The following is a 72,089-nucleotide window of genomic DNA, read 5'->3' on the forward strand; positions in this document are numbered from 1 at the left end:
GGGCCAAGAAGGAGGGCAGGGCCTCACTGTTCCCTTTACTGGAGCTAGGAATGCTAGGAATGCACTCTGGTATCTGCTACCTCATTAATTTCTTTGTCACCTGCCCAAATGAGTCGTGGCTGAAAGAGAGGAATAACCCAGGACAGAGCAGTGCTGAGGAGGGACAGATGTTCAAGCAGGTGGGCAGAGATCAAGTGCCAGACTCAGCTCTTGCCTCTCTGGCCAGAAACACTCATGTGTTCTGGGTGCCTGGGATGTGTCTCCCAGATGAGGACCAGGGACCACTCTCACATACCCTACCCATGGCTTTGCCCATGGTAGAGCCCCAGCACCCCCTCTGGTGCAGTAGATAACCCCACCCTGGTCTACTGAACAAGTGATTGAGAGCTACCAATTCCCAGCTCTCCAGCCTTATGTCTATTCGTGATACTGACATATGGTACCTCCACATGGATCCACTGGTCCAAGGATGCTGCTAATTGAGAGAGTGAAGCATGTCCTCATTAGATTCCTGCTGAAGCAGAACAAATTTAAGATGCTAGGGAGCAGAGGGCAGCCTAAGGGTACTGTGTGTGTCTGCATGCAGCATTGCAGGGGTAAGGGAGGAAGGAAGGGGGAACATGGGCAGGCTGCAGGCTTGGCAGTGGGTTCTGGGTCTCAGAAGACTCCTGGGCCTCAGTTGATGAAGTCCTAAGTAACTGGGTTGGCCATCCTGGCCCAGGCAGGCTGGTTGTAGCAAGAGCTCAGCTGACAGCAGGCCCCATCATCTCCCTTCATTTCACACCAAAGAAATGTTGAGCCAGTGACCATAGATGCACCAGAGGCTCAGCAGCCCAGCAAATAAGGCCCTAAAATGTTCTAGTTCTTTCTCCAACAAAGACGTTCTATCTCATATTGAACCAAAGTCCTGAGAGCTCTAGACCAGAGTCTTCTGTATTTATTGGGGGTGGCCTGGACCCGTATCAGTGATTATGGTATTGCTACTCACCAGTGCTTTCCCTACCAGGCCCCCACTCCATTCTGTGGTCCCTCCCCAGTGCCCAGCTGAGGATTAACCACCAAAAAGCCCTACTCCTGGGACTGGAGAGGGCAGAGCTGGGACAAATTTAGGGTCTCAGGGTCCTAAGCAGCCTTTCCTCCCCACACAGGTCTGGAGCTTGCTGCCTGGAAAGAGGCTTCTTCACCAACTGGCCACATGCATCCTAGATGAACAGTGGGTTTGAGATTCATGGCCACCTCCTCCCAGGAGGTGTAGGATCATGGTCCCCTGACCTAGTATGACCATCTGCCCCTGCATTGATAGGAAGTTAGAGGAGATGGAGATGGGATCCAGGACATGAAAGGCTAGGATGCTCAGGCTGTCTAGGGGAAGCACTGGGGGTGGGGCTTTCCCTTGTCTCCAACTGAGCTTCTGAACCTCTGGGACACTAGAAAGCTCAGGATGCCCTTCCATTGGCCTGTGCTTGCTCTCTGTGAAGTGGCAGTCTCATGGGGTATGACTGAGGGTTTCACCTACTCCTTCTTGGCAGGGGTAGATCTGGGGCCTGGAACTAGCACCCCAACACTGTGGGCTTTTCCCAGGGAGTCAAGCAGGGGCAGAGTCTTATCCCTCAAGGGTGCAGCCTGCTAGAGAGGTGCCCTCATCAACTCCCTCCAGGCAGCTGGAGTGAAGGGCTACTGCCAAGACAGCTCTGACTCCAGGTCCACCAGCACCATTATTCTAGCCCTGTTGGGCCATCTGGGTGTTCTGACTTTTCCAGCCTCACCCTGGACAAGGTGCTTCTGTCCCAACAGAATGTTTGTGGGGTCTCTGCCCCTGGCCCTGGCCCTGGCTGACAGTGTTCACATCTGTTGCAGGTGCTGGGCCAACCACATGTCAGGCACTGCTGTGCAATGAGGCATCTGCTGCTACCATCTTGGGGCAGATGACTGCCAGTGAGCTAAGTGTGTAAAAGGGAAGGGATGCCATAGGAACCATTTCTTGCAGGGAGAATGGGGTGGAAGAGGCAGACACCTGTTATCTGGGGAAGCAGGGACCACATCTAAGGGAGAGTTCTGGGATCACATGGGCTCCAAGGTTGGGGTGGCCCAGAAGCCAGATCCTAGACACAGGTAGCTTGGGCCCAGCCTCAGAGAGGGTGCAGGACCCTGCAGGAAAGGATTGGCATGCCCTTGTCATGCCTGGTCTGGTGGTCTTAGGCATGTCCCTTCCCTCTCAGTTCTTCAGGGCCTGAAAGAAAGTGTTGGTGTCTTCAGGTGCTTTCATTTCCTGATCCCTGAGCTTGGAAAGATAGGGGCTTCATCAGCACACACATGCTTGCCGTCTGCAGGGTCCTCTGGCCAGGAAGTGACAGGACCCCAGCAACCCTACTAGACTCCCCTCAGGGTGTGCAGGAAGGGCCTCCACCCTGCATCCAGAGGCTGAGGCTCCTACAGAGCTTTAAGTGGTGGTCATTGAGGTCCCCATGCAGAGCAAGACCCTTTGTCAGCTTTCCTCAGCCTCCTAGGTTGCATCAAGAACCACATGGTAAAGGGTATGGCCAGGATGCTGGGCAGGAAGCTGACTGAAATATGAGATCCTGCCTGCTTTGTTTGCCTGCAAAGCCAGTCCACTGGACCCAGAAACCCTCAGTGATATTGGGCCCCAAGGAAAGAGAGGTGTGAAATTTCATCAAGGAAACAGCCCAGTCACCAAAGCCTTGTTTTGGTTGGGAGGGTCTGAGGCTGGAAAGAAGGCCCCATTGGCACCCCCAGAGTCCCTGCTGTAGAGTAATGTCCACTCAGGCCATGAGGGCTTCTCCTTGGTGACAGAGAACATGGCAGGATAGCCTGTACTCAGTCCTAATGTGCTGGACTTGGAGTCCTGGGCTCTCAGCCTTCTGTAAACAGCACACCACAGTAAGACCAGCCCCTGATGCCTTAAACAGACAGGAAACTGGGGCTAAGAAAGCCTGAGTCACTTGCCCAGGTCACTCAGGGCTACTTATTCCCAAGCTGCACTATGAATCTAGGTTCTGATCAGCTTCCATGCAGCCTAAGGTATGTAGACCTGTAACACCAGACCAGAAGAGCCTACATTCTCTGGATGGTCTGCCAGCTGCATCCAGAAGTCCAAGGGAGCATGGCAGGTAGACCCATTTCCCCTCTTCCCACCTTTCAGTAACCTACACCCAGCCACTGACCATGTGCCAGAGGTCTCTGCCTGCCGTGACTCAGCCCAGCTGTTACTCAGCCTCCTGTTTGCTGGTTCCTGCCTTTTTTTAACTTTTCAAAGTATGACTTCACCACTGAGTCCTGGCAGGGTGACTTCTGCAGCACTGGCAGGTCCTCCTCTCAAGCCTCAGTCCATGCATGCCCAGGAGTGTCCTTGGCTTCCTCTCACCAAGTGGCTGAGAATTAGATGCTGGGATGAGGCATCCTTGGACTCTGGTCCTGGACAGACTGTCACCCCCAGGGCCAGCAGTCTGTTCATAGTCACCCTCCCTAGGTGCCTCCAAATCCAAGGACCCAATCAATGTCTGTGACATTGTAGATTGGAGACCAAAGGCCAGAAACCCTCCAAGGGAGGAGCACCCCAGAGTTCCCTTCCAAAGAAAGAGGCAAGAAATGGGGTTTGTCCTGGGAAGTTTCAAGAGGTGGGTCAGTGCCATGAGAGGATGGGGCGTCATGTGGATAAGGGCTGTCTCTGGGGGAAGGCAGCTTCCCTGAAACTCAGCATGGGCATTAAAGGCTGCTGTTTTGTTAGGCACTGAGCCTCCTGTCCTTAGGAACAAAGCATGGAAGGACAGCCCTGATGCAGATGGGATCCTTCTCAGGACTGAGCCCAGCATGGTACAATTGGTGGAGTGTTAAAAGTGGAGGTTTGCCATGTTGAAGTTGAGGCCTGGGTTTAGTCTATGTGGACTAATTTAGGATTCGTGTCTCTCCTCATTCCGAAATGGACTTATTGTCCCCCTTGAGGGCAGTGCTCTGGTGCCAATGAGACAATGTGGGAGCCATCAAGTGTAGAACCCAGTTCTGATACCTGTATCTTGAAGGTTCTCCACCTCTGAGAAGATTTGCTGCCCACAGGGGCCTGCTGAAAAGCAGTTGCCCTACACTCCACAGGAGATCTGGGAGGAGAAAAAGAACTGCTTTGGTGACAGGTAGTGAAGGATTCACTATGTTTTAAATGCAAAATCACAATAAAATGCAAGCAATTCATAGGAAATAAAATTTTACATGACCAAAAAATGAGACATTTGTTTTACAAATATCTACTCCCAGTCTGTGGTTTGTTTCTTCATTATCTTTTCTCTTTTTCAGACCATAAGTTATTGATTCATTGATTGATTCATGCATTATTTATGATGAGATCTCATTTTGTTGCCAGGCTTTTCTTAAACTCCTGGACTCATGCATTCCTACTACCTGAGTCTCACGGGTTCTTAAAAGTTTTAAATTTTATCAAAGTCCCAATTTACCAGTATTTTCTTCCATGGATTACATGTTGATATTGAATTAAAAAGCTACTGTAAAATGCAAGGCTACCTAGATATTTTCTCATGTTATTTTATAAATGCCTTGGAGTTTCATTTTTAAATTTAGATTTACAAATTTAACTCATAGAAGTAAAGAGCAAAATGATTGGTATCAGATACTGAGCTCAAAACAGACACATCCACCAGTGGAATATCATAGAAGACACTGAGATAAATCCACACATGTAGAATCATCTAATCCTTGACAAGATGTCAAAAACATACATTGGAGAAAAGACAGCCATTTTTAACAAATGGTGTTGAGAAAATGGATAGCATATGCAGAAGAATAAAATGAGACCCTTGTTATATATTTAAAAATAACTAAAAGTAAGTTTAAAATGTTTCACCACAAAAATATAATAGATGAGCAATGAACTAGATAGATAATATTAATAAGCTTGACTTTTGAATCATTCTATATTTTGTGTGTGTGTATACATTCACTGCCATATTATCTCACACCCATGCATAAAATATGCCTCATGACAGTTGCCATCACTGCCTTGTATGAGCAGCAATCTTTATTTTTAATGATCATCACCATTACACAGAGGACCCAAGGTCAGAGCAGGTTCATGGGTTAATGTGGGTCAGGATTTGGAGTTGGCTGTCTTGCTCCATATGTTGGTTCCTACTCTAGACATTTCATCTTAAAACATGGGTCTGATTGTTCATGGCACAGTGGATAACTGAAGCCCACTACAACCATGGAAGAGGCCGTGTGGAAGAGTTTGGAAGAATGGCAGCACACAAGCAACTTTGATCAGATGATCTTCTACAAGACTGCAGAAGTGGGTCAGGTTTCAGGGCCAAGACCCAAGTGTTGGAGGAGCATGGTTTGCACAGCAGGGTTTGGTACAGTCTATCACACACCTATGTGTTGGCTTCAAGGCATCTAGCTCTCTAAATAGCGGTTCCCTCTAGCTGGTTGACAGGGCATTCTCTTTGCAACAATCCCAGCACTACAGCCTCTATACTCTAGATTCCAACTCTGCCTTGAGGTTCAGGGTCAGGATAGAGAGGAGTAACCGGCCCAGTAACAAGGTCTCCCTCTGCTTTCTTGGCTCTGCAGAAAGGAAAAGTTGCATTATCCTCATTCAGGCCACCTGCCTGGGAACTGGCACCTGTGTACAGAAATGAGTTGGTCATAACTCATGAAAATAGCCACTACTTCAACATGATATTCCAGAAGAGGGTGGCAGTGGGGAGTGCTTGGTCAGGGGAATCTAGCTCCTCAGATGCCCCAAGGACATGTATCTGGTCTTTACTGTATTTACTGTGTTTACTCTATGTAATCTCTGCCATTCTAACGAGAAGAGAAAGAACCGGCCCTCATTGGAAGCAACCCAATGTTCTCAGATTAGCTTATTCTTTCACATGACCCCTCTTGTGCCTTCCTTCCAAAGCTCATGGTCCTAGCCTCAGTATCCTTGAATTGGGTCAGGACCCCTGGTGTTCCCTGATATAAATAACATCTCTAACCAGTTTAACATCTTATTAAGAAATACTAGAGTGTAGAAAAACTTTGCTAATATACAAAAGTTGATTAGATAAAGGTCCCCAACTGAGGTTCGAATCATCATCAGTTGATTTTTTGGCTAAACTAGACATTTGATGTCTAATTTCCTCTTAACTCTAAAATTAAATAACATATCAACATTCTAGGATAACTATAAGAATAAATACACAAACCATCACCAACATCTGCCTGGTACAATGCTCATGAACACATACTGTATTTTATCACAATATAATCATTGCAGATTATATATATATATATATATATATATATATATATATATATATACACACACACACACACACACACACACACACATATATAAATTTTTTGGCAAAAACTGCTATGTTACCTCATGTAAAGCTTTAAAAATATTGTACTGGTATTACCTAAAAATCATTTATTACTGAACTGTATTTGGTGCAAGATTAGGATGTACAGATACTTCTGAATATATGTTAATGTGGTGGTGACACTTATATGGTGAGATATGGTACTTTGGCACTTAATGGTGAACCAGCTACTAATCACTACTTCTCTTTTTATATAAAGTCAGAATAGTGGTAATGCCCACCCTTTCAGATTGATTGTTGTTTAGTAATATTTATAAGTATTATTGTCATCTTTATTGTCATACTTCTCTATAGAATGGCTAAATGAATTGGAACAAGAATCAAATCTGTACTTACCTTATTCTCTTTGTAAAATGATAATGAAGCTTATTAACTCATATAATAATATATTTTAGGAGTTGTGAGCAGAAAAAAACTTTTAATAAAATAGGATGGAAGAATAAATATATCATCAGGGCAAGTACTATGAGAAATTTTAACTTTGTTGACATTTTTGCATTGTCTATATTGGGTATAATAATTTTTCTATTCATATATAACAAGCTGTTTTCCAAAATAACAAGTTAAAACACTAAAAATTATTAACTTACATTGGGTCATTCTGTCAGAAATTTGAGAATGAATAAAGTGGATGCTTTGCCTCAAAGTCTCTCACAAGATTACTGTCAAGATGTTAGCAAGGACTATACTCAACTCATGTTTAATAGGATGGAAGACCTGCTTGAGATGGCTCACTCAAATGGAGGAGGACTTCATTCCTTACCACATGACAACTGGTTTCTTTGACAGTAAATGATACAGAGAGCAAGATGGAACATTCATTATCTTTTATGAGTCAGCTTTGGATGGCACACTCCTATTCATTTCTTTTTTTTTTAAGTCAAAGAGACACAGATTTTATTTTACTGTTATATTCAGCCAGGGCTGGCAACCTTTTTTGTAAAAGGCAAGACAGCAAAGATGTTAGGTTTTGCAGGTCATATTATTTAGTCTCTGTTTTGTTTTGTTTAGCAACCCTTTAAAAAATATAAACCCATTCTTGGCAGGCTTTAAAAGAAGGCAGCTATATGCCAAAATCAGGCACATAATCCACAGACCCTTATACAGAAGAAAGGCAGTTCTCAACTACTAACTCTCCCAAACACAACCACCTCTCTTGCAATTTTAAATAATTTCAGATACAGCAGGAATTAGGGGTTCAAAAGACTGTAAATAGAAGATCTAACTTTTCAAAAAGTGAGTTGATAGCTCAGAGGGCCCAAGTGACTTGCTTATTATACCATAAAAGCCAAATGGACACTTTCTCTCCTTCCCTTTCCATTTCTGGAATGCTTGTTCAAAGCTGAGGACTTCCTTTAAAATAAAGTACATTGGAGCTTTACTGCATTCGCAGCTTAAAATATCTGTATAACCAAATATTTTTTTCACACATTCTTTTTAGCATGTTCAAGAAATTCACACTAAAATAAGAATCATGGAAAATCTGTAATAATTTTTTTAAAAATATTGGGCTAGTAGGAAGCTTAAGGAGGCTCAGAATTCAGTGCAGCCAGGTGGGGCAAGCTGGCTTCTGAGTGGGAGCCTGAGCAGGCTGCTGGCTGGAGGGGCAGTGCAGGATTCTGAACATTCCAGAGGGCAGAGTAGGTGTCAGCCAATGCTCCTCCCCGAGTTCTCCTAGAACACACAGGGCTACCGTGCAAATGCCTTAAAGGAAGAGTCCGATCCTGACCATCCAACATTTACCCTCTTACTGTAACATTGAATTACCAATTACTTTAATGCCACTTCCCAGAGTTGATCATGTGTAAAAACCAGAACATTCTCATTTTTCTTCAAATGGTAAAACTAAAGTTATTCTTTGTATCTGAGTTTCTAGTTGTTACCCGTAAGCATTTCTAATTAAAAGCTACTTTTATTATAAATGAAGAGATTTTTTGAAGCAAAAACAGAAATATTTGAAACAAACTTGACCTAAATTTAGACCATGAACTTTAAAACTACATTAAATAAGTTTACCACTCTGTACCACAAAACCATTTCATGGGTGTCAATTCTGTATATAAGGTTTGAAACCTCTTGGACCTTTTAAAATATATAATATATAAATCTGTAAATTATTATACAGATTTTATCAATATTATTTTGACACATCATGTACCATCCATCTTAAGCAGCAGTATCACCTACCAACCCCTGAAATACCACAATTCCATCAAGTACAGATTCACCCAAAAATTTCATTTTAGATATGAGTGAATATGTTTTCACCATACCCTGTTCTTACATATCAGGTAAGAAGAATTTGATTTCTTTAAGATTCAAAACAAGCATGTTCTCTTCATTAAAAAAGATTAAAGAAAAAAATCATCACTTCTTAATGATTCATAAACCACTCCTAAGTCTCCTTTTTATTCTACTGTATTTAAAAATTGTTCTTCCTGAAGTTTCAATTTAAAGTCCTCTCTGATTCTTTCCAGCAATTCTGGTTTAAAAATAACATCCAATGCAGTCATTGCTAGAGCCTTGGCTATTCGCAAAATGTATAACTGAGCTTCTTGTGATCCTGCAGCTTTAGTGTACTCTTCAGTATGATTCAAGGCGTTGGATCCAATGTAAAAATATGGATGAATTCCAGGGACCACAAAAGAAACATTTCCCAAATCGGTAGATCCTGAAGTTTCATTCAGCATTGTATCTTCTGAAATGAACTCCATTCCCAGCTTTTCTCCATTCTCCATGTAAGCTTTCCATAGGCTCTTGTTGGGTAGAACATTGTAATAATCATGTGCTCCACCTTTAATTTCTACTGTGCACCCTGTAGCCAAAGCTGCAGATCTGAAGCAATCTTCTGCCTTTTTGGTCAAAACTTGAAGTTCTTTCAATGAGGGTGCACGGAAGTAATAAATTAATTCAGAGTAAGAGGGAATGATATTTGGTTTTACACCACCATTTTTTATTATACCATGAACTCTCCAGGTTGGTTTCATTTGCTGTCTTAACACAGACAAATTGTTGTAGGCAAGAACAGCAGCATCTAAGGCATTGACTCCTTCCCAGGGGTAAGCAGCAGCATGAGATGCTTTTCCATAGTATTTCACAGTCACATCATGTTCGGCCACATCGGGTAGATAAGCAGCATTCTCTTGGGATGGATGGGCCATGAAAACAACATCGAGGTTTTTAAAAGCTCCTGCTTCAATTAGATCAATTTTGCCACCACCATCTTCTTCTGCAGGGGTTCCCAGGACACTTATCTTCACCGACGGAGGAGGCCCAGGGAGGCTCTCTAGGGCCCCCCTCAATCCCAGAGCGGCCGCCGCCCCAACCTGGGCTCTGAGGTTGTGAACGCAGGTGTGGCCGATGCCGGGCAGCGCGTCGTACTCGCAGAGGAAGCCCAAGTGCAGCGCGCACCGCGTGGCGCTCCGTGTCTCCCATTCCGCGCGAAAGGCGGTCGGCAGCTGATAGTGCGGCTGCACCACCCAGGAGGCGGCCGGCTGCTCCTGCTCGAAGAAGCCCGTCAGCACACGGTGGGCACGGTGTTCCTCGTAGGCCAGCTCAGGCTCGCTCCAAATGGCTTGGCTCAGGGCCCCCAGCCGCTCAGCCGCCTCGTCCATACGCTCCTCCGCGCACAGTTTCAGCAGCTCCAGCTCTGAGAAGCCCCGACCGTCGGCCGCTCCCCTTCGGGTTTCATCGTGCCCAGGTCCCGAAACACTTCAGGACTCGGCCCGGACGCTCAACTGCACCGAGCGCCCCGCCGCACTTGCTCCTCCTATTCATTTCTTACTGATTACACAAGCCATCACTATTTGTTTTTGAAAAAGACTATGGGAGGGCTGGAATGGGAGATGGTGACCAGGAGTGCCTTCTTGGAGGTTGACAATAAGGTAAGCTTACAAGATAAAATATTTTCCTTGCTATAGTCTTAGTCAAAATCACTTTGAAAAACAAAATGTAGTACTTTTATTCAAATCAGATGACTTAACTTGGATAAGTAAACTTTCCATGTTGAGTAAATAATCTTTAAGTCTAATATGTGAAAAATAGGAATGAAAATACTTGCCTTTTTCTGAGTGGATAATAATACTGTCAACCAAGATTGGGAAGGTCTTGTCATAGAATAAATGTTTGTTCTCTTAAGCCCTATAGAACACTACTAGTGCAGTCAATGCTAAATAAAACTTTAAAGAAAGTTATCCTGGAGGACACGTGTTTGTTTCATAACTGCATTGAGTATTCAATACAAAACAAAATTTTTAATGTTAAGGAACAAAACACATAAAAACATAACCGTTTTTCAATTTACTCCTCATCCTACTTCACTTCTCATATTTTTAGTATATCTCATAATATATTCCCCTCGAAATCTATTTACTGAATTTGCACTTAAGCTTTATATAAAATCTGATTAATATATTAGCATCCATATGTAAAAATGTTACTTACTTTTGCCTAGGCCAGCGGGAAAATTATATAATTATGTAACTTACTAAAACTCATTTATATTGTGACAAGAAAAAATACAGAAGTATAAAACTAGAGACAACAATAAAATATTTTATCGGGTAGATAATTATGCCTATTATTCCCATCAATGACTCTCCACCCAAGTTAGCATCTATTATGTGTAATTTAACTTAAAATATCTCACTGTAAACAGAATTAAAAGTTAACTTTAATTTGTATTCCAGGAAAAGGTATTTAACATTTAATATTCCTGAAGAAATTGGTCCACACTAAAGAAATAACAACAGCAAGCAGGAGCATCAACGGAAATATTATCACCAAATATTTTTTTTTCTTTGTCAAAACTTTGTGGCATTCAAGAAAATGTGATTGGAAAGAATGTATAATAAGGACTATGAACAGATTATTTCCTTTACTTAGAATGATCACTATAACTAACTTACTCATCTCATTCAAATCTTGGTTCAAAACTTATTTTCTCAACATGGAGGCTCTGAGCACGCTATCTCAAGTTCTTCTATTTCTTCCCATCAATCTTAGTCTTCCTAACATAGTTCTAATTTCTCTCTTTTTCATATTATTTGCTGTCTTTTATCACACTTTCAAGCTCAATATACTTATTGTCTGATTTTTTTCCTGCTCCTTTCACAAAGGCATACATTTTTGCCACTCTTTTTAATGCTTGCTTCCACTTCTAGGAGTACCTCTCAAAGAATAGTTAATAAATATTTTCTTGGATAAATAAATAAATACATACTTAAGTGCTGCATTACTCTCTGAACTATTACATATTTTTATACCAAAATCCATGTGTGCTGGGTATCTGTGGTTTGTGGAATTTTTACCTTACACTTTAAAATTGTCTTTTTTTTTTCTTCCTGGTGTTGGGGATAAAACCCAGGGCCTTATGCATGTGAGGCAAGCAGTCTACCAACTGAGCTATATCCCCAGCCCTAAAATTGCCTTTTATTATCACTTTTTGATGAATTTTCCTGGCTTACAAATATGCCAGAGGTAGTAGACAGTAATTAAGCATACAAGTCTTCTATTAAATAAGATATATCAAACTTCAGTGTATTTTTTTAAAGGCAGAGAAGTCTGCTTATATTGCAGAATGTCACATCAGTAAGCCTCAGAAGGAGCCCAGTAGTCAAAATAATAATCAAACATTACAGATCATTTCCATACAAGGGTCATATGTTACAGTTTGAGAAATATTCTGAGCTGATGGAACAGTGGTTACGATGAGCCCTGACTCAGAGATGAACATTTTCACAAATCTTTAACTAGTCAAAGTATAATAAATTTGTTTGTTTTACATGGATAGAGTAAAATAATAAAGACAAGTAATTATTTCTGGTACATTTACTTATCCCTCATACAGATTTGGTGGTAAATAGCTATATAATAACTAACCAAATTATTTGTTAGATAGAAATTTTTCTTGGTTTTGACTGCTTTTTGTCAATAAGTGAACTTCACATTCTACTTCAAGAGTAAACTTTGTAATTACCCATAAATGTGAAATTTAGACATAGTAATTAAAACCTAGTCATTCATTTTCCAGACCTAAACATAATGTAAACATAATTCTATCACACTGCTTCAGCTATATTATCAATTCAGACTTTCATCTCAATATATGTAACTATTTACAAAGTTGTTATGTTCTTTTTTTTTCAGTCTAAATTCCCTTTTATTTGCACCAGTGATTATTGTGACCAAACTCCACTGGAAGTTGTCAATTAATCTTTCTGTTGCAAAAGACAATTTGTAATTTTTGATATACACAAAATCTATATATCTGTCCTAAAGTAATTTACCTACATAGAAAATTTGAACTACCAAGAAAGTTAAAGTAAAATAAAACAAAACATAAAATAAAAATAAAGCCATTGGGTTTGACACAATTCAACTATGGGCCAGATTGTTCTCTGTTATCATATCAAACTACATATTTTTAATCTCTTGACCATTAATACAATCAATCTTCTTAAGACATGAACACGATTGAATTAAAGAAACATAAAAGTAAGAAGTGAAGGAGTTATTCTTGCAAAATATATTAAAAATAAGTATGAATTTACCTTCTTCTGGTTATAAACATGAAGATGTTTTTTGACAAAGAAAAAGGAATAACTGAAGTAATTCTCTCTAAAACTAAAGCCAGGGAAAAAAAATTGGCTTCAACTTAGATGTTACAAATATATTTGAACTTACAAATTTATATCAATCATGTTCCATTTCTAGGAAAGCTTAAGGGGTAAATTTGAAAGCTGAGTGGTGCTTTCTTGGAATTTTGGTTCCTGCATTTCTTATAATACTTTGTAAGTATTTAAATTACTTTTCTTCACATATCCAGGAAGATTTTTGTTTTCCAAATCTTACCATCACACTGGTTCTTATAAACAATGTTTTGTTCCCAGAGTATAGACTTACTTATCCTATATTCAGACTCAGTCATACATACTTTCCACAACATCAGGGTTTTCTCTAACCCTGAGATAATTTAATAAATATATTCTTAAGTTTTGGAAGATTGATAAGAAATAATTAACATGAAGTGGCCATTTTCCACAGACAAAAGGTACCTCAAAAATTACATAAGTTGATATAAAGAATAATATTCAAATTGACATCTTCATATTTAGGCAGCCATATAGACATATTTGCTTTTATTTGAAATTTATTTAAATTTATATAAAATTCTAAGAAATGCTTGTAAGAAAATATTTCACTGATAATAAAAGAATGCTTTGATGATATTAGTTTAATTTATGCCTAAATAAAGATGCTACAAGTTAATCATAGAATGTCACAAAGGCATATATTCATAAACAGAATTTGTTATTTTTCTATAGAGATACAAGTTAAACTTCAATGTACCTACAATGTTCTGTGGATGTTTTTGTTTTTGTTTATTTTAACATAAGTGTATACAACAGGCAATTTCATTTATACCCTTGAGGATCTCAAAGATTATTTTCAAACTCCTCATTTCTCATTCTATGGCACGATTCACCAGCTCAAAAAAGCACATTATAGTACACATTGTAATGCTTGTGATACAAATTATTTGACATCTTGGTCATATCGCTGTAGCAATGTGGATATGCTTTGTTTTAGCACATATCCTGGATGTATGGTTCCATCAAACTAACAAATGGCAGTAATATAAGAACATGTGTTGTAAATGGGGCAGTTGAGCAAATCATTTGACAATAATTTTGCTGGAAATTGCAGTAAACGGAACAAGAAGTTCACACATGCTCTTTCTTGTAAACATTTACAATGAGGTGAATAAGGATCATTTAATTTTTATGTCTGCCATTTCATCATTTGAGGAATTGTACACTAACTTTTAGCAGCAAATGATTATGGTGCAGAAGGTAATTTTTCTAAGTTAAAATGATAGCTTATTTTGGGGGGGTTGAAAATTAGATTACAGCCACTAATCTGAGGTATGTATAACAAATCAAACTTTATGTGATTTTTGTGAAAGAGCTAAATGTGCTAGAAACTGTGTAGCTTTGTTTAATATACTACGAAACAACTTTGATTACTGAGTTAAAATATGGTTCTGATAATTTTTTCCCAAACAGCAAAAACTTTAAATATGAAACACAGAAGTAAATATTAAAAAGTACATTTTTGTAACTAGTAAATTATTCACTATTTATATAAACTGTTGGGATACAAATTACAAAAGGTTGCTAACTATCAGATTTTAAAGCTTAATACGATTTTTATGTGTAGTAAGTTCTTTCCTCTTTTTGGAAACAGCAAAACTCAAAGTTAAATCCCTATGTGTATATGCTCAAAGATTAGAATGTAAGTCCTTACTAAAGTTGAAGACCAAAGTGAGTTCTCTTAAAGATTATGCTCAGTTAGAATCAGAGGTGGAAGAAGAGATCACCCAGAACAGAAGAGATGGTCCAAATCAATCAGATGGGAATTCTCATGGAAAATTTATGATGGGTATATTTGGCAAAAGTCTCAGGTTTAGGCATTAGTAATAATACACACCATTTTTGCAGAGTAAAAATCATAGGTAAATCAGGTTCCAAATCATAGTACTCAACTACAGTCAGTGGGAGTCAGTTTTTAGACATAACCCACGTATTTTTTTTAAGACAGAGAGAGAGAATTTTTTAATATTTCTTTTTTTCAGATTTCAGTGACATAACATCTTTATTTTATTTTTATGTGGTGCTGAGGATCGAACCCAGCACCCCGAGCATGCCAGGTGAGTGGGCTACCGCTTGAGCCACATTCCCAGCCCCAACCCCACTATTTCACTAAGAACAGAGAAAAATTTTGCCAGGGGTAAAGCACATCATTGATGGTGGAAAAATAAGTGAAATGCCTTTACCTTAGAGCTACTTCTCTGACAAGATTTGATAAACACAACCTAGGACTGGCCTATGAAGAAGATCATATCTTTGTTTACTAATATTGGTATATATAATCCAGTTTGGCTGTTGATATCTCTCTTCCAAGAGTTCTCTCTGAAGTTAGCGAACTAATGAAGTAGCCATGGACTATTTTTCCAAATGACAATGGTTGTATGAAGTTTTAATTATTCTTTGAAACCTTTAATCCAGTTCTTGAAATTTGTACTAGCATATTTTAACTTCCACTGATATTTTCTGCTCTTTCTTCAGATTCAATTCTGGAATCTGATTCTCTAGAAGAGCTGTGACCTTCTGCAGGTAGTAGTGGCTTACTACTTGACTTGCATCATTGAATAGGTTACAGACTTGACCTATTCTGTCCTTGGGTTAGCATCAGGTAGGACCATTCTCTGAGTATTTTTGTTTGTTTGTTGTTTGGGGTACTAGGGATTGAAACCAGGGGTACATTACCACTGAGATACAGGCCCCAATTTTTTTTGAGATGAGGTGGTTTCATTAAATTGATTAGGGCCTCAATAAATTGCTGAGGGTGGCCTTCAACTTCTAATCCTCATGTTTTAGTCTCCCTGGACCTGGAGTTACAGGCAGACACCACCATGCCCAACCCTCCAAGTGTTTTAACAGTTTCATCTAGAGAACTTGTAATATTTCCTCTATAGTTTTGCTTTCAATTATTTTCATACTTTGTTCTCAAATTGAATTGAAAGTTTTATATTGTAAATTTTTGTCATGGCTCATTAGTATTTGCTTCTACCACTTCATACCCTCAATTTGAGTATTTTTGATGTGTTTCTCCAAAACCTGTCCTTACTCTTTGATTCCATACATACAGTCAAGAATTATACAACAGAGTCCCTTCTTTTATTTTTTTAATTGTTATGCATGCTTTCAAGAAAAAAAAATAACAAATGTAGGATGGTAGAAAATTGAAGAACATTTAGCCTTTTTGGTGCTAAATGTATTTTTGATAAAAGTAATTTATTTAGATATATTATGAAGATTTGATTTCACATGATCTCAAACAGCATATTTCTACCAATATATTTATTTCCCTTTCAGATATTTTCATTCTAAAACTGTTACTCAATTCACATGAATTTTATAATTCATAAAATTATTACTCAATTCCCTCTACTGAGTACTAGTTTTAGGAATCAATATTAGCAAATAAAGTACTTCCTTCCAAGGAAATTCCACACTGACTTTTGAGACTTTACAGAAGCATGAAAATACTGCATTTTTCCAGTTCCCTGGTGGATTCCAACTCTGTATCCACAGGTGGATTTCTAGTCCTCATAGCCCCATATGAAATTAGATCCCCAGTTGTGAATAAAGTAGAAATATGATCAGGATGAAAATCAGTGTGTGGAGATACTTGACACCCCAGAAATCCCAGAATAGAAGCACAGAAACCAGTATGGCAATAGTCTGGCCTGAAGTCTGAGCCCTAATTTTCTTAAACTCATTGATTAGTGATCAAAGAGGAACAACTAAAGAAATAATAGGTAAATCAATATGGAGTGTTGGTGTTGCAATAATCCAAAAGAAATCTGGAAATGAAAGTAACAGACAAATTTTAAAAATGTAGGGGAACAAGCAGAAAACAAAGAATAATGTGGGGGACCTAAAGTTAGATGCATTAGTAATTACTTTAAGTGAAAATTGTCCAAACACAGTGGCATGATAGCAGACACTGTCAAATTAGATAAAAAGAAAGAACAAACAATAATATGGTATAGAAAAACTCACTTCATATATAATGCAACAAGTAGACTATAAGAAAGGGGGAAATGGGCTATTAATACAATAATCAAAAAGTTGGAGTGTTATTAATAACAGACAAATTAGATTCTAGAACAAAGAAAATGACTAGGAATAAAAATATCTACTACATAATAATGAAAGGATCAGTTTACCAAGAAGACATAGCCATCTGAAGTGAATATATGCATATACATATAGCCACAGAATGCATTAAAACATTGACAGAAATAAATGCAGCAATATTATCATCCATAATTTTAGTTTAATATTTACCCATTCCTGTCTTGGAGATAGAACATTAGCAAGACAAGAAGTACTCAAACTACCATCACCTATTTGGACCTGACATCTATATAAGACTATACATGCTAAGGCAGAAAATTCCCTTCAAGTGTACAGGGAATATTCACCAAAGTAGACAATATCCTATATTGGAAAATAATCTGTGACTAATTTATAATAATTAAAATCATAGAATGTTCTCTAACCTTTATGGAAATAAATAACAAAATATCTATAGTTATTTGACAATTTAACACCACACTTCTATCAATACATGGACAATAAATGAAATCTCAAGAACTGAGAATATAACTCAGTGATAAAGTGCTCTTCAGTACAAAAAAAAGTCTGCAGGTAAACTAAAAATATTTTGAACTGCACAGAAACTGGCAAGGTGGCATTTTTTTTGTCAATTAAAAATTAAATTAAAAAATCCACAGAATAAACATATGCACACCTTTAAAAATATGCAATAATTAAGTACAGTCAATTGCACAAATTCCCAATGTGTCAATTTATACAAAGTATCAAATGAAATATGAAATAAAAAATATTATTGTGAAAAAACATTGTTCAGTGTTAAAAATATACCAAGGGTCCATACTTGTATAACCAGAGATAGAAAAATAAAACAGAGATAGAAGATAAATTGTGCACTAATATGGTGAGTCTCTGGTTTTGATCATATAAAACATTTTTTCATAATTTTTTTTGGTTTGGTGAGGAGTCAAGGTTTCAATATAGAACTAAACATTGTGGACAAGAAGACTCACGGAGTTGTATAACTAAACTGCTACATCTCCTTCTATGCTTTTGCCCCAGGCAGAACTTGTCTTCTCTAAATATGTGCTGAATGTGTTTATTACTAACTGGTTTTACAAATTGCAGAGTTACTAACATACCAATGTTTTTCCTTTTAATAGATTACTAAATCTTTTGTCTTCCTTGACCATTCTGAAGCCTTGATAGATTAACAAAATAAAATGTGAAAGAGATGTGATTGTTTAAGATAAAGTGTGAATATCAAGAGAGATTTCTTCCACAGTCGTTTCAGGCTCTGTTCTTAGGGACCTAAGATACTTCTTCTCCCTTGCCCTTAGAAACAGTCTATAGATGTGTTGTTGAAACTAAATTCCCTTCTATCTGGATAGTTACTAAATCACTTTGTGAGTTTACAGAATCACAACATGCCAAATTTGTAGGATAAAACTTGAATGCTAAGTTTAAGGAAAAATATCACTTTATCATGGCAGTAAACATAGACTTCATTTCCCAAATGTAGGAATAAACATAACATAGACATATATCTCAACAATTTTAGTTTTGAATATCCAAATGAATGATGATTATTAAAAACCTATTAATAATTCATAAATTTGAAGTATTTGTTGTCATTATACTATCACCATGCAACATCATATTTCTCATAGTCAGAAGAAAAATTCTGAGAAACATAAAAGTGTGGTCTTCTAGGGAGTTTAGAAAAAAAACACCTAAATATAGAACAACTTCTCTTGGCAGTGGCTTTAGTGTGTGTGAATCAGGGTATAAGACAGCTGCCAGTGTAGTGGTTTATCTGCTGCTGGATTTAGCTGGTGAATTATAATTGTAGTGAGCACACTTTTTCTAAGCATGCAGACCCAATTTTGACTTTACATTAAAATATTCTTTTAAATTTAGTACCAGCATTATTTTCATTATAGATTTTATAGTCAGGTGGTAAAAATATAACCTGCTTTGGAGTTTTATCCATGCTGTTTCCCATAGACTCATAGTATAGAGCTAAGGTATTCGGTTCTATGATTAAAGTTCAAAATTTCCACTGGTTGAAGAATGTTCTCATCTTTCCAAATAACAGTCTATGCTCATTGTAGGACACAAATTGAGGACACAAGTCCATTAATGCTCAGAAATTTTAAGCAAAATAACATGAGAATGACCATATTTATAGAATCCAGAATTGTGAATAATTTTTAATAAATTAATAAAAAAACATGTTATAGTTCTCAACAGTCCAGTTTTTTAAAAAAGTATTTCTGATTTTGGGAAACCCTGACAAAGGTTTAGAAATATAAATTAAATTGCTTGAGCGTCTCTACATGAACAATAGCTCACCACAATATAGCAGTATCTTGTTGTAATGATGAAGCATTTCAGTGACAGGCTGTTCTGTTAAAGTCACCTATAGGTAATGTTAAAAACCTACTAGTTACTAATTCATACATTTTAACTGTTTATTGAATGTGTTAGTTCATTAAATAATCAGATATTGTTTTACATTACTTCAATAGATTCTAATTATTTTATGGGATTAATAGTAACATTCCTAATAATTCTTTGGCGGATTCATTTTTTTAGGAAAACATTTGCTGAACAAGGCATAATTCTTGGCCCCAGGTATACAACATGGAACAAGGTAGACAATAGATTCCCTTCCCTTTCTTACCATATATGGTTAAAGAGAGAAGGAAATACTGGATCATGTAATTAGGAGATTTTCCTGAAATCAGCTAACTGTTTAGGAATGAAAAAGACTACATGAAGGAAAAATAATGTCATATAGATCCAAAAAGTGCTGGACCCATGGGTAGGGCCAGAAGAGGAAAAGTATGTTCTGGGAAACACGATAAGCTAAGTTTTCATAAAAAATTTCACTGACGATCCACCCATACCAGCCTGCCTGGGACCCAGGCTCACAGAAGGCCGAGGGCCATCCCTTCACCCACAGGCACCCTCAAGAGCACAGCCTCTGGCACAGGACTGCCCCTTCAGTGCAGCAGTCTACAGAGGGAGGTCAAGCTCAGCAGCTCAAGTCCACTCACACAAACCCGTCCAGGACTAAGGCTCACAGTAGGCCCAGGTCCATCCCCTCCACCAGCAGGGTAGACACGGAGCCCAGCCTCCAGCACAGGACCACCTCTTCCCACCAGCAAACTACAGCCAGAGCCCAGGCCTGGCCCAGATCTGCCCACACGGACTTGTGCAGGACCCAGGACCAGGGTAGGTCCAAGTTTACACCTCCTCCCCTACCTGGGAGCCTAAGCCTAACCCACTTCCATCTTGGGACACTGCAGTCATCGCCATAGCCTTCCCTACCCAGTAGCCCCTAACTTTTTGACAACAGACAGGGCCTAGAAGCAGCTGCATCTCAGAGCAGGCATCCCAAAGAGATTGTGAGGCCCACCCTTTCAGCCCCATAAGACATTGCTTCCATCTTAGGGCCCCTCTACTATCATCTCGAGTTACCTTGGCGATTGCTGCCACCAACTTTAGATGCAGTAGCATACATTGAGGGACTTCAGCAGGGTGTTTAAGCCCAACATCAGAGTGAGGTACAGGTACTACAAAAATATAGAGCGAAACTGTAATATCTTAAATCCATGCTGCAAGAAAGGAAGACACATCGACAACATGAAAAAACAAAGGAAGGAAACTGCCCCAAACAAACCAGGACACTACAATAACAGAACCAATAGACAGCAAGGTTGATGAAATGTCAGAGAAGGAGTGCAGAAGGTTCATAATTAAAGTGATCTAAAGGAGCAAATACAGGCAAAAATTGATCACTGCAACAAAGAGATAAGGCAGCTAATACAGGTAGCAAAAGATTACTTCAAGAAAGAGAGAGAGACTCGGGGGGGAAAAAGTCAGAAATTCTTGAAATGAAGGATAAAATAACTTTTCCCTGGACAAGTCTACACCACCACCCCCCAAAAAAGAAAAGGTTAATTGAAGAAGAATATTCTAGTTGAGTATGTCTTCCAGCAATTTCTGGAGCATGGGCTGTGAGAGAGGTGCTGAATAACTAGAAGTAGTGTATTAATGTGTATCAATACTATATGAGAGAGAGAAAGGGCAAGCATGTTGAGCCTTTAGGTATTTACTAATTTATCACCAGTGAACATAATTCTAACTTAAGGGTGAAAAGCGTCATGCTGGGAAGCATCAATTATGGAAGATACAATAGAAAACAACAAAGTAAAAGAAAAGAAATTAGATCTCTTAGGCATCAATTTGCATTAGGTGAATCAGAGCTTCTATAGATTTTGAGCTGGGAACTTTGAAAAATAAAAGACTTGGAAAAGAAGGAAAAAAAGACTGTTTTGTAAAAGACCATATAGGGTAGTTGTTGAGCTTTTTGATTAACTTATTATTATCTTCTTTCCTTAATAATTTAAACAAAGAACTAATGAGAACTAATAAAAAGACATATCAAAATAACACTTGAAATATGACAATGTTGTTCATGTAATTTATAATATAAAGTAACCACAGAGCATTGGAATGTATTTTGCATCTTGGTGTAGAATAGGAAATCAGAATATTACACTTTGCTTAAAGTTTTCCCATACTTTATTTATACAGTTTCTCTGATTCTTTTTCTTCTTTCTGATTAAGGAATAAAAGGCTAAATATTAAGTATTTCTGTTCCATTTTAAATATTTTAAACCAAATTTATCACTGATTTATTTAATGTGAAGTTTTTGCCAAAGATAGTATGAACAACTTTGTCTTTACTCTGCCATTTTTGGGTTGACTAGAAGAAACTGTTGAAATCAAAATGATTGGGATATATTTTTATTGTAGAAAACAAGACTGCTTAAATTTTCTTAACATATTCATTGCTTTTTTAAAAAAACCCTCTGGAAACAACATTCAAAACATAGTGATCTCAAAGTAATTCACTTTTCAATCATTTTCTTCTCATGCCCAAGTCTTTTAGTCATATTTGTTATTTTCAGTATTATAACAGATTGGCACTCTTGAATAATTTCAAGAGTACAGCATATGTACAATGGCCTCGCCCATACATTTTCTTGAATCTCAGCTCTATAGTCTGAGTCATTTTTCATTCTGGATGACAAAATACAGAGAAACAGAAAGTAATTATGAAGTGTTGGTATGATTTGATAGTAAGGAGTCAAAGAATCCAAGCACAAAAAGAGCTCTTTGACTCTTCATAGGCCAGCTTCCTACCACTGTTCAGGCCAATTCCTAAACAACTACAGGAGACATAGTGTGGAGCTATAACAAGAGGTGCATGTTCTCACAACTTTTGGGAATGTGAAGTCATATTACATATTCTAAATTCTTTTAGAATTCTATCACTGAAGATTACTCCAATCTTGTGGCAGCATCCTTGCATAACATTAAATATATTTTGACAGCTAAACTTTATCTGTTAACTATTTGAACCCTTATTGCTTGACATATAATAAGTATATAATAATTATTTTATTTATGGTAACAGGATGCCTCCGTGTAAATAACAACTGATGATCTCAGATATGTGAGGACTATGAAGGAGTAACCCCTGCTTCTTTCTGTGGCTTAAAGATTAAATTAAATAGTTATCCAAGTAACAGATTTTTCTTTGAATTAAAAAGGAACAATAGATCCTCATTTCATTAATTGCTTCATGAATTACTTCAGATTCTTGTTTTGTTTTCACTCTAATGACTATGTTTAAAGGATAAGAAACAAACTAAGAAAAACAAGGATGCTAGGAAACACAGGCTGGGGCTGCCTGCCTTTGGCCACTGATCATTTAAAATGACACCTTTTGTGACTTTTTCTCCTGCATCATTTGGTTGCTGAGCTACATTACAAAGGAAAGAGTCCAACAATGAGTTAGTGAAACAATAGGGCATGAAAATGGTAAAAGTTATGCAGTTTAGTCTTACCTTTTGGGGGACAGATTAGGACATAAAATACTAAAACCTAATTCCTGTGACAGCGCTTGTATAAATAAAAGAAAATATTGCATCATAAATCCAGACCACTGCCACTGACTAGAGCAGAAAGGATGGTTGACAATTTAAGTTGGTTTAGTTACAAGGTTAAGAATGTAATCTTGTGACAAACAGTTTTATAATCAGGATTAAGCTTCAGTGCCCTTCAAATAAGGAGATTTGTGATAGAAAATTATACAGGCACTTTCTCAAGTAACCTTAATGTCTACAGTATTTATTTCTTTTAACAATTTGGCTGGAGAGGGGTTTAAAAGAATCTCTGAGATACAATGGATACATTTGAAAACTTACAATTTCTCATTTGCCAGAGGCTAGCATTTCAAAATATAAAGACAAAAATAATTTTTCCTGATTAAGTTTATATTTTTAATCTTGGAACTTAACATTTTGAGAAATTATGTATCAATTTCTGCAGACTTAAGTGGGTTTATCCTAATAGTTAAGTCAGGATCGCCTAAATTAATTTGCTGCCATGTATTTTTATATATCACCATTTTTTTAACCTCACAACTGAAGAGATTCCAAGTCAAAATATATCTTGTTCTCATATAGATTATCAACATAGACTCTAATTAGTTCTCTTGTCTTATATGTTTTCATTTTTTCCTAGAATCAGAGAGTTAGGTAAAACAAACTATATTTAAAAAATAAACCAGTAACCCCAAAATACTAATGAAGGACATAGTTAGATTGTTGGATTCATTTTGTTTTCATTTTAATGAACATGTTTAAAGGATAAAAAACCAACTATGGAAACGAAGATATTGATTGCTAGATATTGCCAGTTGATGTGTTTGAAATTCCTTAACTAGTTTAGTAACGTAACACCAATAAGATTATATTATATGTATTTTCTTTTTCAGACTGTGTTTTTCAAAAATGATCACACCAATATTCTGCTTCCATTTCAAATGAAATATCAAAAGAATTCAGATTTCCAGGTATCCTCAATTTCAAAAAAATGTCTCTGACAATTTACTTCAGTCACATGTTCTATGGCCACCTGGTTGGACTTCTATCATCTAAAACAGACCCATTTATGAACTACTTTGTGCAAATATCCACAACAGTTTTATTTTTCCTGTTTTGTACTCATTTCCCACTCCTTTGTCTCTTTTTTAAAAATTTTAAAGTAACAGTTTTCTACCCACTTTCCTTTGTGTCAGTCTTCCATTTTTATTTACTTCATGACCTTTGAATTCTATGACCTATCAACTCAATGACTCTCTTATAAATATTCTCAGTTGTCTAGCTCCATTATCTTTCCAGTCTAGAAAACCTCCAACACCATTTCAACTTAACTGCCAACATTCTCCAAGCCTCTATTTAATTGTTGAGTGATGCACAAATATCCCACTTTTAAGTAACAACATACTCAAATATTGTGACTTTATTTGGCCCCTCAATAATGCCAAATAATCTCTTTTGTTATGATTATTATTCTTAATCTGCTGTCTCCTGGCCCATGGACAATCTCTTAAAATTTTTTCACTTGTGAAGTCTGTCTTATCAGTTTAACTTTATTATCAGGCAATGACTTGACTTTGTAGCTTTAGAGAGGAAAAATAAAAGTTAATTTATAAGAGAAGTCTCAAATTCCTGCCAAAGAGCCTTCAAATTTACCTGAATCCCCAAATATCTGCATTACTATATATACTGTTACAATGGGAGACAAGGCCCTTTCCTTTTTTCTAAAGCTTCTCCTTCAAACTTGTTCTGATTTATCCACATTTATCTCATCATTGCTAATTCTTCATTCCCCTTTACATAATACTCTTCTTATTTCTTTTAACTATCTTCAATTCACATTATGACATCTTCAAATCTCCCTGATTTCTATCATTCTCAGTCCCTATTTTTTCTCTTTTGCTTCACAGCTAAAAGTCTTCAAAAAACATTCATTTCTACATACTCATATTTGTCTAATAAACTACAATTGGCTTTCCTATGGTCACTAAGAACCCTAAAGATGTTTGCATTCTAACTCTTAGTCTTCACAATCATAAAAAATATTACCTAAATGACAATATGGAAATTTCTTATGTAATTTTAGTAACAGATCTTGAAATGGAGGTATTATCCTATGTTATACAGGAGGCTTAATGAAATCACAAGGCTGAGTCAGAGGAAGAAAAAGGAAGAGATCAGAGTGGTGTGGTCATGAGCCTCTAGAAGCTAAAAAAAGGAAGAATTCTGGTTGCTTCCAGAAGGAGCACAGCAGTGCCCACATGTTAGGTTTAGCTCCATAAAGCCTTTTTCAGACATCTATAATGTAAGATTGAAAAATAATATTTTTTCATGGTTTAAGCCACTAAACCTGTGGTAATGTATAATAACAGCAATAGGAAACTAATACTACTTCCTGGCTGGTAAAGGCAATAGTTGAAAACTTTTAATTTCACCATATTTCACACTCCTTCCTTCCTGAAACACCATCTCCCATTACCTTTTAGTCCATTGTGTTAAGAATTTTTCTGTTTTGTTTAGGATGAGCTTTTTTAGTTTCCTTTGATTACTCTTCTTCCTCTTCCTGTTTCAGACATTTCAGATTCTTTGGCTGTATCTTTTCAATTTTAGACCACTTGTTTTGTCTCTAAAGAAGATGTCATCATAATCAATTTCCATTACTTTATTTACCATTCTTTAATTTCAAGATGCATACCTTAAAATTGTACTTTTATTTATTCCCAGATTTACATAAAAAATTCAAAGTTGAAGTGAAATATATTTCATGTAATGGAATACAAAATGTTTCTTGATATGTTTTAGATATATATTCTAATATTTAAGGAACAACTATTTGTTGAATTTTGGTAAACTATAAAAGAAGCATATCCATAATAATTTTAAAACATTATGAAAATTATTCTGTATTTTCCAACTACACAGCTCCATGGGGTTAGATTCTTATTAGACATTCTTTATTTTTTAAGAGAGAGAATTTTAATATTTATTTTTTAGTTTTCGGTGGACACAACATCTTTGTTTGGGTGGTGCTGAGGATTGAACCAGGCCACACACATGCCAGGTGAATGCGCTACTGCTTGAGCCACATCCCCACAGCCTTAGACATTCTTATTACACATTCCTCATGTACCTTTTAGGTTACGGCTATTCTTACTACTTAAAGTTACCAAAATATGCCAAGGTTTCCCCTGCCTTTGAGCTTTTTTATCCAGTTCATCCTTCTTCAACTCCCCTTCTTCGCTGTCTAGATTAAACTATTCAGTATTGAGTGAAGCAGCACATCCATCTGAAATGTTATCCAACCCTTTAATTTCATGTCGGCCTGAATTGATGCCTTTTTAAGAAATCCATTAAAATCTTCTAAATTTCTCTTTTATCACTGAATATTCCTTTTTTTTAGAGAGAGAGAGAGAGAGAGAGAATTTCAATATTTATTTTTCGGTTTTTCGGTGGACACACATCTTTGTATGTGGTGCTGAGGATCGAACCCGGGCCCCACGCATGCCAGGTGAGCGCGCTACCGCTTGAGCCATATCCCTAGCCCCTCCTTTTTTTTTTAATCTTAGGTCATATGTGATTCTAGCAGTAGAGTCTTGATTTTGAGAACAGAGGCTGAGTCTTCTTCATCTTTGTGGCTCATATTTTTTTAAACACATTCCTTCTGGCACACAATAGGTACCTAATTAATATTTATTTAACACATGATATTAAGAATTTTAAAAATAAATTTTATAAAGTAAAAACTACAAGTATTGACTGATTATAAAAATTGATTTATTGTTACTCAGTTAAAATTGATTCATATTTTATATACTACATTGTAATCAAGTATCTCACAATTTATTTTGCATAATGAAATATAGACTTTAATATAATGATTAAAAGAATATGTCATTTGCTAAGTACATGTAATTATATTAGATGAATTAATTGCTCTGTATTTGATTCAATAGTTGTGAAGTGCTTGTTGACCTTTCAAATAAAATTTGTGGTATCAATTACAGTTTTATAAGAAATCATATTTTTTCTTACATATTTATTTAATTAGCTACTTTATTCATTTAAAATGTTTTTATAAAATTAAAGACACACATCTAACTAGATTGTACAAAGGTCTTTCAATAGCAGTTCACTGTGAAGTAGAAGCTAAAAGAAACTATAAATTTATAATAAAAAAATAAATTATAAATCTGTAAAATATACCATATAAAATCAAGTTCTTCCATAATTCCATATCTACAGTTCTCGTGATCTTGCTGTCATTGGAAGTGAATCGAATTAAAGTTATCTATCATAAGAATTTTTACAAACTGATAAAATATATCAAATGACTTGCAAAGAAAAGAATATTTTCATAATACTTTAAAATAAATAAAACTTATTTTCAGCTTTAACTACTTGAGAAAAAATCATAATTATCTGTGACTACCTGGGGAATTCAGTCACTTCAGTCTTATACTTTCATTATATTTAAGATTTCTATAGATCAAAAATACTTCTAAGGTTTTGGGGATATGTTTAACCACTCATTTCATATATAAAAATGGGAACTCTGATTATTTGCAAGAACTACTTGTCTTCAAACATAATCTTTCCCATGTCATGTCCTAATCTAGGATCCCATCTAACCATAAGCTTTTTTAAAATTAATAAAGTAATTAATTTGTTTATTCATTGTGGTACTGGGGATGGAACCCAGGGTCTTGTGGCATGCTAGACAAGTGCTCTATCCCTGAACAATATCTCCAGTCCTAGCCATGTTCTGTATGAAAAAAAAATTGTTTTGGAAAATTAATCTATTTTTTTCTTGCACATATTATATAAGTGTTAGACCCTTGGAACTACTTCGGTCCCTCTTCACCCACATTAGACCAAATGGCATCCCAATTATCCTAGTTTCTTCCAAGGGAAGAATGTGAAAACTAAATAAAGAGGGCAAAAATAAAAGAGTATATTCTCCAGTCCTTTATATTTCCATAGTGAGGACCTTTACATTTCCAAAGTGAGGGAGCATATAAGGATTTAGAAGAAAGGCAATACTCTTAGAAGCAGGAAAGACATGCTGGAAGATGAACCATGTTTCTCATCCCTGAGGCTCGAAACCAGAAGATTCTCTGAGGTGCAGAGAAGTTGAGGGAGAATTATGCAATTGGAAATCCACATGATGACTTAAATTTTCTCACCTGAATTCCAGAGGAATGGCCAAATCAATTAAAGAAAGTTCCACACCAATTAAAAAAAATTAGAGAAAAGGGAAGCAAGACCCATATATTATGCTGCTGACAGCCAGGGAAAGCAAAAAGATGTAAGAGGACTTGGTCTTAAAAAGAACTGCCCAACTTATGTCCAATATAAAACCAGGATGACTCATGTGCTCCTAGGGTTAACAAGCAAGTAGGAAGCCACCCACAGATCTAAAAAGTAATGTAGATGGGAACTAGTTATCAATCTATGTGGACAAATGCTTGAGGCCTAGATTAGACAATGTGCATCAAGATGACACTGTGGACATATGTCTCTGCAGATCCTTCAGCAACTCTTAGTCCCTTATGGTATGATATTTGGAAGTTCCTTTCTTGAATCTTAGTCATACATAAGTGGCGACAAGTCAAAAAAGACTGAGTTTATTTGCTTTACTCTGATAAAATACAGCTGTTTCAAAAATGTAAAATACTTAATACAAGAAAAAAAACTGAATGAAATGATAATATATAGAAAGTTACTTTCTAAATGCATCAACCACTGGATGGAATTCTTACACATTACTTGGCAAGATGTTGTTCTTGACATTTTGGTATTATGCCATGTTCTGTTTCTTCTTTCTCCCTGTCCTCATATAGACTGCAGCCTGACTATCTTACTCCATGCTATAATTTCCTCCCTTTTAACTTTACTCTCCCTGTCTACAATGCTCTGTAACCAATTAATTGGCCATGTTCTTAATATTTTATATGGAGCACCAATGCAGAGAAATAAAACCTATGAATAAGTCAATGAAAAGATGTAAGAAAGTGAACTAAGTACATTCTTTTTCATTCATATATTTAAGTGGTTATGTCTAGAAGTACAAACATATAAATATCTTTAATTCATACATATCGAGCACATATCACAGGTACAGATTTTGGAGTTGAATATATTATGAAATCATAATCTAAAAGTGCACCTTTTATACATGACTTCCTCACCCAGACTTGCAAAACCTAGCACCATCTGACCTGTGCCTCCCTTTTAGACCTAAGTGTATAGGAGTCAGTATTTTCTAAGTTCCAGGTATGTTGACCTTTATTTTTCTATCATTTCAGACATGCAAGTTAGGTATGGGCTCTGCGCAAATATTCTTCACGCCTCCCTGTGTTCTTCAAATAGATGCTTTCACACTGTCATTCAAATGTGAGTTATTGCACCATTTATTAGTCATCTCACTATGACTTATGAACCTCATAGTGATTCTCTGAATGGCATTTATAATATTTCCCCATTTGACACCTAATCTTTTTGTTTTTATCAATTGGCTTTCATAGCATTTAAGCACATAAAATTTACTTTTATGGTTATTACTAGAATACTAATTTTTGTCTGTTTTGTTCAATGTTTTATTCCCCTAAAAAGATATACTCAATTAATGTTTCTTAAATGTTCATAAATAATATTGTTTTTGGTTATTATTAAACAGTTAGTTTATTAGAAACATCCTAACATTAGAACTTAAAATCTGTAGGAAGAGCTATACCTTCCACCATTCATTTCTGGCCTAGAGGATTTCATTTGACTTCCTCATCATTTAGACCCAGAGTTTATTTTACACACAGCAAACATAAAAAATACTTAATGATAATTTTTTAAATAATATCATATGACAATTTGATTGCAGTAAACAGCCTTTTTTTAAAAAAAAATTCAGAATTGATGCTTTCCTTACCATACTCCAAAACAAAAATATATCATAAATAGCCTGGATATATATGAGACATATAAGGTTATTTTTCTAGGTGCTTTTAAAATGCATATATAAATAACTATCAAAGATAAAATAAATGATCACATTCAGAGTTGGAAAGACATGTGGAAATGGGTACTTATGTGTATCATTAAGAAAATATAACATCACAATTTTATTGAAGGAAAATTTAAATTGTGTATTGAATTAACAATGACATTTTCCATGGCATGGTGGATATTTCAGATACCAAAATAATTTTACATCTTTTGATAGTAGAGACAGTTTCAATCAATGGCTCCACAAAAAAAATTGATAAGTGCTTGAGAACATAAATGTGCTTAGCTTGATTTAAACATCATGTAATGAACATACATATCAAACATCACATTGTACTACATTAATGTATATAACATTTAGGTTTTTGTGTATCAGTTAAAAATAAAATTGGCTCTTAGAACTGTAAACTCACATCTCCCACTGGATATTCACTTATTTAAATTCATGAGGCAATGAAGAATTAGAAGTGATACAATTGTTCAGATTTGAATGGTAGTATGGAGACATCTATTTGAAAATTACAGAGAGACAATAAACAACATTTGTACAAAGTCTATAACTAACTAACTTGTACATCTGAAGTGATAGAAAAATGAAGTCCAAAGTACTTGGAACACAGAAAACACTCTTGTGTATAAAAACAATTCTCAGCATTGAAAATATTATCACATGAATTGCCCTTCCTTGAAACCTGTAAAATGCTTTCTGATGTTTAAAAATATTTCCTAATTTCCTACTTTTTTTATCCACAAAATTAAACAGCAAACAACACACTTGATATCATATGTTTAGGGGTAGTAAGTAGCCTTAAGTATTTCAATAGAATATATTTCTTAATAAAACTCAGCTCTGGTAATGTAATCATATTGAATTAGCTAAATAAAAACTAAAATAGGATCTATGGATTTTAATTATATATTTCAAAACAACTTAGATTCTAGAATAAGGCTTGGCACTTAGATTATGAGACTCGGTTATCTATATAATTTAACCACGTGGAAAGACTAATTTACTGATGGACCCTACTTAATTATTATATAAGAGTAAATAATCACTCAATCACAATCACACTAAACTCTGTTTTTTTTTTTTTTTTTTTTTTTTTTTTTTTTTTTTTTTTTTTTTTTTTTTTAGGAAGGAATGGCAATAATCAACCTTTGCTTATAGTCTTGTGGCATTTTAAAAATTGACTTAAGTCACACATCACCTATTCTTTGAAGTAATATTGACAAAAAAGTAAACCTACTTCATATGGGCTATTAGTTTTCTTTTTGTAGTGCTTTAAGAAGTACATTTTTATAATGCATCATTAAAAATTATTCCTGTTGTGGCTTTAATCTATAGGTTGAGCCAGGAAATAGAAACTGAAACATGCTTCATGTTGAGAGAAGATGCTGTGCTCCCTAGGAAGAGTCAAGTAAACCCCATTCTGAAGGCAACAGCCATAAAGATTTAATCATACAGAATTAAGACTGATCTCTCTCTTGCCTCAAGGCAATCCGTCATCTATTTCTTTACATTCTAAACTCTCAAAGTCTTCTAAAACTGAGAAACTATCCAATTGAAGTAATTGTCATTTATACTCCTTGTGCATCTTTGATCCTAGTAATCATTATATTATAGCTACAATAAATAATTTGAGGAAAATTGTCTTATTAAAGAGATCAAACTTAGGTAAGCATTATCTTATGGGAGAATATGAGCAGTATATTTGGTTTTTCTAAATCTACTTCTAAAAGTAGATAAAGATTTCAGCTTTCATTCTTTCTTTCTGCCATGTGAACTTTATGTGTATCATACATGTATCAGCTAGACAAGTAGATAAGTACATAGGTGGATAGGTAGATGATAGATGGATAGATCCAGTTAAATATTACTACACTTAGTTAACGCTATTTTAACTCATGGTGTCTAAGCTCCAGTGAGAAAACAGCCCCTGCCAACCACACTTCTCCTCTAGGTTTTCTAAATGATATGTTTTCTAGGTAAAAGAAGGAGCAGGAGGCAGGAGCACAGATCAGGATTATGTCTCACATACAAGAAATGCTAATTTCTGTGGCTTTTCCAGGTCTCATTATGCCCTTAGGAGACTGCAAATATTGACATAAGTTATTGTCTTCACCTTCAGGTACTAGATGGAGTTCATTTCATAACAAAAGATCCTTTCTCAGAAAGGTCTTCCTGAAGTGGACTGTTCATTTCATCTCACAGTCTCTCTTTCCCTGAATATGTACAAAACAGCCTCAGAGGAGAGTGAGTTCATGAAATCACTTCAAATAGGACTTAAAACAGTGAAGGCCTCTGGATATCTAGGTTCTTTGGCTGAGTTTGACTTAGTTTCGATTGCCACTGCTGGATTTGCTCCTCTAGTTTATTTGTTTGTTTGTTTTTGTTTTTCTCCCAGGCACACTGGAGCCCATACATAGGTGTGTTAGCTATAACCTGATGCTTAAAGTGTGTGTCCCAATGTAATATATACTAACATGGAAAAGTTGTATTATTTTTAAAAGTATCTAATATCCATGTTAGTTGTACTACAAATATTATTTTGTTCTAAGAAGACTTTATTGATTAATTATTCTACATTCAAAACCTCTTTTGTTGTGAATTTTAAGAGTGTCTTTCAAATTTGGAGGGATTATGTGTGAGAAACCAACTCTTTAAAGTTGTAATCTAGTATTGTGATTATTTTTATTGTCACTTTGTTCAGTTTTCACTCTTGATCTTAAACATCTAAATGTCTTCTGTTTTCATTGATTATCATAAATGAAATCTTGTCAGATTGGCACCATCTATCTTCAGAGAAAATACATCCAAATCTTTTCTCTGTGCTCTCATAACCAGAATAGCTTCCCCGATCATAGGAAACCTTCATTGGTGTCAAGATGAGTTTCCAGAGGTGTGCTGTTTCTCTAGACCACAGTTCCCAATAGAGACAAAAATTCAGACTTCTTAATATTTCAAGAAAACTAACACTTACAGAGAGCTGTTTGCCAGTGTATTAAAAGAACAGAGAGTGTTAGCATATATAATGCCCACAATGTAACTATTCCTTCTAAAGTACACACAGGTGGACCAAATTCACAGTTTATGACTGAGCCTGGATTACATCCAGGCAGTCTTATCCTATAGAACCTTTGCCCACTCTACTATTCTGCATGGACTATTATGTACTTCCAATAGTAATACTTAATACACAGATGTATATAAAATGGATTTTATTTTTTAATCAGGTTTTAGGGAAATATAATAGCTTTAAAAGTGTAAACAAGGATTTTCAGCATAAAATTAGAGATTAGGATAAAACAAGAGATTAGGATACTCAAATTTTCCAGATAGGAAAACTACCTTTTTAAAGTTTTATTTTTAATTGACATATAACAATGGCACGTGTTTATGAGGTACAGTGTGATAATCTGGTACATGCAAATGATATATAATGATCAAATCAGGGTAATTAGAATTACAGCTCTTCAAATATTTATTATTTTATTGTGTTTGAAGCCTATTAACTGCATTTTTCTAGTGCCTCATAAAACACATGATAGACTATTATGAACTATAATTGCCCTACTGTGCTATAGTATACCAGGACTTACTTCTCTTATCAAATTGTATCTGGGTACCTATTATCCAACTTCCCTATCATTACCTATCACCTGTCTCCTTCTTACAATTCTTAGTCTCTAATAATAACCGTTTACTCCCTTCTTCTTGCTAAATAATATATTATTATGTCTGTGTGTGTGTATTTATATACATATATATATATGTGTGTGTGTGTGTGTGTGTGTGTACATTTGCAATTATGTAGTTGAGTATGTATAGTCATATATGTATATGTTATATACACATATACATGCATATAAATACATATACCACATATATATAACATATTCTTTATATGTATTTAACATTTATTTATATATATATAACACTTTTTTATTGATTCATATACTGATGAACACCTCAATTGATTCCAGATTTTAACCCCTATGAATAGTGATGCAATGAATACGGAAGTGCATGTAACTCTTTGATATGCTGATTTCTAAAAAACTTTCTTAATCTTTACACTGTAGAGTACTTTTTACCCAAACCTGTCAAGGGACATCATAATCAACATGGTCATTTTATGCATCATTTTAGTCAGCAAGCATTCAGGCAACTTAAGTTCATCCATGTTAATATTCTTTACCAAAAGTTTCTAACATGAAAACTATGTTTTTAATAAAGGTCAAGACAATTTTAATAAAGACCAAGACAATTACTTGTGTTAGAAAATACGTAGGTTTGCAGAAGCGGCTCCTCTACCCTGTGCCACCGTGGCCTGGAATTCCAGCCTTGAGCCACCCTGTGCTGGGTTCCTTGTTCACCAAAGCGTGGCTCCACAGCCCAACATTAGGAAACACAGAGGCTTGAGGCTGCCATCACCACAAAACTGGGATATCAACACTTGTATCAAGAAACAACAATAAGGACCTGGTAAGACGTCACCAAGGTCCTTCTGGCCTGACTGCAACAGAGGTTTTCCTACTAGGGGTTCCTAACTGTTTTCTTGTTTCTGAGGTAACAGGGAGTCTGCATGGGGTTGCCTATCTCCTCCTACTAAAACCAACTTCCTATGATTACCTTCTCACTAGTCATATAATCTAATATGACCATATTCTCACCTCCTACCTCATAAACATCTGAGCCAACCCCCCAGACTACCTTCCACCATCAGAAACTGTAAACCATCACACAAACCTTTTGACTATATAGTTGAAGATAACCAAACTAATCATTTCTGTATATAGTGACAAAACTGTAAATGTAAACATAGAAGCTAATTGCCATATGGCTGCATTTTGGGTGCATTGTGCGCTATAATATTGATCTGTCCCTTAAAAGTGAGGTATTGGTAACCTGTAGGTACACCATAAGACAATAGGGCAGAAGCTGTAATACTTCAAGTCTACACTGCAAGATAGGAAGACACATAGACATCATGAAAAACCAAGGGAGGAAAGTACCCCAAACAAACCAAGACACTACAATAGAATCCATAGATAGTGAAGCACGTGAAATGTCAAAGAAGGAGTTCAGAATATAATAACTAAAATGATTTGGGAATTAAAGAACAACCTAAGTGAGTAGATACTGGCAAAAATTAATGACTCCAACAAAGAGATAAGAGAACAAATTTAGGTGACCATCAATCACCCCAACAAAAAGATAAAAGAGCAAAGAAAGTTTGTAAGATATTACTTCAAGAAAGAGATAGAGACACTGAAAACAAACAAACAAACAGAAATCCTGGAAATCAAAGAAACAATAAGCTAATTAACAAACTCAATAGATAGCATCAACAACAGACTAGACCACTTGGAAGACAGAACTCAGACAATGAAGACAAAATATACAATCTTGAATATAAAGTTGACTTCATAGGGAAGGTGGTAAGAAACCATGAACAGAACATCCAAGAATTATAGGATATCATCAAAAGACCAAATTAAAATTTATTGGGATACAGGAAGGTTCAGAGATTCAAACAAAAAGATGCACAATCTCTTCAATGAAATAATATCAGAAAATTTCCCAAACATGAAAAATGAATTGAAAAAGCAAATACAAGATTTTTCAAATGTACAAAATTACAACAGATCAACATCAAGACACATTATAATAAAAATGCCTAGCATACAGAATAAGGATAGAATTGTAAAGGCCATAAGAGAGAAAAATCAAAATACCTATACGGGAAGACCAATGTCGATCTTGTCAGATTTTTCAATCCAGGCTCTCAAATCTTGGAGACCCTGGAACAACATTTACTAAGCTCTAAAAGATAATGGATGCCAACCAAGAATCTCATATCCAACAAAATTAAGCTTCAAATTTAAAGATGAAATAAAACCTTCCATGATGAACAGAAGCTAAAAGAATTTACAGCAAGAAAGCATGCACTATAGAACATTCTTGGCAAAATAGTCCATGAGGAGGAAATGAAAACTAACAATGAAAATCTGTATAGGGAAGAACTACAGTAAAAGAAAAGCCAACCAAAGGAGAAACCAAAACAAACTAAACACCAAAAATAAACAAAAATGACTGGCAATACAAATCATATTTCACTTTTAGCCCTAAATGTTAATGGCCTAAAGTCACCGGTCAAAAGACATAGGCTGGTAGATTGGATTTAAAAAAAGATCCAACAATATGCTGCTTTCAAGAGACTCATCTCATAGAAAAAAACACCCACAGACTGAAGATAAAAGTTTGGGATAAAATATACCATTCACATGACCTACATAAGTAAAGAGAGGGTTTTCATTCTCAGATCAAATAAAGTAGACATCAAGCCAAAGTTAATCAAAAGGGATAAAGATGGACATTTCATACTGCTTAATGGAACCATATATCAATAAGACATAACAGTTATAAATATATATGCCCCAAACAATGGAGCATCTATGTTCATCAATCAGACTCTTCTCATTTCAAGAGTCAAACAGATCCCAACACAATAATTCTGGGTGAGTTTAACACATCTCTTTCACCACTAGATAGATCCACCAAACAAAAGCTAAAAAAAGAAACTATAGAACTCAATAATATAGTCAATAACTTAGACTTAATTGACATATATAGAGTATATTATCCATCAACGAGGGAATACACTTTCTTCTCAGAAGCACATGGATCTTTCTTTAAAATAGACCATATGATATGCCACAAAGCAAATCTTTGTAAATATGGAAAAGTAGAGATACTACCCTGCATTCTATCAGACCACAATGAAATGAAAGTAAATATCAATGCTAAAATAAAAAATAAAAGCTACTCCAACACCTGGAGACTAAATAATACACTATTGAATGAACAATAGGTTGCAAAAGATATCAAGAAGGAGATTAAAACCTTCTTAGGTGTAAATGAGAACACTGATATAACATATTGAAATCTCTGGGCAACTAGGAAGGCAGTGCTGAGAGGAAAGTTCATTGCATGGAGTTAATTCCTTAAAAGAATTAACAAATCAACAAATCAATGACCTAAAATTACATCTAAAAGCCATAGAAAAAGAAGAACAAACAACACCAAAAGCATTAGAAGACAGGAAATAATTAATATCAGAGCTGAAATCAATGAATTTGAAACAAAAGAAACAATTGAAAAAATTCACAAAACAGAAAGTTGGTTTTCTGAAAAAATAAAAATTGACAAACCCTTAGTCATGCTAATGAAGGGAAGGAGAGACAAAACTCAAATTACTAACACCTGTGATTAAAAAGGAAATATCACAACAGACACTATAGAAATACAGAAGATAATTAGAAATTATTTTAAAAACTAGTCTTCAATAAAATAAAAATATTGAAGGCATTGACAAATTTCTAGAGGCATATGATATGCCTAAATGAAATCAGGATGATGTACACAATTTAAACAGACAAATTTCAATCAAGGAAATAGAGGACACCATCAGAAGCCTACTAACCATGAAAAGCCCAGGATTGGATGAATACAAAGCTGAGTTATACAAGAATGTTAAAGAAGAACTAACATTAATATTTCTCAAACTATTTTATGAAATAGAAAAACAGGGAACACTTCCAAACACATTCTATGAGGCCAATATCACCCTGAATCCAAAACCAGACAAAGACACATCAAAGAAAGAAAACTTCAGACAAATATCTCTAATGAATATAGATGCAAAATTTCTCAATAACATTCTGGCAAATCAAATACAAAGATAGTGCATAATGATCAAGTAGGGTTCATCCCAGGAATGAAAGGTTGGTTCAACAATACAAAATCAAAAATCAATAAATGTAATTAATCACATCAATACACTCAAAGATAAAAAATTCTATGATCATCTTAATAGAAGCCAAGCCTTTGATAAAATACAGAATCTCTTAGTGTTCAAAATGCTAGAAAAACTAGGGATAACAGGAACATACCTCAACATTTTAAGGGCTATCTATGCTAAGCCCCAGGCCAGAATCATTCTAAATGGAGAAAAATAAAAAGCATTCCCTTTAAAAACTGGACCAAGACAGGGATGCCCTCTGTCACAACTTCTATTTAACATAGCCAGAGCAATAAGACAGATGAAAGAAATTTAAGAAATACAGATAGGAAAAGAAAAATTCAAATTATCATTATTTGCAGATGATTTGATTCTATACCTAGAAGACCCAAAACATTCCACCAGAAATCTCTTAGAACTAGTAAATGAATTCAGCAAATTAGCAGGATATAATATCAACATCCATAAATCAAAGGCATTTCTGTATATAAGTGACAAATCCACTGAATGTAAAACTAGGATAACCACCCCATTTATAATAGCATCAAAAAATCACATGGGAATAAATTAAATGAAAGACCTCTACAATGAAAAGTACAACACATTAAAGAAAGAAATTAAAGAAGACCTTAGAATATGAAAAGGTCTACCTTGTTCTTGGATAGGAAGAATTAATATTATCAAAATAACCATAGTACCAAAAACAGTTTACAGATTCAATGCAATACCCAATCAATGTCTTGAAAAATTATGTTCTTTTTGTGTAATATGAAATGAACTGCATTCTGCCATCATGTATAACAAGTTAGAATAAATAAATTAATTAATTTAAAAAAAGAAAATATGTAGCTTTGAAGCACACATACCCTGTGACTCAATAGTACATTAATTATGCTATTTCAATGAAATTATTCTTTTTGACTTGAGGAAGCATTTTGGAAAATAAATGGGAAATTCAAAGATACATCTACCTCAGGGCTTCTCAATGTTGATACAAGACTTTTGGTGCTGAACAATTCATTGTTGCAGAGTGCTGTCCTGTCTGCTCATTGTAAAATATTTGGCAGAATTCTTGTCCTCCATTCTCCAGATGCCAGTAGGATTTCCCTCTAAATACAGTGATTGCCAAATATTTCCTGGGGCACAAAATTAAACCAGGTAAAGAACCTCTAATCTAAATATTTACATCACTGCAAACATTCAAGTAAACATTAACTAAAATTGTCCTGTGATCTAATGAAAAATAAAAGATTCAGGGAGAAAATTCCCTTACAAATATTAGCCCTGAAGGGATGGTTAATAATAGGTGGGCATTATATGTGGTAAAATATTAATAAAATATATATATATATAAACATGCAAAATATTTAAAACATAAAAGCAATAAAAGGATACCCTTTATTTGTCTGTATTGGTGGAATTTTCTGTCAAACACATCAATGGCTTTATTTTTTTCCCCCACATAACTCAGATTTCAATTTTGCTTTGATTTTCAAATCAAGATTATATTCAGTATTTAGGCCACATACTTATAGGTAAAAATGTACCTATTTTCAAATGAACTATTAATTTAATATCAGAAAGATAAATTGTCCTATGAATATTTACACCTAATTGCATGGATTTAAATGTAAACTACCACACATAAGATGACCTTCCATCTGAAATAAGTGACTTGATAAAGATTCACTGAAAATTTGGCCATGAATATTTCAATATCCTTTTTATCTACTAATTTTCTCTCCCTTGTGTTTGATATAAATGGTACATTAGCAGCTCCCTAGTCTCTTGGACTCTCTGGTGAAAGACATTTCATTTATCTTGGTTCTTTTTATAATTCAGTTGCCCTTGACAAGAGCTTGTCCTGACCCCCACTTCAAACAATTAAGTCAATTTTTCCAAGTCATTTCATGTACTTCCTTCACTATTTACCATCCTAGCCACGTAATCTTGTCCTTTATAAGGTTGGTATTTCAAATAATGAATATACTAAATTATATCTCAGTATTTTAAGCAGATTTAACAAAACATTTTTGGAATTTGCCAAAATGAAATTCCCTCTATTAACTGCTACAAGTCATCAATAACTATGTTGTTAATTCTTTAGTGATATTATTGTCTGCCCAAAGTTTGACAATAGATCCTTACTAAATAATTTCTAAGAAGACCAGTGGATAATGGCACAGCATTTATGTTTACATACATAAACAGTGGGCACATTCTTGTCATTTATCAACTATTCAACAGATTTTTGTCAACTTGTCTTTCTTCTACTACATCATTAACTGCTTAATGCATTCAGTGATCAATAACATTCCCAGAATAACCCATATAGTATATACTACAATGCTTAATGTAGTATGTGAAAAAATCAGCAACCGATAGACACTACTTGATTGAAACAGAGTTTGAAAGCAAATAGAAGCATTTAAGAAATGACACATTTGCTTGGCATGGTAGTACACACCTGTAATCCCAGTGAGTTTGGAGGCTGAGACAGGAGGATTGCAAATTCAAAGCCAGTCTCAGCAATTTAGTAAGGCCCTAAGCAACTTAATGAGACCCTTTCTCAAAGGAAAACAAGTAAAAAGGCTGGGCATGTAGTTCAGTGGTAAACTGCCTTTGGCTTAAATCCCCAGTATTTGCCCTTCCTGCCAAAAAAAAAAAAAAAAACAAGCAATGCATTTATACATACACAGATTTTTAAAGCTATACTAGTTTATCAATCCTAGAACAAATACTTCTATATGAAAACATGAGGTCAGGTTTCCAGAGCTCACTGCTATCTATCTAAGTAATTCTCAGCATTTAAATTATTGCCACTTACACTGAACTATTTCTTGAAATCTGTAAAATGCTTTCTGCTGCTCGAAAATATGATCATAATTCTGTTTTGAATTATTGTTATATATAATTGATGAATTATTTCCAAATTTGGGTCCTCTGACATAAGATAGCATATATTTTGTTTCAATTTTGATGGAATGGTGCCTACAGATAAAGTGATCAAACTTATAGGTAATATTTTATATAGGTTATAGGGACTACTTTGTTAATTATATTTATTTTTCAACAGCAAACATATTTCTATGATGGTGCGTTTCATCATTCATCCAGGAAATCATCTAAAAACTTTAAATTATTTAATTAGTCTATTGGGTAATAAGCTGATCCTTGTTGATGAAAAAGTATGAAGGGCAACCAATATTTAAAGCTCTGGCAGACATTTATCAGCCTAAGTGTGTGAAGTGCCTCTGTATGCATATTATTATTAGAGTTGATAAGGAAATTAGGATAATTAAAAAGGAAAATGATACACTTTTAATGTAGGCTTCTGTGGAGCACAGGCAGCAGCAAAAACTAAATTCTTTGCAATGCTGCTGCCACATTAAATGAAAAGGTTGACATGTGCAGAGCATAAGTAAAAGTCAATTCATGCCTTGAGTACTCATTTCATCAGACTTTAGCAACAAGAAGCATAAAATTAAGCTGAATTACTTCATGTTAGAGAGAAAAGAGACAAAAGCATTTCTATCACTTTTTACATTTGAAGTTGAAGAGTCTTAAAGCGAGGTTAAACACACAATGTCACATTGCATCCAGCAGCCCCTGAGATAGATTCCAATGCTTGCAACTCTTGGTCAACTGATCTCTTACACGACAACATGAAAATCCTGATTAATAATGCTGACCTTCTTTATATGAACCCTAGGATGTAAGACAAAGAGTTCAAATTTTAATATATAAATCATCACTGCTTTCTAAAAAAACTTTATTTTAAACAAATCTCTTATTTTTTCCATTATAAAGAGTTTATACTGGAATCACAGTGACATTTGGTTTTATAGCCTACTTGATGTAATATTATGGGAGCTGCAAAAAAAATTTCTCTAATATAAGAGGAAATTATTTCCCATTTGCTAATAAACTCAATTAGAAAAGTTTTTCTTAGTGTGATTTAGGTGTGTGATATACTGGTTACCCTTTCATGCTTTGAAAGAGAATATATTTTCCACTTTATAAGTCATTTTGCCATGATATCAATATGAAGTATTATGTTCAGAATATGGGAACGGGAGTCAGGCAGATACAGGTACACTCTTGGTAGTACTTGTATTTAATGTAACACTTTGAGGAAATTTCTTAATCCTTTTCAGCTTCAATTTCTTCATTATAATGTGAATCATTAGTAATTTTTCCTGACTTGTTATAACAATTAAATGTTTCTGAGAATATTAATTCAATTAATGGTAATGATCAATGGTAAATTATACTGCCATTATCATCATTAATGTAATTTCTAATTATTTTGGGGGAAATTATTTTTAAACACAAGGTAGAGGAATATAATCTTTAAAATCTGATAAAAGCTTTTGATTTTATTGTTTCTACCTCAAATACACGTTTTTTTAATCAACTTTAAGTAATATTTAGATACTTAGCAAGACATTTAGTATTTGAAACTGGGTCTTGGACATTAGGCTAGGAGTCTCAGTCCAAGAGTAAGTTCTGACTGGGATTAGAATAAGAAAAACATGGAAACTTCATATAGATATTGCTAGAAGATAGAGAATGGAGTTGAAAAGTTGCCTGTAACTCTGAGGATGGGGCATACATTCATGTGTGTATGAATGAACCTGAATTTAAGATCAGATAGGTGTGGGTTCTAATGTGAATTATGTAGCAGAATGCTAACATGAACATACATTAGATGCGATTTAGTAGTCACATTCCTGGCAGCCAACCCAGAATAACCAAATCCTGTTCCTAACCCATCACTTCTTCTCATGCAGCCTCTGGGGAGGGGGTGTGCAGATGGAAACAGAGAAAGTCTGGCCTGTTTTATTATCCAAGACTTTGCCTCAAAAGCCAGCAGTGCAATCCAGTGGGCCAGATTGGATTGGATTCCTCATGCTCCTTTATTTGTGCATGCCTGCTGCCTAGTCTTATCTTCCTAACACACAGGAAGTGGTGAGTGTTTGTCTAAATATGCTGGGGCTGGCTCTCTTTTATGATGGAGACTCAGGACTTCTTAAGTCAGGAAAAGCAACTGGACAGCATTACTTTTGTATATGGGATAGTTTTTGATTTTCATTTTTGTTGAAGTTATTAAAATTTTTACTTGCTTTGAGGAGAGAAAATTTGAGATAGATTGATTTTTGGATTTGTGTGAAAGAGGGAAGAAGTGGGATAAATATTAAATTTTGCAACATTTTTATTGTCTGTAGAATGGGCTGTACTCATTAGTTACATGAGTATTATTGCTAAAAGAATATATATAATGCATGCTGATCTTTGTAATCTTGTTTATATTCTCAATTTAAGAAGCCTAAAAATATCACTATCTTCAAATTTTACAATGTATCTTGTCCTCAGAAGGACTGTACTTTGCTTTGTATTCTGGCTCATTTCTTTGAAGAAGCAGAAAATTTGGAGGAAGAGGAGAAAGGAGGCTTGAATTCCTATTAATAGGTAAGTCTGTCAACTACTTAGTAGCTGGTTGAGATTAAGAAAACATTTTAAATTCATGCATGAAATACTGAACACACTACCTCATACAAGACGAAATGTATTACAGCATAACTTTACTAAAGGTTAATTACAAATATTGAAAAATCAATTACAAGTTTTATGCACAATATTCAGCATGTAACTAGATCTAGCATTTGATACGAACTAACATAAACTACATCTTATTTTACTTTACATTTCACTCTTATGTTGATTGACTTTTTCTACATTTTTCTCCCTCTCTCCTCTTTCTCCTCCTCCTCCTCCTCCCTCTCCTCCTCCTTCTCCCTCTCCTCCTCCTCCTCCCTCTCCTCCTCCTCCTCCTCCTCCTCCTCCTCCTCCTCCTCCTCCTCCTCTCTCTCCTCCTCCTACTGTGGTGCTGGGGCTTAAATACATGGCCTATAACATGCTAGGCAAATGTACCACCACTGATATAAACTACCAGGCATACATTTTTATTTATATATTTATTAATCTATTTATTTTCATTGTGGGTGATACGGATTCAACCCAGGGCTTTTCACATGCTAAGCATGTACTCTACTACTAACTTATACCACCAGACCTTTTTTACATGTTTTAAGTATGTGAACCAATTGAGAAATGGTGATGCATATATAACACTGCATACATTTCCAATATATATATATATATATATATATATATATATATATATATATATACACACACAAATACACACACACACATATATATATATATATATATGTATGTATAAAGTCATGCTAAAAGTTCATAAAGAAGAACCCTATTTGGCAGGTGCCTCAAATTACTGACCAGAGGTTCCATTGCACAGTCCTTTAGCGACATTATTTGTGATGGTCTTTTTCTACATGAGAGTTGAACTGAATGTGTCAATTCATTTGAGTCAAATTTTTCAGATAGTAGGAATTATAAAACTTCACAGTGCCATTCATGCTTAACAGGCAAAAATATTATGTTTAGATAGTCTCAGCTGTTCTGGAGAGCCATTTTCCCCATTAAGTAAGGTTAATGTATAATACAATTTCATTCCCAGAAGTTAATTATTGAAAATCTGTCCATGAAACTATTATAAAAATGCTTAGACATGGGTCATATAAAGGTGCTCAAAGGCCAGAGCATGTTGTATTATTGATCTTGATTATAATGTCATCAAGGAGGTCATCTCAGATATTAGAAAAGAACATCATTTTTTAAAGAAAGTGTTAACCACATCAGATGTCTTTTTTCTTAAATTCTCTGCACCAAAAAAAGAGTTCATTTCTGCTTGTATAACACAAGATCTTAACAATAATGGCCTACATAAGATATGTTTTTCTCTACGTAGAAGTCTATTAGCCATTCATATAAACATATCAGTTCCACAATTTCACCAGAAGTTCTACCTGCAGTTTGTCAGTCTGTTATCCTCAGGATTACTAGAAATAAGTGGAAGGAGAAAGTTAAGTGCAAAAGGATGTACAGCTGTGGTCCTGGGCACTGTCTCTTTAGCTTCCACACAAGCCCTGACCAACAATTTACTGTAACATCGTGTGTGGTGAGTTTTGCCAATCAATCACAACTAAGTAATGTGTAATCTTGGAAACGGTCTGGCAGTGGTGATGCATGCCTAGAAACCCAGTGGCTCAGGAGGCTGAGGCAGGAGGATTGTGAGTTTAATGCCAGCCTCAGCAACAATGACATGCTAAGCAACTCAGTGAGACCCTGTCTCTAAATAAAAAATACAAAAATAGGGCTGGGGATGTGGCTCAGAGGCCGGGTGCCCTTGAGTTTAATCCCTGGTACCCCTCCCCCAAAAATATTACTGAAGTATTATATATTCTTATGGGTTCACTTGTGCTCCCTAAAATTTACACATTGAAGCCCTGACTCCCAGGACCTTAGAAGAAGACTTTATTTGGAAAAATAATCCTTAGAGTAGTAATTTAATTAAAGTGAAGTAATTGGTGGGAGTTCTAAATTCAGTGACCCCAGGCACACATGGAGAAGTGACCACCTGCGAGGGAGAAAAAATGGCCATCTACAAGCCAGGAAGAGGAATATGGGGAGAAATCAGTTCTAGCAATACTTTGATCTCAAACTTCTAACCTCCAGATGAGAAAACACATATTTGTCGTTACTTTATTATGGGTCTAATCAAAGTAATATATGTACTAAAATAAAAATCCACATCTAATTATTGAAAAAGTTAAAAAATTACAGTATTCCTATCATCCTGTGCCCAGTACAAAATTCAGTAAGTGTGCTATATATGTTCCCATTGGGCTCCATTGCCAAAAAATGGACAGGGGCGCCCAATGCTCCAGGGCCCAAAACCACAAATATATCAGTAATTTCACCAGGAGATAGAATAGCACAGTTACTAATAATACCCAGCCTACATGATAAATTTTCCAGTCATACTGTAGAAAGAGGTTCCAAGGGATTAGGCTCCACAGGTGTAGATTGGGCTATGCTGTCTTTAAATTCAGATTCTCACCCCATGCTAAAACTAAATATTCAAGGACATGAATTTAATGGGCTACTGGATACAGGTGCAGACCTTAGCATCATCTCTCATCAAGAATGGCCAAAACATTGGCCATTACAACAAGCCACTCAAACGCTTTGAGGCCTAGGAGTGGCGACTAATCCCCATAGAAGTGCAATGGTATTAGATTGGAAGGATCCTCAAGGATGTGAAGGAAATATACAGCCATATGTATTGGATCATCTTCCCATAAATTTATGGGGACGAGATGTCCTAGATCAATTAGGTTTGACATTAACAAATAACATCAACCAAAATGCACCCACTATTATGACTAGACAAGGTTTTAGGAAAGGAAAAAGATTAGAAAAACAAGAACAAGGTATAGCAGCACCAATACAAATAGATCAAGTAATGGACAGACATGGGTTGGATTTTCAGAAAGGGCCACTGAGACAATCAAAATTACTTGGAAATCAGAAAGACCAGTATGGGTTCCTCAGTGGCCCCTGTCTAAAGAAAAGATACAAGCAGCACATGACCTGGTCAAACAACAATTAGCGGAAGGACATATACAACCTTCTGTATCTCCCCATAATACTCCCATTTTTGTCATCAAAAAGAAATCTGGTAAATGGAGATTATTGCAAGATTTAAGAGCCATTAATAATGAGATGGTTATTATGGGACCTGCTCAATCGGGGATTCCTCAATTGCCTGCTTTGCCAAAAACCTGATATGTTTTAGTTATAGATATTAAAGATTGTTTTTTTCAATTCCAATTCATCCTGAGGATAGTCCACGTTTTGCATTTACTATCCCTGCACTGAATCATGAAGGTCCTGATCAGAGATATGAATGGAAAGTACTCCCTCAAGGGATGGCTAACAGCCCAACTATGTGTCAAATTTATGTTAACAAAGTAATCCAGCCACTTAGAAATCAAAATCCTGAACTACAAATATTTCACTATGTGGATGATGTATCATTAGCACACAAAGATAAAAACACATTGCTAGAATGTTATGCCACACTTACAAACATATTAAAAAATTATAATCTAGAGATAGCAATAGATAAAGTACAATTAAATTTTCCAATTAATTATTTAGGAGTTCTATTATCCTCAACCATGGTCCATCCACCAAAACTTCAAATACGAGTAGATCAACTCAAATCACTTAATGACTTTCAAAAGTTATTAGGATTCATAAATTGGATAAGGCCTTATCTAGGTATACCAACAGGAGAGTTGGGACCTTTATTTGATATCCTAAAAGGTCCATTAGATCCAAATTCACCCCGAATGTTAACGCCTGAAGCAAGAAAGGCATTAAAAATCATTGAAACATATATGGAAAATATGCATTTGGATAGAATTGATATAAGTTTGCCTTTATTATTTATTGTACTACCAACAAAAAGTATTCCTACAGGAGTATTTTGGCAAGAAGGTCCATTATTATGGATACATTTATCTTATTCTCCTAACACTATTCTTACTAGGTATCCTGAGGCTGTAGGACAATTAATACTCAAATGAATAAAAGCAGCAAAGGGAGTGTTTGGAATTTCTCCCAATAAAATTATTACTCCATATACTATGAATCAAATTGATGAGTTAGCTAATGAGTTAAATACTTGGGCAATAATCATGTGCAAATCTAATGTTTCATTTGATAACCACTTACCATCTAATCCTTTATTGTCTTTTTGGTCATTGCATCCTATATTTTTTCCAAAAATGACAAGAAAAACACCTATCATGAATGCTCCAAATATATTCACTGATGGATCAAATAATGGTACAGCAGCAATAGTTACACCTGACCAAACTTTTACACTTTTAGTACCCAAACAATCAGCTCAAAAGGTAGAGCTTAATGCAGTATTACAAGCTTTTGTGATGTTTAAAGATTCTGTATGTAATTTATTTTCCAATAGTCAGTATATAGTTAATGCTATAGTATCCCTTCAAGATGCTGGTAAGATTTCCCCTTCCTCTACTGTTTTCTCTTTGTTTTCCGCTATACAAAGTATAATCTGGGACAGAAAAGATCCATTCTTTATAGGACATATCAGGGCACATACAGGATTGCCTGGAGCCCTTAGTTTGGGCAATGATTTAGCAGATAAAACTACACATGACATACATATTTTCTCTACACTAGAAGAAGCTACAAATTTTCATAAAATGTTCCATGTCAATGCTAATACTTTACAAAAGTGTTTTAAAATAACTAAAGAACAAGCTAGACAAATAAAACAGTGTCAAAATTGTGTGACCTTTTTACCACAAGTTAATCTTGGAGTCAATCCTAGAGGACTGATACCTAACCATATTTGGCAGATGGATGTCACACATTTTCCAGAATTTGGAAAATTAAAATATTTGCATGTTACAGTTGATACATCTTCCGGATTTTTGATGGGCTCCCTTCATGCAGGAGAAAAAACTAAAGATATTATAGCTCATTGCTTACAAAATTTTGCCACTGTGGGCGTTCCAAAACAGTTAAAAACAGATAATGCCCCTGGTTATACTTCTACCTCTTTTAAACAATTTTGGTCATCATTTGGCATTACTCATAACAGGAATCCCATACAATCCACAGGGACAAGGCATAGTTGAAAGAACTCATCAAACTATTAAAATGTACTTATTAAAGCAAAGAGAGGGAATTGGGAAGGGGTATATATTCCCCAAAGATAAACTTAAAATAACCCTTTTTACTCTAAACTTTTTAAATTTGGATTCATCAGGGCTTAGAGCTGTGGAAAGGCATATGTGTCCAAAAAATGTCCATAAGCCCAAGGTACTTTGGAAGGATATTCTAATAGGACAATGGAAAGGTCCTGACCCAGTAATTGTCTGGAGTTGGGGGTCTGTTTGTGTGTTTCCACAGGGAGAACAGCAGCCGATTTGGATTCCAGAGAGACTAACCAAAGCGATTTCTACAGACCAAAAAGAAGATGATTTGGCTCAAATCCTTAACAGCTGATATCCAAAACTCCAGTTTGGCTATCCTTACATCTGCGACAGAACCAGGATGCTTTTTTTCAATATCTCTTTTATTATTACCCTTTCCCACATCATGAAGTTCTATTTTGTTTTTTGAGCTCATACAGACCTAGGTTAATGTTTTGCTGAAAAGTTCTATTTTTTGACTATAGAGTTTTTTAAACATTGCAATGGAGATTTCAACTGTAAAAAGTTATAAGGCCTTTACTATTATGTGTTGTATGTATTATATTATGTGTGCACACTTGTGTTTTATGTTGTATGTTTGCATGTACAAATATCCATATATCATATATGATGAGCGCTCATGAAAAAAAATGGATCCAAATAATTTTTTTTATTCACGTGATTTAAATGGTTTAATTTAAATTGGGTAAACAGCTGTTGAAGATTGTTTTAAAATGTGAACAAAAAAGGTTAACAGATGTGTTTGTTTACTTTCACCTTTCCTTTTCATTATATTTAATAATTCTGTTGAAGATATTGTAAATTGTTAAGAAAATTGTTCTCTTTTAGTGCCTTCTGGAATGTTACATAATTTTTTCTTTAGCCATTATTGCCAGAATTCCTATCTTCATCCCAGTGCCAGTGAAGACAAAGATAAAACCAATCTACAGCTTTTCCAATAGCCATCACTGAACTGCTTGCAGAACTTCCCTGGACTATGTATCACTTGTATGCATTGTGAACTCACCTGTATGCATTGTGAACTATCTGTTGGTGCAGCGACTTGTGGTAGTGTTGGGGTATTTTTGCTGATGGTGTCATCAGTGGTACAATTTTTCCAAAAGGAAAATTAGCTTGGTGTATCTTCCTCCCTTCTGCTTGTCATGGTCATTCAGCTAAAATTTGGGGGCCAACAGAGGTGAGGCAAAGAACCTCACCACCACCCCCCCCCCCCCCGCTGGTACAAAGACCTATCCACAGGTGTGGCTGTATGCTGAACTAATAGTCAATAACGGGTAAGATCCAATTGCAATGGTACCAACCTAAGACAGGGGGCTGACGCCTTGAGGTCAGCTCATCCGATTACGGGTAAAGACCATTTGTACTATTGGACAACCTAAGGCAGGCACGGTCCCTAAGCCACATGCTTGTTGTTTAAACAGAGAGGGGGAGATGTTGAGAGCCACAGCTAAGGGGCCCAGCAAACTTCCAGCTGCCAGCAAACTTCCAGCTGCCAGCTGATGATTGGCTCACAGCGGCCCCAGCAACTTCTAGCTGATTGGCTCCTCTGCGGTGATGTTCATTGGGCTGTTTCCCCGCCCTTTCAGACTACGGAGCTGCTCATTGGGGGACTTTTTTGGCTCCGCCCACACGACCCAGCCAATCGGCCTCAAGAGCAGGAGGAGTGTGGGAGGGAGAGGCTTGTGGGAAGCCAGTGGTGGCAGTTGGGCTCTGAGGGTTTTTCCTGAGGAGCTGTGTGGTGTGGTGTGTGGTTCTAAAAATAAAGTTCATTTCTTTTGACAAGTGGCTCCTGAATTGTGCCCAGCCAGACTGCGGCAAGAGTTCTTCTATTCCTCCCATGCTCCCTCTCCCTATCCCACTATGAATCAGCCTCCTTATAATAAAGAAAACCTTCGACATTTGGTTTTTGGGGATTAGCTAACTTCAATTAACATTATCTTCTCTAACTCTATCCATTTACCTGCAAATGCCATGATTTTATTCTCTTATTGCTGAGTAATATTCCATTGTGATATATGCCACACTTTTTTTTATCCATTCATCTATTGAAGGGCATCTAGGTTGGTTCCACAGTTTAGCTATTGTGAATTGTGCTGCTATAAATATTAATGTGGCTGTGCCTCTGTAGTATGCTGTTTTTAAGGCCTTTGGGTATAGACCAAAGGAGAGGGATAGCTAGGTCAAATGTTGGTTTCATTCCCAATTTCCCAAGAAATCTCCATACTGCTTTCCATTTTGGCTGCACCAATTTGCAGTCCCACTAGCAATATATGAGTGTGCCTTTTCCCCACATCCTTGCCAACACTTATTGTTATTTGTCTTAATAATACCTGCCATTCTGACTGTAGTGAGATGAAATCTTAGAGTAGTTTTGATTTGCATTTCTCTAATTGCTAGTGATGATGAACATTTTTTCATGTATTTGTTGATTGATTGTACATCATCTTCTGAGAAGTGAATCTTCAGGTCCTTGGCCCACTTATCGATTGGGTTATTATTATTATTATTATTTTGGTATTTAGTTTTTTTGAATTCTTTATATACCCTAGAGATTAGTGCTCTATCTGATGTGTGAGGGGTAAAGATTTGCTCCCAAGATGTAGGCTCTCTATTCACCTCACAGACTGTTTCTTTTGCTGAGAAGAAACTTTTGTTTGAGTCCATCCCATTTATTGATTCTTGGTTTTAATTCTTGCACCACAGGAGTCTTATTAAGGAAGTTGGGGCCTAATCCCACATGATGGAGATTAGGGCCTACTTTTCTTTTCTATTAGACACAGGGTTCTGGTTGCATTCCTAAGTCTTTGATACATTTTGAGTTGAGTTTTGTGCATGGTGAGAGATAGGATTTTAATTTCATTTTGTTGCATATGGATTTCCAGCACCATTTGTTGAAGAGGCTATCTTTTCTCTAATGCATCTTCTTAGCACTTTTGTGTAGCATAAGATAATTGTAGTTTTGTGGGTGAGTCTCTGTGTCCTCTATTCTTTACCATTGGTCTACCAGTCTGTTTTAGTGCCAATACTATGCTGTTTTTGTTACTATTGCTCTGTAGTATAGTTTAAGGTCTGGTATAGTGATGCCACCTGCTTCATTCTTCCTGCTAAGGATTGCTTTAGCTATTCTGGGTCTCTTAGTTTTCCAGGTGAATTTCATGATTGTTTTTTCTATTTCTATGAGGAATGTCTTTGGAATTTTGATCAGAATTGCATTAAATCTGTATAGTGCTTTTGGAAGTATGGTCATTTTGATAATATTAATTCTGCCTATCCAAGAGCAAGATAGATCTTTCAATTTTCTAAGGTCTTCTTTGATTTCTTTCTTTAGGGTTTTGTAATTTTCATTATATTTATTTCATTATAAAATACTTGGAAATCACCTCTTAAGTTGATTTCCAAGTATTTTATTTTGAGGCTATTGAAAATGGGGTAGTTTTCCTCGTTTCCCTTTCTGAGGATTTTCACTGAAATACAGAAATGCTTTTGATTTATGGATGTTGATTTTATATCCTGCTACTTTGCTGAATTCATTTATTAGTTCTAGAAGTTTTCTGGTAGAACTTTTAGAGTCTCCCAGGTATAGAATCATATCATCAGCAAATAGTGCAAATTTGAGTTCTTTTTTTCCTATGTGTATTCCTGTAATTTCTTTCATCTAATTGCTCTGGCCAGTGTTTCAAGAACTATGTTAAATAGAAGTGGTGAAAAAGGGCATCCCTTTCTTGTCCCAGTTTTTAGAGGGAATGCCTTCAATTTTTCTCCATTCAAAATGATGTTGGCCTGAAGCTTAGCATAGATAACCTTTATGATGTTGAGATATGTTCCTGTTATCCCTAGTTTTTCTAGTGTTTTAAACATAAAGGGGTGCTGTATTTTGTCAAATGCTTTTTCTGCATCTATTGAGATGGTCATATGTTTCTTATCTTTAAGTGTATTGATGAGATGAATTACATTTATTTATTTCTGTATGTTGAACCAACCTCGTATCCCTGGGTGAATCCCACTTGAGTATGACGCAGGATCTTTTTGATAGGTTTTTGTATTAGAATTGCCAGAATTTTATTGAGAATTTTTGCATTTATGTTCATTAGAGATATTAGTCTGTAGTTTTCTTTCTTTGATGTGTCTTTGCCTGGTTTTGGAATCAGAGTGATATTGGCCTCATAGAATGAGTTTGGAAGTGCTGCTTCTTTTTCTATTTCTTGAAATAAATTGAAGAGTATTGGTATTAGTTCTTCTTTAAAGGTCTTGTAGAACTCGGTTTTGAATCCATCCGGTTCTGGGCTTTTCTTCGTTGGTAGACTTTTGATGGTGTCTGCTATTTCGTCACTTGAAGTTGATCTGTTTAAATTGTGTATATCATCCTGATTCAATTTGGGCAAATTTTATCACTCTAGAAATTTGTAGATGCCTCCGATGTTTTCTATTGTATGGGAGTACAACTTTTCAAAATAATTTCTAATTATCCTCTGTATGTTTGTAGTGTCTGTTGTGATATTTCCTTTTTCATCATGTATGTTAGTGATTTGAGTTTTCTCTCTCTTGGTTAGCATGTTGTTTTGTTCAATTGTTTTTTGTTTCAGTTTCATTGATTTCATCTCTGCTTTTAATTATTTCCTGTCTTCTGCTGCTTTTGGTGTTGATTTGTTCTTTTTCTAGGGCTTTGAGATGTAGTGTTAAGTAATTTATCTGTTGACTTTTTCTTCTTTTAATGAACTCCATGCAATGAACTTTCCCATTAGAACTGGTTTCTTAGTGTCGCAGAGATTTTGATATGTTGTATTTGTGTTCTCATTAACCTCTAAAATTTGTTTAATGCCCTCCTTGATGTCTTCTGTAACCCATTGTTCATTCAGTAGCATATTATTTAGTCTCCAAGTGTTGGAGTGGATTTCATTTCTTATTTTATCATTGATTTCTAATTTCATTCCATTATGATCTGATATAATGCAGAGTAGTATCTCTATTTTTTTATATTTGCTAAGAGTTGCTTTATGGCATAGTATATGGTCTATTTTAGAGAAGGAATCCATCTGCTGCTGAGAAGAAAGTATATTCTCTCATTGAAGGTTGGAATATTCTATATATGTGAGTTAAGTCTAAATTATTGATTGTATTATTGAGTTCTGTAGTTTCTTTGTTCAGCTTTTGTTTTTTTTCTATCTAGTGATGAAAGAGGTATGTTAAAGTCACCCAAAATTATCATTGTGGTCTATTTGACTCTTGAACTTGAGAAGAGTTTGTTTGATGAATGTAGAGTCTTCATTGTTTGAGGCATATATATTTATAATTGTTAAGTCTTGTTGGTGTATGGTTTTAACAGTATGTAGTGTCCTTCTTTATTCCTTTTGATTGACTTTAGCTTGAAGTCTACTTTATTTGATATAAGGATGGAAACCCCTTCTTGTTTCTGCAGTCCATGTGAGTGGTATGATTTTCCCAACCCTTCACCTTTTTTCTGAGACAAGGCTCTTGGACACAAGAGTATATTGTTGGGTCTTTTTTTTTTTAATCCAGTCTGCCAGTCTATGTCTTTTGATTGTTGAGTTTAGGCCAGTAACATTCAGGGTTATTACTGAGACATGATTTGTATTCTCAGCCATTTTTGTTTATTTTTAGTATTTAATGTGACTTGTGGTTTCTCCTCTGATTAGATTTTCCTTTACTGTAATCCCTCCCTCTGCTAATTTTCATCATTGTTTTTAATTTCCTGTTCTTGGAATATTTTGCTGAGGATGTTCTGTAGTGCAGGTTTTCTAGTTGTAAATTCTTTTAACTTTTGTGTATCAGGGAAGGTTTTTATTTTATCATCAAATCTAAAGCTTAGGTTTGCCTGGATATAAGATTCTTGGTTGGCATCCATTTTCTTTCAGAGCTTGGTGTATGTTGTACAATCTCCTGGCTTTGAGGTCTGGGTTGAAAAATCTGCTGATATGGGTTGGTCTCCCCCTATATGTGATCTGATTCCCCTCTCTTGCAGCTTTTAAGATTCTATCCTTATTCTGTATGCTAGGCATTTTTATTATAGTATGCCTTGGTGTAGAACTGTTGTAATTTTGTACATTTGGTGTCCTGTAACCTCTTGTATTTGGTTTTCCAATTTGTTTTTCATGATTGGGAAATTTTCTGATATTATCTCATTGTAGAGATTGTGCATTCCTTTGGCTTGAAACTCTGTCCCTTCCTTTATTCCAATGACTCTTAGATTTGATCTTTTGATGCTGTCCCATAATTCTTAGATATTCTATTCATGGTTTCTTTCTTCACTGTGTGATCAATTTTATTTTCTAGATTGTATACTTTGTCTTCATTATCTGATGTTTCTTCCAAGTGATCTAGTCTGTTGGTTATGCTTTCTATTGAGTTTTTTGATTTATTGTATCCTTCATTTGAAGGATTTCTGTTCCCCCCCCCCCCCCAGAGTGTCTCTCTCTCGGAGTAATATTTTGCTACTTGTATTTGCTCTTATTGTTGGAAGGATCAATTTTTGCTTGTATTTGCTCATTTAGGTCATTCTTTAATTCAAAGATTATTTAATTTATTTATTTATTTTTTTTAGAGAGAGAGAGAGAGAGAGAGAGAGAGAGAGAGAGAGAGAGAGAGAGAATATCTTAATATTTATTTTTTAGTTTTCGGCAGACACAACATCTTTGTTTGTATGTGGTGCTGAGGATCAAACCTGGGCCGCACGCATGCCAGGCGAGCGTGCTACTGCTTGAGCCACATCCCCAACCCAAGATTATTTTAATTATGAATCTCTGAACTGCTTCTCTGACATTTCATCAACTTCACTGATATTATGGGTTCTGATATTATAGCATCCTGGTTTGTTTGGGGGCACTTTCTTCCCTTGTTTTTTTATGTTGTCTATATGTGTCTGCCTTTCTTGCAGTGTGGATCTGAGATGTTACAGTTTCTTTTCTATATTTTTGTCATACCTGTGCAGAATGTCTTCACCTCACCTTGATGTTGGGCTTCCAGACCCTTCTGGTGTCCTCAATAAATGCTACTACATCCTGGATCTGGGTCCTGCTTAAGTTGGAATGGGTGGGTCTGGGCCGCTGGGCTTGACCTCCTGTGGTAGTCTGCTGGTTGGAAGGGGAAGTCCTGCACCAAAGGCTAGACTCTGGTGGTGTCTGCCCTGCTTGTGGAGGAGTAAATCAGGACCACTGAGAGCAGGGATTCTGGGTAGGTTGGTGTGGGTGGATCTGGGCAGCTGGGATTATAGGTGGCTTATAGTACACTTTAATGTTTTAATATGTACTATATCACAACTTGAAAAGTTTAGTAATTATTTGTGTATAATTGGTTTTCTTTGGAATCATATGTATGTATGTGTATATATATATATATATATATATATATATATATATATATATATGTATAGTCTTTAAAAGCATTCTGAAAATCAGGATTGATAGCTTTGGCAGACGGCTAAAGAGATCCATGTCAGTGGTCAGGAGCTGGGATTAACTATGTAATAAGCATGAGTTGGTGGGTCAGGGTAGAGCTCAGTGGTAGAGCACTTTGCCTACCATGTGCGAGGCACTGGGTTTGATTCTTAGCACCTCATATAAATATGTAAAATAAAGGTCCATTGACAACTTAAAAAAGAAAAAAGTTAAGAACCCTAGGCAAAGCTGCTCTGTTAGTGAAGTTTGATTTCAGTTTTGCTTTATGGTGTTATGGCTTGAAACTAGCGCCTTGTGTATGCTAGGGGAGCACTGCAGATTTAGTTTTTAAACTACAGACTATTGAGAACTGCTGTTGCTAAGTACTTGTCCATCTGCTCTTTTTTAAATTTTTTAAAATTTATTCTGATTTGTTATACATGATGGCAAAATGCAATTCATTTTATATTACGCATGTAGAACACATTTTTTCAAGACACTGGTTATACACAAAGTATTTTCATACCATTCATGTCTTATACATATACTTAGGGTAATGATGTCTAACTCATTCCACCATCATTCCTATCCCTCTTGCTCCCTCCTCTCTTTTCCCCTCCCTCCCCTTATGTCCATCTGCTTTTGTCATGTGTCTACAACAAAATAGTCCTGAATGGCAATCATTTTAGCTTCTGGTTCTTACCCACAACTCTCCTCCACTTCCACTAGCTGTTTTAGGATACTTTTGCTATGTTTAGAAATCCTCATACTGAAGCCCAGCTGCTAATATTGAAACTTCCAAGAATGTACAACTCGTTACTATGCTTATTTGTGTTGATCTAAATCATAGGACATCAAAATCCTCCAGACATCAGCAACAAATACAATTCCTGTTTTAGTGAGTTGCCATGTTATTGGAACACTCTAGATAAAGAAACAACATCTGTGACAGCTTCCCACTCTGAATTGTGTTGGACAGCAGGAATTCTGTTTCATTCTGCTGAAATCTAATTAATAAATTTAGATTATTTGAGCTAAATGATTTTTGTGTCATAGTGGGCCACAGATTGTAAAGACATACCGTTAGATACATGTAACACCAAATGTAATTGAATAAATATGGCTTTTAAGAAATATTATCCTTAGATATAAGTTGATGGAAAGGCAGAGGGAAAACCTTCATAGAAAACCCTAATATACAATTATATGAGGACAACTTTCTGTTTGAATCCTAAGGTCTTGCGTATTTAAGATAAGTAATTTATGAGGATATGCACCAGGAACTATATGGCTCAGTTAAAAATGAAGAAGTTTCAAATACAGTGTGGTGAAAATGGTGAAGTCATTTTTATTTTCAGTGCTTTGACAAAATACCCCATAAAATTCAAAACTTCTACCATTATACAAAAATAGGTGTCTACAAGTGATATCTTCTGTCTTCATCACCAGTAGCAAATATATTAGGCAGAAACATGTAATTTCAGTAGCCTTAAATGAAAAGTGCAGGACACCGCAAGCTACACATTCAGCAGTATCATATCGGCAAAAGTTTAATCTTTTCACCCATTTGATAAATACACAAGGTTTATAATTTAATCATTTAAATTAACATTCTGCAAATATACATGTAATTTAGTGATTATTGTGCATGAATACATACACAATGCTTGTATGTACAAATTCCAGTTTGTTTTCATGTGCAAGAGATCTGATACAATCATAAGCTGTGTTTGTTTTGGTCCCATTAAATATTCACAATATAAAAGCACAAAAGAATCTTCGATTTACAAAAGAGAATTTGTTTAAAATCACTTCAACTTTTGATGTTTTTAAAGTATTATCTTCTCATACCACTATGAAATGTAGTAGTTGAACCTGTAAGAGAAAAACAAGACATTTTGCATGATTTTAAATTAGATTGTTCTATATAAATTAGCTGATATAGATAACAAAAAGATTACTCTTAACTCTCCATCAGAAAAATGCCCTTTGTTCCTTAAACGTCTTATTTATAGTTCAACTGATTTTTAAAGAGATTTTGACTATACTTATAAGTCATCAAGAGTGGTTCTAAAGCAAGGAATCAAGACTCATGCTAATATAAAGTGTTCTAAAGGTTGAAGTTCTATATATTTTTAGTATATCCTAAAAAATATTTTGGTCTTCAGATTCTAGGTCTTGTGAAATTTGGACGCTTAAAACAAAACAAACCTTTAACCAACAAACAGACTTCAACTATAATAATGAGAGTTTCCTAGTACTACAAGTTACTTGTGTTAAACACATGAATTTTTTGAATGAATGAATGAAGAGATAACTACTAACTCAATCTGATATTAGTCCACAGTTTGTGGGACTAGTAGGAAAAGAGAATCATTAATAAAAGTTAAAAAAAAACCTGTAAAAGTAGGCTGAATACAATTCAAACTAAAATGATTCAAAATCTCTGGATCAGAAGTGAACTAAAGGAAGACAGGGTAAAGAAGTTTTCTCATAATGAATAGAAAATCCACTTCTGTTATCAAGTATGACACTTCAGGTATGTTTTTGAGGAAAGAAAAGTAAAAGATCATTGTTAGGATTTTTTTTTTTTGGATCACTCTTAAAAGCACCAGGCAGTAGTAGGGATAATGGTTGTACTAAGTGATCAATCCTCTTCCTCACCAGTATCTGTATGCCTCACCACTTTCTACCATGCATTACCTCAGAGCACCTTCCCACATTAGTCTTCAATCATGAAAGATATTGTGTCCACCTAAAACTAAAATATATAAAAAAATAAAAAAAACAATTTATTTATTTATTAATTTTAGTTGTAGATGGACACAATACTTTTATTTATTTATTTTTATGTGGTACTGGGGATTTAACCCAGTGCCTCACACAGTTAGCCACAACCCCAGCCCTCCAAGAACTTTTGAAAATCGCACATAGTACTTGTAGGAGTCATTCATGTATCTATGACTATAATGGTTGCTTCTTTTGTTCAGCCTCTCTTTGCAGACAGTCCTTAGGAACTTTACTTTCATAATTGTTCCAGAAATGGAAGTCCAAACTCCAGTTGAGATCTTGTTTGTTTCAATAAAAACGAACCAAAACCTCCATAATACACATTTGTTACAATGAAAAAAAACTCAAGAATTTAAATCTCGGCCAGGTGTGTGGTGAAAGCCTGTAATCCTAGTGGCGCAGGAGGATCATGAGTTCAAAGCCAGCCTCAGGAATGGTGAGGTGATAAGCAACTCAGTGAGACTCTGTCTTTACATAAAATATAAAAGAGGGCTCAGTGGTTGAGTTCAATCCCCGAACTAAAATCTTATACATGTTAAATAAGAACAGGTTACAAAATATGCATCAGGATCCTGTTTTTATGACAAAAAATATACTTATGTACATATGGACATTGAAAAGGTCTGTAGACATATTTACTTGGGTGTTAAATAGTCATTATTTTAGGATTTATGTGACTCAAGATGTGATTTTTACTCTCTTGTTTTTCTATCCCACCATAAATATGTAACACTACATATTTAATAAGAAAAGTTTTTACTTAATATTCTAGCAAAGTTCATCAATAGACATTACAATTAGTAAGAATGATATCACAAGAAGGACATAACATTGACTTTAGATGATAATCATGTTAATTTAGCTTTTAAAACTATTTCTTAGGGGTAGAGGTTAATAATTTACACATATAAACATGAATCTACAGAGATAAGACTTCAATAGCATTCTATATAAACAATATTAATTACCTTTAAAACTTTTCAATTAAGCCTTTGTCTACAGGGATATGTTTAATTTAACTTATTATACCTGTTTTCTCTGAAAAATTTTAACATGATTCAGCTTTTCAATGACAGATTTTGAGCTTGTGTTGTGATTTTAAAGTCTGCAAAAGCACAGGTGTTTCTATCATCACTACATGAAACAGTTACTAAAGATGCATGTGTCCTCAATAGATATGATAAGAATTTAATAACGATTTCCATTTATAGTTAAATTAAATAGACTTTTATCAGAAAGTGGGGAAAAGATCCAAGCAAGCGTATCACAAAAACAATAATCCAAATAGTTGATAATCATATGAAAAAGCACTAAGCCACTTGAATAATTAAAATCAATTAAAACTACAATTATGTACTGCACACCAAACAGATTGGAAAGTCGGCAAAGTTGTATATAACATAACTCTCACATACTGCTAGTGCATGCACAAATTGACAAAACTACTTTTTAAAAAAATATTTATTTTTTAGTTGTAGTTGGGCACAATATCTTTATTTTATTTATTTTTATGTGGTGCTGAGGATCAAACCCAGGGCCTCCAATGTGCTAGGTGAGCACTCTACCTGTGAGCCACAACCGCAGCCCCTAACAAAACTACTCTTTAAAATAGTTTGGTGTTCTCTAATAAATTTAAAGATATGAATCCTATGACCCAGCAATTTCACTCCTAGAAAGACATAAGCACAACTGCATTAGAAACACTTTGCAACAGTGTCCACAACAGCATTGACTCTAATAGCTAAAAAGCAGAAACAATCCAAATCTAATCAACCACAGAATGAAATATTATATAAGTTGTAGAATATCCAAACAAGAGAATTCTATATGGTAACAAAAATGAACTATAGATAAATGCAGTAAGTTGGGATAATTCAGGAAGGTGACAGAAGCAAGACATAAAATATACAGATAAAGTTCAAAAATAGAAAAACTAACATATATGATTTTGGAATATATAAATTAGTAATAAAACTAAAGAAAAATCAGGATAACCTCTAAGTTACTAAAGAGGGGGCGGCTTTAGGACGTGGGCAATGTTCTACTTCTTAACACAAGCAATGTCTCCTCCACAGACATTCATATAATAATGTTATACTGGGGCTGGAGTTGTGGCTCAGCAGTAGAGTGCTCGCCTAGCATGTGCGAGGCCCTGGGTTCAATCCTCAGCACCACATAAAAATAAATAAATTTAAAAAAATGTATTAAGTCCAACTACAACTAAAAAATAAATATTAAAAAAAATTTAAAAAATAATGTCATACTGAAGAGTTGAATTGTTCACTTTTCTGTATGTTGTTATAGTTAAATTTTTAAAAAGAGGGATTAAAAAAGAAATGGCTACTTTCATTATGGATTTCCTTTTCCTTTAGGTAGTTATCCTCTAGTATGTAAAACACCTTTCTTAATGTACAGCTTTAAGAGAGTTCAACATCTCTAGCAATTAGAGAAATGCAAATCAAAACTACTCTAAGATTTCATCTTACTCCTGTCAGAATGGCAATCAATCATCAAGAATACAGGCAACAACAAATGTTGGCGAGGATGTGGTGGAAAAGGCATACACTCATACATTGCTGGAGGGACTGCAAATTGGTGCAACCACTATGGAAAGCAGTATGGAGATTCCTCAGAAAACTGGGAATGGAACCACCCTTTGACCCAGCTACCCCATTCCTTGGTTTATATACCCAAAGGACTTAAATAAAATCAGCACACTATAGTGGTGCAGCTGTATCAATGTTTATAGCAGCTCAATTCACAATAGCTTATCTATGGAACCAACCTAGGTGTCAATCAACAGATGAATGGATAAAGAAAATGTGGTATATATACTCAATGGAATATTACTCAGAGCTTTAAAGAAGAGCGAAATTATGGCATTTGCCAGAAAATGGTTGGAGTAGGAGAATATCATGGTAAGCAAAATAAGCCAATCCCATAAAACTAAAGGCCAAATGTTTTCTCTAATTTGTGAATGCTAATTCACAATAAGGTGGGGGTTAGTAGGAAAGAATAGGGTTACCTTAGATTAGGTAGAGGGAAGTGATGGGAGAAGAGGGGAGGAAATTTGGGGATAGGAAAGATAGTAGAATGAAACAGATATTATTACTGTATGTATATATGTGACTACATGACCAATATGATTCTTCAACATGTATACTCAGAAAAATGAGAAATTATATCCCATCTATGCATGATATATCAAAGTGCATAAATGAATTCTACTGTCATGTATAACTAATTAAAACAAACAAACAAACAAAAAGAGACCATGAAATTAATTTGTTTAACTTGGTCAAGGTAAGGCTACTGTATTTAAAATTAGATACAGTTGTTCAAAACCAATTTGACAGTCCTCTAGCCACTACAGTAATCAATATAATTAATGTTATGAAAATGAGAAATCAATACCACTAAAAGGAAATGTTTTAACTGAGTAATAATAATGTAAAGTGAAATATTTTCACCCATTTGTGTAATTATATGAGTCTGTTTTGTAACATACCTAGGTTTGGTTTATCATTTTCTTGTTCTCTTTTCAAGGTCATTTTCTTGTCATTAATTTGAGCATGTAGTACTTCAATTTCAGATAATAAGCTTCTTCTGTCTATTTTTTGGAGATATTCCATAGCTGCTTGATATTCAATACCCTTTTTGTAACAAAGGAAAAGAAAAAATCAAGTGAAGAGAGTTGTAAAGATAATAAAATTAACAACCAGAAGTCTGAAGAATAAATGAACCACACATGCTAAAGTTTTTTTCTTTTAAAAATTTCATTATTTTTTCTTGTCTAAAATGTGGGAAGATTTCTTGCAGATAGATGCTTCTTTACCTCTAAATACTGTAGTGTATTTCCTAAAAATAAGAGCATTCTTTTACATAACTGCAGTATAATGATCAAAAGAGTAATTAACTTATCATAATATTATCTGGTATAGAGAGTTTATTCAAATTTTGCCAAAAGTTCTTTAAGAAAAAAAAAAGTGATTCATTCCTTTGTCTTTTGTGATCTTAAATTTTTTAAAGAGTACAGACAGGTTATTTTGTTACATGTCCATTAATTTAAAAAAAACTTTTTTGGACTAATGTAAGTCAAAGTACTTGAGGGGTTCCGCCAGCTTTCCCCAATAATAGCTTATATAATCAGAGCACATTATCAAAACTAAGAAACTGACATGGATAAAATTCTATTTAAACTATAGGTTTTAATAAAATTTCATTTGTTTACATGTACTCATTTTTTCTCTTGGCATACAGTACTATGAAATTTCATCACTTGAACAGGTTCATATATATGTACCACAATAAGGGTACAAATTATTTCAATCACCACGGAGACTACTCTGTAGTCCTACCCTCTCTCCCTAATCCTAACCTCTGGCAACTACTGATATGTTCTCTATCACTATAATTTTGTCATTTTTAGAAGTTACATAACACACAGGAAGTTTAGGGTATTGATTGTTCCTTTTTTAATTGGTGAATAGTATTTCATTGTATGAATATATCACAGTTTCTCCATCCATTCACTTACTGGAAAACATCTGGGTTGTTTCAAGTATTTGATTATTACAAAGAAAATTACTGTGAACATTCATAAATAGGTTCATAAATAGACACAAGTTTTCATTTCTGTTGATTAAATATCTACAAGTGTGACTGCTAGGCTGTGTAACAGATGTACGTTTACCTTTACAAGACACTGCCAGATTTAGTTTCCAGAGTAGCAGTCCTACTTTACACTGCTTACCAGCAATGTATGTGACATGCAGTTTCTCTCCCTCTTTACCAGCACTTGGTGGAGTCACTATTTTTTATTGTGCCCAGTCTAATAGATGCATGGTGGCCTCAGTTGGTTGTGGTCTCATATTTCCCCAAGTGGATTCTGATTATGCATTTCATAGAAGTACAACAAATTAATTCTTTCGTATTAGGAAGTACTCGATGTCTTTCTTTCCTCATTACTGGTAATATTGATTCTGATCATTTGGGTGGGGTTTGCAAGGTTTCTCCAGTGTAAAGTTACTGTTTTTCCTTTTGTAGTTAAAAATGCTCTTTTAGGAATTTTACTTTTCTTATCAACTTTTTCACATTAGTTTTAGCATCCACTGTTGATTATTGCTGAATCGATCGTTACTATATTGTTGAATAAAGTATGATCTTATAATTCCTTTGTTCCTTCTACATTTAATAGCTGGCATTCAACTGTGATAATATATATCCATCTATATGAGCTCATGAATTTTTATTTTACTCTTAACTTTAAAATCTGTTACTTTCATTTTGTTTGATCTTTTAATTTTCTAACTTTGGCCAGTGAGGGAACCTTCAACAGGCTTCTGTGACCTTCTGTCATACTCCCTTATTTCTTTGAATAATTCTTTACATGCTGGCAAAATGAGGGATTCCAGGTTTACCTTATTGTCTTCCTACTCTACTCTTGGAATCACCAAATTCAAAAGGATTCCTAATTCTTTTTAATGGATAATATATTTAAAAAAAACAAGTCCTGGGTACTAAGTATTGTGAGAAGATTTAAAAAAATTTTGTTTTAGTTGTAGATGGACACAAAACCTTTAACTTTTTTTTTTAAAGAGAGAGTGAGAGAGGGGGGAGAGAGAGAGAGAGAGAAAGAATTTTTAATATTTATTTTTTAGTTCTTGGCGGACACAACATCTTTGTTTGTATGTGGTGCTGAGGATCGAACCCGGGCCGCACACATGCCAGGCGAGCGCGCTACCGCTTGAGCCACATCCCCAGCCCAAAAACCTTTAATTAATTAATTTATTTATATGTGGTGCTAAGGATCTAATCCATCAATGTACACTGAGTTGCAACCCCAGCCCTGTGAGAAGATTTTTAACTACTGATTTGATTCTGTTGTAGGTCTTTTCAGGTATTTTATTTCTTCCTGCATGAATTTTGATAAGTGATTTTTTAAAAATTTCACCTCAATTTTTTTATTTTTATAAATAAAATAATTTATAATATTTTGTTATTTTATTTGTTGCATGTTTAATTATGATCTCATCTTCATTTATAACATTTAAAAATCATAATGAATTCTCCAGAAAAGATTTTCTTATTAGCATTTTCAAGGAACCAATTTTTAATGTTTTATCCTCTATATTGTACTGGTTATACTTTATTATAGTTAATCCTCATTATTAATGGATCCTGTGTTTTCAGATTTGTCTACTTGATAAAAAGTTTTTGTAACCCTCAAATCAATACTTGTATTGCTTTGTCAGACATAGTTAGAGTAGTAAAAAATTTAAATTTCCTCATGCACATGTTCCTGGCTGAGTTAAACAAGGGCATACTCTACCTTTGTATTTTAGCTCTCATATTGTACACAAATGTCCTGTTTAGTAACTTGTTTTTCCATATTGTGCTTTTTATTTGTGATTTCATGGTTTTAAATGGTCCACAAGTGAAGGGCTTGGTGTTCCTAAGTGCAAGAAATCTGTGACGTGCTTTAAGGAGAAAATTGTGTTAGATAATCTTCTGTATGATTGCTCTTTGCCGTGTTAAACATTAATGAATAATATACAACACAGAAAGTATTTTTTTTTTCTTTTTTTAATGGCACTGAGTACTGAGCCCAGGGCCAAGAGTATGCTAGGCAAGCATTCTACCACTGAGATACATCTCTTCTCCCCTCCCCATATAAGATTTCTTTAAACACAACCACACAGAAAATAAGATCATGTATTGACTGGTTGATGAAAATATTGTGATTGAGGCTTGCAGTAATCTATTCCTGTATTTCCCACAGGAGCAATGACTCCTTGTAGGTTTATAAAATATAACTACTGCAAATAATGAGAAGTGACTGTATCTTATTCCTTCTCTTTTCTTTAGGTTTTACTGCTCTTTTTAACTTTCCACGTTTGAGGACTATCTCATTAATTTTAAGTTTTTCTTACTTTCTAATATAAGACAAAAGGTAATGTTCTTCTCCTTAATACTCCTAGTGGCCCCTGTTAAAAATGCTAATCTTCATACTTAAATTAAGACTCTAAAACAAATCAGCAACTGATTTCCTTATTACTATTAAAAATAGTATTCTTTAAAATAAAATTTTGTTTTGATACCTGTTCTTGTATTCGCTGTTCCAAACACTTTAATAATCCAACTGCATCTTTAGTACCTAGAGCTGTCAGTTCAGTCTGAAATGCAGCTAGCAAAACATTGCACTCCTTTAAGAAAACATGTTGGAGAGCAAGTAGAAATTCCCCTCGCCAGTCCGGGAGGCTCTCATGAGATTGAGAATTATCATAAACCTAGCAGAGTACAAATAACAAAAGTTAGGTTTCAAATAAGCATGTTTTTAAAACATTCCACTAACCAAAATAGGTATTTAAAAGAACGTATGTATTTTCAGACTCAAAAATACATACAATAATTTATGTGAAAATTCATATAAAAAAGAATTTAATTTACAAAGTTCATTATTGTCATTAAAAATAACAATGCTACATAGAATATAATATTCTTTGGGTACCTCAGATTCCCTTTGCACTTGTATTTTGGTAATTAAATCCTTAAGAGATGAGATGATCTTAAGGTAAGCTCTTCTCTCTTCTAGCCAAAATTCTGAAACCTGTTGAATAGAATGATCTTCTCCATCACCACATGGTGACTCAGTAAGAGAAAGCACCTGCATGCCCTCATTATGAACAGCTCTCAGTAATCCCTAGAAACCAAAATCCAAAAGCCAAAGTTATGACAACTCCTCCAAATACTGAAAAAATGAGAGCTACAAAGAAAAATAAATATTAAGCAATATAGCATTATGAAGCAAAACAGATTTAGAAAAGCAACTGCAGAAAAGAAACTCTAGGCACCTTTACTAAATGCCTTCTTCCTGTGGAGAGCTAAGTCAATTGCAATAGATGGTCTATGATTTCCATAGCTTTCATCTCTTAAGTTCCTTCAGTTTAGCTAATGTACTCTTCCCAGATTTAATGATTAGCCACTGATTTGACCAAAAGAAATACTGTGAGAAAAACTTCCATTCCTTGAGACTGCTTTTATAATTTTGGCAAACAAAAACACCAATAATAAAAATTATTTTTTAAATCTTCATAACATAATTATTTAATATATTATATTTTATTATCTGTGGAATATGGGAATAAAATGAAATAGATTCTCATGGATATTTTTTTTCTTTTAAGTCATTTATTTTAGCCTGTTTTCATTTGAAGCATGAGGTGAGTGCTACTCTTTGCTTCTATTTGATGGGTAGACTGTACTAGACTTTGTTTGAGCAACCAGGGATGCTACTTCCAACATCCTTTTTCCTCAATATCTAGTTAACAGAGAATTGACAAAAAGATCTGGTCACTCACTAATCCTGGAAGAAAGGAGGGTGTGGAGGGCAGCATATTTTCTCCCTCTCTCTCTCCCTTCCTTCAATCTTTCTTGCTATACAAGTTTTTTCAGAGATCCAGTATATAACTTTAAATAAACTACAATGTTCAACATAGAAATTATACAGGCTAAGTTTATTAAAATATATACCTTTATTTTCTTTGGAAATGATTCTGTTAAATTTTCACCTTCTTCTCCTCGTCCTTCTGATGCTGTGTCAAATCCCTGATTTTGTGTAAGATAAACTCCCTGACTCCAGTCTGATCCAGAATCTAAAATAAAGAAAACAATCATTTGTTGTTAAACAAACAAACAAACAAAAATAAAAAAAAATACCCTCTCCAAACAAAAATAACACGTTTTAATCAAATACAATTAACATTCCAGAATTTTATATAACTTACCACTGGAATATATTTCTCTAGTTTGGTAAGCATTAGAATACGTTAATTCAGGTATCAAGGATACCTAATTAGAAAAAAAGAAACAACATACATAAATATTTTTGTTTTAATAAAAACAGAACCCAAGGAACTATTTTGCTGTTATAATGCTGTAAAAAGAAAAAAAAAAGGAAAGAAAAAGAAAAAAACTGAATCTAAGCATACTTGAAATGAAACTATCTATGATTTATAACAAGTCTATAATTTTTTCCTTATGGATTTTACCATAGTAAGAAGAGATAGTTATTATTTAAGGAACCATAACAAGTTGCAAATTTACATAAGAACTCTATTATCTAATACAATGGGGAAATTTAAATTCTAATAGTATAAAGAAGAGATATTTCCCAAATTTCTTTTAAAATTTTTGCTTAAAAACAGATTGTTGACAACAGTGGAAACTCCCCCCACATGACAACAACAAAATAAATACCTCTTTAGGTCTCAGACACTGTATCACTGCCTTCAATGTACCACACTCCTCTGTCAGTAACTCAACAGCAACATAATGTTCCCTCTTTAAAGTTTCAGTTTCTGAAATATGTCTGGATTCCATATCCAAAATTTCAGCGGCATGAAGTTCTTGTATGTTTTCAATTCTTTTAGTAAATTGCCTAATTATTTCAGAGACTTTTTCTGAGGAACAGCTAGTCTGTATATCAATTTGAATTCCTGCATTTTTAACAAGAATTTGTGGAGTCTGGTTGCTCATGTTGACCTTGAGTATTTGGTCCGTTTGGGATGCAGTGTTTTTACCTACTTCAATAGGAAGTGGCTCTAAGCAGATGTTTCTGTTTGTTGGTACTTCAGACTTATGCTCTTTTATTAAGAAGTGGGATAATTTCTTTTTTTCCTCATCAAGTTGATTCTTAACTTGGCTTAAATCTCTCTGAAGAGATGCCATATTTGTCTCTTTTACCTGAAACACAGATAAATTAAGTTGAAAATCTTGCACATCAAATGAAGAACTTACAGTGGAGAGGGAAAGAGTATAATTTCATTTATATGTTCACTTGCCTCAGAATAATAGGAAAAACACTTTGGAAACTGTAATACATATATACTTTCGCATGTATGTATGGTCACAGGTTACTACAAAATTGAAATAATTTTATTAGCCTTTACTTTTGTTTCTCAAGGGATTTAAGTTCTCTTTAACAGCAGTTTTTCGCTTCCTTTACTAAAAGACTAGAGATTAAAAGCATTCTTCTAATATAAAGATTCCTAGCAAAACAAGCAAGGAGATGGTGAATAGATTTATAACAATGGAATTTTTCAAAAAGACTTGTAAATTTAGTTTAAGTTATGGCTCTGGACTTGTTTCTATAGGACATTTTGAAAGGGAATTAAGATGGGTAGAAATGAATGAATTAGGAGTTATGTTACTTGTCTTACCAAAAGCTCTTTTTGAAGTTTTTCTGTCCTTTCTTTGAAAGTGGCAAGTTCTTCTTTGGTAGCCACCAACTCGATTCTAAGAGCCTCAAGTTCTTCAAAAAACCCACTTTCTCCACTGGCATTTATTAACTCAGTAGTTGTCTGGATAACAGTAGAAAACATAAGAAATACACCATTTAAAAAAAAAAAAAGCTAAGTTCAAAGCATTTACACATTCTAATGAAGCTTTTCCAAGACTGACTGCCTAGGGGTTTTAGTGATAAATGCTCTTTCAACAAATAGTGAAACATTTTAAGAACTATCGTTTTGTATTCTTAAGGAAATAAGAAAGATTTTCTGGGAATGAAAGACAAATCATGCCATTAATATATATATATAACATTTATAAATTATTGATAAAAGTATTCTTTGTGCCACTCAAAAGTTTCATATTTATATTACTTTCCTCAAAAGATATGAGCTCAAAGATAATTATTATAAGTTATACCTAAAAAGTTATATTAATATTTTAATAATTATTTTAATAATTATTTTAATAATTATTACCTAATATGCAATTCCAATGAGCTAGGAAGAAGTATAGTGAATGAAATTATTATCCTTTGCCAATATAAATTAAGTAGACATAAAATCCCAATGTATCAATTAATCTTCTGGGGCAGGTAAGACTGAACTTCTGGTACTTGAAATTGTAAGTTTATTAAGTGAGGGAACTTGAAGGAAAAAAGTCTTTGTCATGTCTGTCATACACTAAGAAATAACTGCAATTTCTGATCTTGTAAGTAGACTTAGGTCAGTTACAAATTTTTCCTAAGAAGAATAAAATCTATTATGAGGCATAAAATTTGCCAAGCTAATAACTTGTTACTCATATTAATTCAATATGAATATATTTTGATATTTTTATAATTGTATCTCACCTACGTAACTTTCACAGATTTTATGCCAAAATTGTTTTTGCAAAATTGTGGTATGACCATTTTATGAAGCTCTCCCCCAACCAAAAAAAAAATTGTGCTGGTATTAATTAAAAATCATCTATTAATAAACTGTCTTCGGTGCAAGATTAGAATGTATAGAATACTCATGAATATACATTATTGTGGTGGTGATGATTATGGGGTGCACTATGGTACTTAAAAGAGATGATGACATAACATACTTAGTAGAGGTACATTAAGGGGGAAAATATCCACAGAAATTCTAGAGGACATTTGCTAAATTTAATGTTTCCATATTTATTTGAACTATTCTAATTAATGACAACCCTGATTGAATAAAGATGTTTGAAGATCACAAAATATAATTTGGGCCCATTATTCTAGTGATAATAAAATGACCCTATATTGTTAAATTTAATCTGGTCTCTATACCTTGAGTTTCTGTGTAAGAAATGTTACTTGTCTGCAATGTAACTTGGTAGGAAATCAAATGAACAGAGTATAATCAACTACTAAGTCTCAGCCAATGATAGTAGGCAACTATGTTTCAGCCAATCATAGGCAATCAACCAATCAAATCACATCCAAACAAGGTCTAGCCATGACCAATCAAGCAATTTCTGAATTTTATTTGTGAGTTCTGCCTCTAAATACCACCCACTGTTGCACGGTGAAACTGTTTGAATCTCTTCTGGTTCTGAGTGTTGCACAATGCATGTAGCACTTTTTGCTCAAACAAATTCTTTAGTTTGTCTAAAGTTCTTTAAGAACAGTATGATTTTTTTAAATAAAATCCCATTATGTATAAATTGGTAGGTGTCAGCAGAACTGTTTGACTTAGTAAATTACTAATCAGCTTAATAAGCAAAGAAAAAAAAAAAAGAGTTTCTTAGGGTATTTTATGTGAAAAACTCAAATATAAAACTAACCTTGAGAACAAAATCTCTGTGAGGGCTTCTTTTCCTTTCTTTTCCTTCAAGTTTTTTCTTACTGTCCTCCAGTAACTTCTGCAGTTCTATCTGCTTCTTTTCTTTTTCCAAAGCATTTTTCTCTGCAGTTTCTACTTGTTCTTTTTTTGAAATCAAAGTAGTATGCATTTCAATCACTTGTCTTTCTAAGTCTGATATTCTCAAGGTTAATGCAGACATATCTGACTCCATCTTGTTTTCTGTTATTTGATTTAAATTCTGCATATTTTCCTTTTCAAATTCTGATGAAGCTACTCCTTTATCTTGATAGAATTTCACATATTCCTGAACTGCCTCAAGTTGGACTTGACTTACAAGAGCAGCAGCTACTTTCTCCTCAAGTACTTTCTGTAGGTTTACGATCTTCTTCTGAAGCATTTCTGTTTCAGATTGGCCTTGTTCTTTTATGTCTTCTATTTGTTTATAACACTGGATAAGTTCTAAGTCCTTTGCGCTAACAGAGCTCTCAAGCTGTAGCAGTTTCGTTTCCAAATTTCTGGAAACTTTGGTGCTTTCTTCAAAAGATCTGAGATACATCTTGTTCTCAGGGGGTTTAAGAACATCTTCAATATGGATTACTTCCAGTTCGGGTTGGTCTTTGCTGATATCATCTATAGTCATGCTAACACTTTCATCTGGTATACTTTGGATTTTTTCCTTAGGGTCATGTTCTCTCTTCAAGTTGACTAATTCTTGTGTTAGCGGATCCATTTTAAAATTGGTTTCTTTAAGTACATTTTTTGTGAAGGCCATTTCTTCATTAGTGATTTCTACTTGCTGTTCCAAAGCCAGCTTTTCAGCTATAACCTTTTCTAACTGATGTTTCAAGCTGTCCTCTTGTTCTGAGGGGGTACTGGTATCCACCAACATATTCTGTTCAATATATGACAATTCCTCCTGAAGTTTTTCAATCACTTCATTGAGCTTGTCTGTTTCTTCTTCTCTATTTTTCTTCAAACGTTCTTGATCACTCTTCAGACATTCTATTTGGGCTTCAAGATCCCTTATCAGTTCATTTTTTTCTTCAAAATCCTATTAGTTAATGAAAAAGGGAAACACAGAAAAGTATGTATTCATATTTTAAAATTTTGTTTTATTTTAGGGTAAAAACTTAAAGATGATCAGGCACAAAAGCTGTATGCTTGTCAGACACATTATGTTACAATAATAGACCAACAATATAGACCAACACCTCCCTTATCACATCAAACAAAGACCTTATTTAGAACATCATTCTGGAAGTT

The 72,089-nt window shown here is 34.8% G+C and overlaps 2 protein-coding genes and 1 long non-coding RNA gene across 3 annotated transcripts in view; 1 reads left to right on the plus strand and 2 right to left on the minus strand.

The window, feature by feature from the left end:
- Positions 1–7,615: 7,615 nt before the first annotated feature.
- LOC308634063 (xaa-Arg dipeptidase-like) lies at positions 7,616–10,172 on the minus strand (the record flags this gene model as incomplete). Its single annotated transcript, XM_081267641.1, has 2 exons — positions 7,616–10,073; positions 10,156–10,172. 2 exons carry the CDS (start codon positions 10,170–10,172, stop codon positions 8,804–8,806), a joined length of 1,287 nt encoding a protein of 428 aa, XP_081123767.1. The 3' UTR covers positions 7,616–8,803.
- A 4,866-nt stretch (positions 10,173–15,038) lies between these two features.
- On the plus strand, positions 15,039–24,448 carry LOC308634348. Its single transcript, XR_014019004.1, has 3 exons — positions 15,039–15,105; positions 15,524–15,650; positions 23,937–24,448. It is a non-coding gene; the product is annotated as an uncharacterized lncRNA (long non-coding RNA).
- Positions 24,449–60,410: 35,962 nt separating this feature from the next.
- The window catches only part of LOC308634064 (A-kinase anchor protein 9-like), a gene marked incomplete at both ends in the record, with an annotated part of 16,874 nt that continues 5,195 nt past the window's right edge, over positions 60,411–72,089 (minus strand). The window contains 9 exons of the mRNA XM_081267642.1: positions 60,411–60,457; positions 62,225–62,369; positions 65,817–66,005; positions 66,227–66,418; positions 67,249–67,370; positions 67,503–67,566; positions 67,975–68,460; positions 68,937–69,077; positions 70,807–71,877. Of these exons, the coding sequence (XP_081123768.1) occupies positions 60,411–60,457; positions 62,225–62,369; positions 65,817–66,005; positions 66,227–66,418; positions 67,249–67,370; positions 67,503–67,566; positions 67,975–68,460; positions 68,937–69,077; positions 70,807–71,877 (2,457 nt within the window). The remainder of the gene's footprint in view (positions 60,458–62,224; positions 62,370–65,816; positions 66,006–66,226; positions 66,419–67,248; positions 67,371–67,502; positions 67,567–67,974; positions 68,461–68,936; positions 69,078–70,806; positions 71,878–72,089) is intronic.

Source organism: Spermophilus citellus (genome assembly GCF_964194105.1).
Source record: "Spermophilus citellus genome assembly, chromosome: 15".
In the NCBI taxonomy this organism is placed as follows: Eukaryota; Metazoa; Chordata; class Mammalia; order Rodentia; family Sciuridae; genus Spermophilus; species Spermophilus citellus.